Here is a 70,807-nt window from a genome sequence, read left to right as displayed (position 1 = left end):
TTCGCAGGCGGAGGTTCGCCGAGATGGGAGTGGCGGCGCAGCGGGGGGAGGTGCCGACAGATTCGGCTTGGCGAAGTGACAGTTTCGTGCCAAAAGGCTTCGCCGAGGTGCGCCAAAAGCTCGCCGTCTGAAACCACGTCTACTTTCAGCGCAAGGCGGAGCGGAGCCGGCGCAGTGGAAGTTTGGCTGCCTGGCGCACATCACCAAAACCTCACAATCAGCACAAACGGTGCCAGTCTCCTTTGATCTGACATCAGCTGTGACGGGACAGTTGATATGGAGATATATGTATGTGCTGATTGTGATCGTAGCATTGAATAGTGTTTTTTTCGGTATTTATTGCATTGTTCATGTGTCTTAACATTCCGGAAGCCTGCCTGTGAGGTTTTGGTGACGTGTCCGCACTGCTCGCCGGTCTCCGCTCCGCGCCTGTCTCCTGAGCTCCGCTCCGCCCGCGGCAATAGACCTCCATGTCAGCTGTGTAAACTTTCATTACGCCTTCACGCAGCGCATTTTAAAGGCAAGGACAGGGGCTCATTTGATTGGTTACATGTGAATCGGCTGTGTCAAACCCACTCCATGCCTTCTCTCCTCCCCTCCGCCGGTAGGAGGGATGGCGGAGTACTTGCGCCACCGAGAACGGCGTGCCAAACTTGGAAAATCCGCCTGGCCACACCCAGTTGGCGAAGCGCATCTGCGCTACGCCCCCGCCTCGCCTGGTCTGCGAAACTAGAGCCCTTGGTCTTCCATGAGGAGTGAAAGACAAGTTTGCTTCTGATCCTCCTTGGTTTTAGCCATCACGGCATAACCTGAGCAGAGTCGGAGCAGCTGCAGCATCAGATGGTTAATCAGACAGTCCCGAAACAAATCCAGTCTTACACCCTCTGATCGTTTCATCCATACACAGACGGTGGAGAACAGGTGACAGTACTCCACCGTGCAGGACCCCGCTGCTCACTAGGCGGGGTGCACAGATACTCTTGATGAGAATAACAAAAGTGCCAGATCCTTATCAAATTTACTCCATGTAATCCAAACTCCAAATTCTGCTCATCACTGGCTCGGGAACTAGAGGTCTGCTGCAGCTGGAGAAAGCAAAGCAGAGGGTCTCTTTGTGAGTATTAGCACGCCAAAGTTATATTGTAGTAAAGATCTCTATTTTTCACTTCACTTTATTTCATTTTTTTCAGGTCCAAGCCCATGTGTGTTTGTTTTGTTTCTCTGCATTAATACATACACAGTAACACACAGTGAGGGCTTGACCAGCGTTAGTGGAAGATGTGAACTCACCAGGCTCTTGCTCAGCGGGTGGAAACAGAAAACGGTGAAGAGTAGGGTCTCTGGTCCTCAGGTAACCGAGCAGTATTTGACTTGCTGCGTCTCCTTTGTTCCTCACCATGTCTACGAGGAGGCGCACCTGGCCTGCCCTGGACCGATTCTCCATTACCGAATCTCTCTCCTCGTTACTGAAGACTCGTTCAGCTAAAAGGTCATTCAGGAGATCCTTAATCAGGGGGGTTGACAGCCGCTCCACAAGCGCAAGCCGAAGCCTCGCAAGCTCCCTCTCTGGAGAAAGAGATGAGACATGAATAAATGAGATTACTATTAGATTATAATTAGTTAATTAGATATGTTTTGGTGTGTAAGAGGAAAGGTGCCACAGGCAAATAAGGCATAGAAAAGGTTTCCGTACAATTGCACTTAAGTAGTTACAAATATACTTTGCTACCAATTATACATCCTAGTATCACTTTTGATATTAAGGCCTTCATTGAGTATCTTTTATCCTATCCTTCTATAGAGGAAATCTGAGACATAATCATTATGCCTAACAAATGTTTGCTATATGGCAAAATCTTGTAATGTAGAATTTCATTTTATCAGTAATTTTAACTTTATTTGATAGGTGCAAAGTGTACATATTTGTGTTCTTTTCAGTTTTTTATGCTGTTCTTTTGTATTTCATAGTTAACATTAAGCTACACAGGTAACAATTCAGCAATAATCCAGGGGGATAAATCAGACCAGCTTTAATAATAAAATATATGATGTATAATAAAAAAGAAATACCTTTCAATGCACTTCATACTGCAACAGACTTGTGTTTGCTTTTGCACCATGTTGCACAGTTAGATTTTTGATATCAGCACATGGACAGCGGATCTACCTGATACCTGATACATGATCATGAGCAAACTATTGTCTCAATACTGTGTTCATTTCACTGAACTGTCTGAAAATGTTAAAGCCAGTAAACCCATGATGTTTGTTTTGTTTGTAGCTGATGAGAACATGATGGACAGATCATTTAGGAGAAAACAGTTATGGTCTCATAGAGTGAACGGTGGGGAAATGAGGCTGAAATGACTGGCAAACTCAAAGTGGGAAAATAAAAAGATGGAATACACACAGTATATAACAGCATATTTTTCTCTGATGGTATACTGCTGTATAATTACATGAACTGTGACATCCTCTGCATCCACACTGCAGACTACACACACACTACCCTGATAAGTGGATCAAAAATGACCCCTGTGTTTTTTGTTTGTTTTTTTAAATAAATTTGCAATGAAAATATTTCATCCGCTCTTCTAGGTATTCCTCAGCAACCTTGTTTTTGATGCTACCACATGCAAAACTTTTATTTACTTTTTGCACTTTTTAATAGATGTTTGGTATTACCACCCCAAGTTTCCATAAGTGGGGGATCTTATGAGAAAATCTATCTGCTTTTGCATATTATTTTTTCACACAACACTATATCATATCAATATTATCAATATCATATACATCTTGTTGACACTGGAGCTCTTTGACGATACTAAATTGAAAACAACTGCATAACACTGCACATTTATTACCACAGGTTGCATAAGTTTTATGTTGTTGTTGTTGTTGTTGTTGTTGTTTTGTTTTTTGGTTAATATTATTAAATCAGCCTCTCTAAGTTAGTTACTTAGTAATAGCAATAGCAGTACTTTTATTTGTATGGTATTATTCAAAGCAGCTGATTTGCAGCCTGAGCACATAATTATTGTGTGATTTGATAGCAAGTATACCTGCTATAAACTAGTTCAATACATTTGAAAATATGTTGCACAAGTTGCCTTGTGTTTAATTGCCGTGCACACCAACTGGGTTTATATAATAAGGTTTCTCAAAAAAAATAATTCGTTTAAATGATTGAGAAATATACCGAATCTAATCATCTTTGACCCACTTGTGGAAGAGCGTCCGGCTAATCCAGGGTTCAGTAAACAGATTATTGTCTGGGCATGAATTAAGCGTATATTCATTGTAATTTTCCAAGACAGAGTACAGTGAGAATTTCTTACCGGACATCCTGCAGCTGCTCACACACCAGTCTGGGTTTTAGTTTGACCTCTCTGCAGAGCCCTGGACGGACAGGACGCTGCTTCAGGAAGTGTGTGTGTGTGTGATACTATACGAGTAACACGCTTACACTATGCGAACCTCTGCGTTTTATGTAAAAGATTCCGTACAAAGTGAGCAGCACAGAGCCATACCTAGGCTCCACCAATCACATCAAAACATGAAAATTAACGGTATAAATCGCATAATCCTGCTAACAACATGAGATTAGCGGTAATAATCGTTCTCACTTTCCCTCCGCTGCATTCTTGCTGATCGATGTAATCCTTCCTGCTTTAGTCAAACCAGGTTTAAAGAAGAGCTAAACACAATGCGATTGGCTAAGAGTCAGTTTGATTATCACGTGGAAATGAAGAGCAACGCACGCTGAGTATGCAACACTTGAGTGCAACACACAATGTATTTATACTACAATGTACTTATACTACAACTGAAACTGTAATACTATGTATTTCAGTTTCATATTTATTGGATGTGTGCTTGTAGTCTTATTAATTGCACTGATCAGGAGTCTTAATTTCGTTGTATTTGTACAATGATAATAATAATAATAATAATAATAATAATAATAAACGCTTTCTATTCAATACATCCGCCCATGGGTTTCCAATGTACTGGCAACCCACAGTGAAAACAGCTGTGTGTTTTGCTCAGATATAGTGTTATAATGGTGTTATATGCTAGATGGAGGGTGTCAGGTGGGCTGACACCTGTACAGATGTTTCACTGAGTTAAGGTTCACAACACCTGCAGAAAACGCGGCAGTGGTTTGGGCAGGGATTAGCTGAATGATTATGAATTATAACTATGATCATACTTAGACCAAGTTATTTGTTAAACTTATTGATCGGTGCAGCACCAGGGAAGTGTCAGTGAATAAAGCGTTAAATGTTTAGTAACATGGCATGAGATCAAAAGCTAGTGAGTTAAATGCACAAGTGAGTATTTCAGAGACATCCATTTATTGACTTCAGTTACAATAATGCCTCAGCAGCGTCATAAATACTGGGAAATGATCAGAGACAGGACAATGTGGAGCTAAACGGGATTAGCACAGACAGAGGGGTCACACGGCTTCTACATGTTAAGGCAGCAACATGATGGTCCACTTTGATAACCAGCTATATGATCAGGTGCAAATCTGGGTCGACATGAAAAAAAAAAAAAAGTGTCATCTTTGTCTAAGGTTATTCAAGTTCAAGTCCAGTGTGTGTGCCCTTCTCATCAATATTCAAGTTGGAGTCATCAGAATTAGGTCTTGAATGCTACAGCACTACTACATCTCAATTATCTAAGGTTTGTGGACGGCTTAACACTACAAAAGATAATTTAATTTCATCTTTCCCACAATGCAAAATTCATGCATTTCAATTACTGACATAGACGCCTGTGTCAGTGGTTGAAATGCATGAATAAATTAAATTCCATCAGTTCATTCAAGGTTGTATTCCGGTCAGAGTCCGATTGATTATGACCTCAAGGGGACAACAAAAGTGCTTAACTCAAGTGCTAGCCTACATCAGGAAATACAGTGGTCCCTCGCTATAACGCGGTTCACCTTTCGCGGCCTCGCAGTTTCGCGGATTTTTTTTTTGTGCAATTTTGCATGCTTTTTTTTTTTTTTTTTTAATGGACTTATTTTTCTACGAAGGTTTGAACTTTGAGAGTGTTTAAACAAGAGAGAAAATGTTAATGCCTGTCTGAGAAAAGTGTATAAAGTGTGTAGTGAGGGGTTTTACAGCCTTAAAACATCTATAATAATTGTAAAAAAATAAAGCTGACTACTTCGCGGATTTCGCCTATTGCGGGTTATTTTTAGAACGTAACTTCCGCGATTAACGAGGGACCACTGTATCTAAAGTGTCATTCGGAGTGAGACTCCTTCCAAGGATCGGATATAATCAAGAGACTATAATCATATATCATACACTGGTTCTGATTAAGGCTTGCAGAATTTTTATGAGAAGAAATGACCTATATCTTCATCCTCTGTCTGTCTCTCTGTCTTCAAGTCTTCAGTAGCCACCTGTGATGAAGAACAACCGCCTTGTCCTCGGCCAATTCGGAGGCGTCTGGAAAAAGCAAAGCACCAGAGTCAGAAATATTTTCTCGATCCCTGGGGAGAAACCAGGTGAAGCAGAGTGTCACTGCTCTGATTTCAGGCCAGTGCGGGCACTTGGGAACGGGGGAGAAGGGTGTTTGAGTGTGCTGCTCCCTCTGCTTGGAATCAGCTGCAAAATCACCTAAATCTTCAGGAACCGCTCTCTCTAGATACATTCAAATTAATCCTCAATGATGTGGATGATGGTTGGCGCTTCTGGTTATTTTATGATTCTGTGATTTATTACATTTTTTTTTTTTTTTTATTATAACTTCTTATATGCTCTTGTGTGCTTGCAACCCTCAATTAGCTTTTCCTGGTTAAATAAGTTAAAACATAAATAAAACTTGGCCATTTGTGTAGCCCGTGCTGCACCTCCCCACTTTGGGTGTGAAGATGTCAAAGGTTTTACTATTTGCATGGCACACTGAGCAGAGCTGGTGAGAGCTGCCACCCACCTCTCTCGGCAGCTTGTTAAAGCTCTGGGAACAGGAGGGCGTGAAGCCGAGGGTCTCGCATCTCCAGGTAGTTGATCATCACTCTGCTGGCCTCCTCTCCTTTCCTCCGGACCAGGTCTATCAGATATGTTGCCCTGTCTGCCCTCGACTTGTTCAACTCCAGGACTGCCTCTCCCTCTCTGTCACTTAGCACTCTTTCAGCCAAAAGGTCATTGAGGAGATCCTGAATAACAGGAATTGAAACTCTCGCCACGAAGGGACGCAGAGCGTTCTGGAGCATCAGCTCTGGAGAGAGGAAAACATTGTGCATTAAAAAAAACGTATAAATGAATCCTCCAACGGCACCCGATTACTCGAAAATTAAGACCCTGGCCGCCTCAACTAACAGGCAAACGAGGCGTTACGGCGACGTAAGGTATACTCCATTCATAAATACAACACTCGACTACTACTGACAGAACACGTGAGTGAGTGAGAGGCGCTGTAACACACGATCTCTCTCTCTCTCTCTCTCTCTCTCTTTCTCTCTCTCTCTCTCTCATCTCCCCTCCGCTAGTGGTTGCATTTTAAAAGTGATAATGTTAGTCGTGTAGATAGACTCTGTAAAGCATGTATTACGAGGTTCTTACCAGCCATCTCCGTCTTGATCTTGTTGTAACTTGAGCTTGGAGAGCCGGGTTCTCCCGCCTATTTTTTTTTTTTCTTTTTTTTTCTTTTTTTTTTTTTCTTTTCTTTTGGCGGCCACTCACCGGCACGGAGTTCCGGCACTTCTCAGTTTTAGCCTGTAGCGTATCGGGACTTTTACGGCGTACCGGGACTTCTCATGACTTCAGAGTAGGCTACCCTGTCTTGTTCTACTTCTCTCCTCCTTGCGATTTGGCTATACTACATTACCCAGTGTGCATTGGTACGTGCCACACGCCTGCCCCTCGCGAGACGTTCACTACGGACATCTCGCGAGTCGAGTGTGCCAGAAAGCATAGAAAGGACCACAGACTTACAGAGTCTCTTTCTATGTCTATGGAAAGGACGTGAGGTAGAAGAGATCTCGCGGACGTTGAATGTAAACATCAGGGCGAGTAAACCACTTTCTTTACAGAAAGATGTCAAAGAGTCTGGGCACGCTTTCTGTGGAGTATTGGGCCGATGATCTGATTTAAAATTTCATAAGTGTCATAAATACATCAACTTCATCATGATTGGTATACAGCACCAGGAATTACAGGGAAATATTTAAAAAAAAAAAAAAAAAAAAGTAAACAATTTAGTGATAATAAATGGTAGCATTTGGAGTTAATTGTGCACAAGGAATGACAAACAGGAGTATTTCTCTCACACACACACACACTCACACACACAGAGCCTGAGTGATCAGTAATCAGTGATAAGTCAACAAAATTGGGACACTGATTGCAATTCAGTCATTTAACATCAACATGCTCCGGGGTTTTGGAGGACAGATCCCTGTATTGTGGCCGGACACTGTGGATGGATGTTGAAGGCCTCAGTCTGGATGCTCATACACACCTCAGAGCCCATCTGTGCACCAGCTTGACTGCAACCAAATGGCAAAACCTTGAGGAATAGTTTGGATTAAAAATTGATTTTACATGTTCTCTTCAACAAGTATATGTCAGCCATTTCTTACTTAGATGGGCCATGTCGGGCTAACCCCAGTAAGGCCCAGTTTGGCTGAAGCCTGGTTCTAACTGGGTCAGCACCAGATATCAAATCAGGCAGAAATCTTTCTCCACTTCACCAGCTCAACAGGCTGGTGAAGTGAAATTGACCTTGTAATGCAGAAATGCCAGTAGTTAACTTAAATTCATGGTGGGGAAATGGCATTTCTGCTCAGAAAAACAGGTTCTTGGGCTGTGTCACTTAATCATGCAAGTGTGGTGCTTAGTGAGGTCAGCTGATTTTCACAGGACAATGCAAACCCTCATTAAAAGTACTTCACAGATTTCATGTGGAAAATAAGTTCATAAGAAGCTGTCGTGCTGTTTAATGCTAATTGTGCTCTGCTATCAGTTAATTTTAAGAGGGCAATGTGAATTTTACTAAAATAGCTTAAAGTACTTAACAACACAAATGGCAACATTAACAAAAACATTGGTAACATTACTTTGGTATTCTATTTATCCAGGAAATTCTGTCACAAATATCATCCTCCTTTTGCTTTTAAATGTTGGCCTCTAATTCTAGTTCAGCTTTATTTGACATTGTTAGATATACAAGGTACATAGGCCTATACAGGAACTTAAAAGGTATGTTCAGAAAACAAATCATACCAATAAACATAAAACACAAGGATGGCTTATTTTATCAACCTGAATTAGCAATTCAGTGAGCTTCAGTATGGTGTACAGCTATACCAGGACAATTCTGTGATCATAGTTACATCACATGACTTTCAGTGCTTGTCTAAGCCATGGGACAGACTTCCATGCACTGGACCCCAATTATGGCGCTTTTCCACTAGTACCTACTCGGCTCGACTCGCCCCGACACGGTTTCGGTGGTTTTCCATTACAATTGAGTACCAGCTCACCGTGGGTGGAGTCGTCACAGCAAGGCGGCGCACCGTCCAGCTCCCTCTGGATTTTTTGGGCCGCCACCAAGCACAGAAAAGTCTCCACCTCTTCATTTGACCACGGTAGCGGTTTGCTTGCCATTTTCCGACTTTGCCAACTTCAGCGATGATCAATGCGCATGGTCGCTGTTGCCGTTTTTTGTTTTTTGTTTTTTGTTTTTGTTTTTGTTTTTTTTAATGCCGGGTTTGGTTTTCGTGAAGGAGTCACTCTCATGTGTCATAGCTCTCCGTCCAATCAGTGGCGTGCGTGGCGTTTATGTCGGCTCGACTCAGCTCGCTTGGAACCCCGGCTGTGTAGGTCCCAAAATAGTATCTGCTACCAGGTACTACCACCTAATGGAAAAGCTCTCAAACCGAGTAGAGTCGAGCCGAGTAGGTACTAGTGGAAAAGCACCATTAGTAAGCCTTGGAATAGTGGTGAACTCTGAGTATTAGCATGTCACAGTTAAGCAGGAACACACAGTAAAGGCCTGACCAGTGTCACTTGAGGATGTGAACTCACCAGCCTCTTGGTCAGCAGGTGGAAACAGAACAGAGTGAAGTTTGGGGTCTCTGGTCTTCAGGTGATCGATCAGCTTTTGACTGGCTGCATCTCCTTCTCTCCTCACCATGTCTATCAGACAGTCTGCCTGGTCTGCTCTGGTACGCTTGTCCTCCACACCGACTTTGGTGGGCACTGTATCTAGCTTTCATTTGACAAGAATCATTGATATGATTGATTGATGACTGATTGTTGCACAGTTATTTCCAGTGTGTCCTTTATTTCATTCAGATTGTCTCACAGCCTAAGTACAAAACCAGCGGATACAGTGGAGTCAGAAAGTATTCAGATACCCTTCACTTTTCACTTTTGTTATGTTGCAGCCTGATGCTACAGTCGTTTAAATTCATTTTTTTCTCTCATTAATCTACACTCAGTATCCCATAATGACAAAGTGAAAACAGAATTGTAGAATTTTTTGTAAATTTAATAAAAAGGAAAAACTGAAATATCACACTGACATAAGTATTAAGACCCTTTGCAACAACACTTGAAATTTAGCTCAGGCTATGACGGATCCCTGCACGGGCACATTGGGCACGTGCCCAGGGTCCTGGCAGCCAATCAGGGTCCTTGGCCGTTCTTGGCCGAGAGTGTATTTTTTTTTTTTTTTTTTTATTTAATGAAAATAAATGTGGGCCTCCATTAAACACCAATCCCTCATAATTTACGTCTTTTTTTGTACAAAAAAAATGTTTTAGCAAAAATGTTTCTCAGTAAAGCCAAGGTCGCGCGTGCGTCACGTGGTGGGTCACGTCATTTGACCTGGATAGACAATTTACGTTGTTAACATTAGACATGCGTTTGACAACATGGAGAAGCCACGACATGGGTACGCAAAGCGTACATAACAATACTAATATATAATATAATAACATATTATTGTGGGTTGAGTTGAGTGTGTGAATTAGTTATACAGGGCCCTCAGCGTTTGTGCCCAGGGTCTGGGTTTGTGTTAATCCGTCTATGAGCTCAGGTGCCTCCCATTTCTCTTGACTGTTGCTGAGATGTTTTTACACCTTGATTAGAGTCCACCTGTGGTAAATCAAATTGATTGGACATGATTTGGAAAGGCACAAACCTCTCTATAGAGGGCCCAGAGCAAAAACCAAGCCATGAGGTCAGAGGAACTGCCTGCAGACCTCAGAGACAGGATTGTTACAAGGCACAGATCTGTGGAAGGTTACAAAAAAAAATCCTGCTGCACTGAAGGTTCCCAAGAGCACAGTGGCCTCCATAATTCTCAAATGGAAGAAGTTTGGCTCAACCAGGACTCTTCCAAGAGCTGGTTGAGCCATCGTGGGAGAAGGGCCTTCGTAAGAAAGGTTACCAAGAACCTGATGGTCACTCTGACTGAGCTCCAGAGATCCTGTGTGGAGATGGGACAAAGATCCAGAAGGACAACCATAACTGCAGCTGTCCACTGATACAGGCTTTATGGCAGACTGGCTAGATGCAAGCCTCTCCTCAGTGCAAAACACATGAAAGCCTGCTTGGAGTTTGCAAAAAAAGCACCTTAAGGACTCTCAGACTGTGAGAAACAAGATTCTCTGGTCTGATGAAACCAAGATTGAACTGTTTGGCCTCAATTCCAAACATTATGTCTAGAGGAAACCAGGCAGCGCTCATCACCTGCCCAATATCATCCCAACAGTGAAGCATGTTGGTGGCAGCATCAGGCTGTGAGGCTGTTTTTCAGCAGCAGGGACTAGAAGACTGGGCAAGGTTGAGGGAAAGCTGAATGGAGCAAAGTACAGAGATATCCTCAGTGAAAACCTGTTCCACAGCGCTCAGGACCTCAGACTGGGCCGAAGGTTCACCTTCCAACATGACAATGACCCTGAGCACACAGCCAAGACAACACAGGAGTGGCTTAGGGACAACTCTGTGACTGTCCTAGAGTGGCCCAGCCAGAGCCCTGACTTGAACCTTATTGCACATCTCTGGAGAGACCTGAAAATGACTGTCCACCCACGGTCCCCACCCAACCTGACCGAGCTTGAGAAGATTCGCAAAGAAGATTGGCAGAAAATCTCCCAGTCCAGGTGTGCAAAGCTTGTTGCGTCATACCCAAAAAGACTCAAGGCTGTAATTGCTGCCAAAGGTGCTTCAACTAAATACTGAGTAAAGGGTCTGAATACTTATGTCAATGTGATATTACAGTTTTTTTTTGTTTTTTTTAAAATAAATGTACAAACATTTCTACAATTCTGTTTTCACTGCCTTTATGGGGTACTGGGTGTAGATTAATGAGAGAAAAAACATGAATTTAAATGATTGTAGCATCAGGCTGCAGCTTAACAAAAGTGAAAAAAAGTGAAGGGGGTCTGAATATTTTCTGAATGCACTGTATATCCTATAGGCTATTCAATGTGTCAATTTAATCTCTTCTTCCAGCGACTGGACAAAGTTGAAAGTAGATCTGGTGATTAACTCAGATATCACATCCATCATGTGTTATGACTTTTAAAATTGTTTGACTATGGAGGACCTCCATACTTCCTCAGCTTCTCTATCTCCATGTAAACCGGACAATGTTGTGAATAGGAGCACTTCTGGTGAACTTTACACTAGGGAGGTGATCAGGTCCAGCAGCGTACACTAAGTGGCGCTGTGCACCTTGAAGTTAGCTGTTCCTCCAGTGGCGAGAGAAGCAGCAGCAGCAGCAGCAGCAGCAGCAGAGGGGCCCCAGGCGGTCCCTGTACCCCAGTTTGGGCAGCAGTGGTCCCAGGACACCGGAAACACATGCCACGGTGAAGTGTGAGAGCATTGTAAACAAAAGTGAATATTGAGCTAGCCTGGGAAGAGGGAATGCCGTGTGGGAAGCTTTGACTCGAGTAAGTAAATGATTTCCCAAGACAAACACAAAGCTGTCCCGCATGGCGTTCGTGTTGAGTATGCATGTTGAAGTGCTACAACATTAGACTAAAAAATCTATGTCAAATTAAGACTAGGCTGCAGTTTCAGCAAACATTTATCACGGTTAGCTAGTTGGTAGCTAGCCACAGCAGCGACGTTTTGATTTGCCAGCTAGCTAGCTTGGTTAAAGTTGGACAAAATTACTGTCCTTTACTAAAACCAGAACCCTGACCAGCATCAATCACTGTGTCTCTTATCAAGCTTGAGGTCGGGATGGCTGGTGTGAACCAGCTGCATAGTTTGTTATCGGTACAGCAGCAGTTGCACAGTAGCAAATATGATTAAAAAGTAAATCGTAGGACTTGTATTTTCTTGCAGCTCTGGCTAAGTGTAGTAACTTACTGTAACACAAGCCAATGTATGGTTAGCTAGCATTGGTGTCTTATACATAGGTAGATAGAAAGCTGTACATCAGTGGTCCCAAATTTGGAAATTACTGTTATAGTAGGTTGTCCAGACATTGGGTCAGTGTACACATGGCCATTTGTGCAGCACTCTGATTATTAGCATGTCAAAGTTATGCACTAACACACAATAAAGGCCTGACCAGCTTTACTGGAGGATGTGAACTCATCAGCCTCTTGGTCAGCGGGTGGAAACACAACAGAGTGAAGTTTAGGGTCTCTGGTCTTCAGGTGATTGATCAGCTTTTGACTGGCTGTGTCTCCTTTCCTCCTCACCATGTCTATCAGACAGTCTGCCTGCTCTGCTCTGGCACGCCTCTCCTCCAACACAGAGTCTCGTTCTCTTTTAGTCAAGACTCCATCCGCTATAAGGTCACTCAGGAGATCCTTTATAACTGGGGCTGTCACACCATCCACAAACTGACACCTGACATTGAAAAGCTCTTGAGCTACAGAGAGGAAAAGATGCGGCATACAAATGAGATGACTCTAATGAGATCACTCTTCAGATGCTTATAATGATCATACTTGAAAGGCCATCCCTCCACTACAGCTCTTGAAACCTAACAGGCAAATAAGATGATAACTAACTATTTAACTAACTAACTAACTAAATAAATAAATAAATGAAGAAACGTATGTATGTATCACTTGTTACTCTTCATTCTCCTCTAAACTGGTCACAGCACTCCAGGATGTTGTGTGAAGTCCTGCTCTCATCGCTATGGTTCCTGTTTGTCATCTTCTGGGTCGAGATAATATGTGTGTGGCTGTTTCTGTGCATCTTCTATCAGGACCGAGCGCTCTACCACTGGGGAGATGGGTAAGAGAAATAACTTGGGCTTTTCAAATCATCTATGCACATAATAAATAAAGGTTGGGGAAAAATCGATTCACTTAAGTATTCTCCTTTTTATGATTTTTAATCAGTTTTTTTTATTGGGCTAAATATTGGTGAGGGAAAAATTGGCATTTAGTGGACATTTTCTGAGGGGTGCCTTGACCTCTGACCTCAAGATTTCATATTGAAAATTGGGTCTGTTAACACCCATGCATCTCCCCTCTGCATATCTGCCCATTTTATGCCAATCCCATGCAGTTTGGGGCATAAACCATGCAGGTTTTTGCATGCAGTATAAATGTGTTTTTTTGGCCTGTTGTAAAATGGTGTATTTCCGCAGACTGGGGCCTAAACAGTTTTGGAGTTGCATAAATTGAGTTTGACAGGAAAGCTGAGACTCTTGTGGATTCAGTGAGCCACATTTTATTCATGTGTGGTGATTTTAGCCCCCACTGTGGCCATTTCATTGTACTGGGGCCATTTTTTGGAACTTGACATCACTGTATAAAATGAGCTATTGTGCCCAGCCACATCCACAAACTAGAGGATAATTTAAAAAAAATGAAATACTTAAGAATCACCGTATATATTGGGCATATATGGGAGATAAGCATATCATCCCAGTCCTAATAATAAACAAGACATAACTTCATAATTGCATGTTGCACTGTAGTAAAAGCTTAAAGGATTCAGTGACATCTTTGGGGACTGAAATGCTTTTAGAGCATTGTCTGTGGATCATTGAGCATGTTTTTCTTTTGTAGCTTATCTGTTCCTTTGATGTTGCAGGGTATTTGCAGATGATCCTGGTCAGATGCTCTACATGTTGAGCAGGTGAGAACTTCTCAGTGGTTGTGACCAGAACAGCGTATCGAGACTATCCAATTCAGTTTCAAAATATGAATTGTGAATGTATGTATCTAACTGCAAGCTCTAATCTCTCTGTTTCCTTTGCTCAGAGTTGATAACAGCATACAAAGACAGATGCAGACCTGAGACAGATGAAAACTCAGGACTCCACAGCAAGATTTTTTTTTTTTTTTTTTGGTTGTTGGAGTTGTGTGTCTCCTGATAATGAAAATGAGTAGCTGTATTTCCTTTGCACTGACTGCTGTGCACATTGTAGTGCACGGTCCTTTGTCAACATAATTAACTATAAGCCCACTTTTAATGATAGGTGGGTGGAGGTTTGCAGCACCAGTGAAGGAGAAACGAAGACCTAGGGGGAGGTTCTCAGTGAATATGAAACACTTACCTTTTCACTTCAGATGTTTGTGAAGGAAGACAAGTGTGACTGGAAATGTTTGGATAGCAAATGATGGATTGAATGCATTTTTTATCATTACTCTGAATTCCATATAGAGACTTGCATATAAATGACATTTTGTTCTTACTGCCATTCTGTTAAACCACAGTTGTTGCTGCTTGCAGCTATATTTGTGTTTTGAATATAAATTGCAACAAAGTTGGTATTGGTTAGGCCCAAGAATATTCTAACCAGTTATCAGATTTTTCTGGTGAATGTTTGATGTCATGATCTTTTAACAAGGAACTATTTGTGAATATGGGAAGTGAGGGAGCTATGTCCTTGGGTTTGCATTAAAGTGTGGGATAGATCAAGGGTTCACTTTTTTTTTTCATTCATTTTCATTTAGTTGTACATTACTGTCTAGAAACAGGTGGAAAATGTTGGGGAGAGTGAACCTTATGATACAGATACTATGGCAACACAATTTGTGTCTGCTCTAATCAGTTCAAATCAAATAATGGTGACATTATAGTAAAACATTTAACACTGAGAACACAGTGAGCACTGTGGTCTGCCTTGACAATGATGTGTCCCTGCTTGCTCCATGAAATTGACTCGGTTTTGAACAAAACAAACTGATGCGGCTGGGCTCAATTTGTATCTGAGAGGAAGTGTGTGTACGCTGTTTTTGTATTCATTTCAATGCTGAATAAAAGCAAGTATTTTGCCTAAATAAACTAGACGCTGCACAGACCGAAGTCTAATGTTTGTACGTGACATGCCACAGCAGTAGGGGGCGCTACATATAAAATAGTACAAGAATGAAGGCGTGTTAACTAAACCACCACCAGGGTCAACATCTCGGACGTAAAAAAAAAAATAAGTGAACATTGTGGTGTAGCGTAACATTGTAATGTGAATGTTTAATGCAGGTCTGTATTGAAAGTGGACGTTGTTTTGTTCATCATTTGTACAAACAAGAAGTTGTAGTGCCGGCTAGGAGAGATCTGTGGTGAAAATGGCTCCAACTATCCAGACACAAGCTCAACGAGAGGACGGCCACAGGTAACAAAAATAAAAATAAAGTATATGCATCTCCCAACGTAGCTTTCTTACCTTATTTCTGAGATTGTAACGTTACTAAGGTTGACTAAGTACTCAGTGTTAAAACAGCAGGCGGTGTGGCTCACTGATCTGTCGTCCATCGCTTGGCAGTTACCGAGCTAACTTAAGGGTGAAATTTGAGGGCTCATATCACCTAACTTTACAGCTCGTAGATAATTCAGTCCTTTACTTTCCAACCAGTCTCGTTAAAGCAAGCAGAAGCCAAGTAAACAAGTCATTATCTTATTTGTTAACTTCGCATGTACACTATTTGATTTGGTTGATCTTTGCGTCAGTTGGTGCGTGGCGCAGCTAGCTAACGTTAGCTCGTCCCGCACCGTGATAAACACACCGACTGCAGCAAAGAGCGCGGCTGCTCCACTCATGTTTCTACAGTCCAGTCACTCACATAGCATGTCTGGGCTGCTTCACTGTTGGATATGCATGCACTGGTGATATGGTTTCACATTCCAGGACACATACACTGAACTTGTGTCGACAATTTTCTTTCTTTCTTTCTTTCTTTCTTTCTTTCTTTCTTTCTTTCTTTCTTTATCAAGTTAGTTAGTTAGTTAGTCTGTCTCAGTGCCTTACTCTGTGTGGTTTCAATAAATGACTGGAGCAAGTGAAACTGCATCGAGAAAAACATGGCATCATAGTACCCAGAATATCTATGTCCTCTTGTTTAACCCTCCTATTATCTTTGGGGTCAATTTGACTGGACTTTTGTTAATTTAATTGGGGCAAGATGGTGAACATAAAATGTTTTCAATCTTCTGTACACGTTTTGTATACGTCAGTGTTTCTTTCCCAGGCTTTTTAGCTGTATAAAATATTAAAGAAATATCACCATTTTACACATTTGTTAGTTGTTTTGGATGACACTGAGGAACCATAACATGTAATACTCTGAAAACTTCCCCCCGCTTTAGTACCTGAGCTTAATCTTTTTGGAATATTTTATTTTTCCATTTTCAGATTAATAACCATACAAAACATAAAACAACAAGATCCCTCCCAATATAAACCCAAATTAAAAGGGGGGAAAATTTTTCAGAATAGTGTTGTTCTAAGACTACATGTGATCTTTTCAAAAGGAATACAACTGTTCATTTCTACACAGAAATTACACAGAAAGCAATTTCCAAAATTTTAATTAGGGAGTTGGTTAAATATCTGCTGACACCCATAAAATTCCCCAGTAAACAAGGCTCAGGGTCTAACGGAAATTTAACTCCTGTAATCTTGGTCAAAGTGTCATAGATCTCATACCAAAAGGGTCTCACCTTTGTAGCAAGGCATGTACCACATCAAAAACACACTTCCAGCTGATATAAAATGTTAGTAAATTTGAAAGTAACAGGAGGCTTGAAGGGTTACTCACAATTACATACTAGTTTGGCATTACATGACCCACAAGTTTTAAGTTGGAACTTGATAGTAAATATCAATGAAGGGAGCTAAAAAGTCGATTTTAATAGCCTGCAAACGGTACAAAGAAGTAATTCTCGCATGTTGCTTGTAGCTTAACAAAAACACTGTTTAACTGGAGCAGATTGTCTGCAAACAGGGTTTCACTAGTGTTGCTATGTCAGTCTCCAGCAGTAATGTAAGAGCAATGGTGACAAGTGTAACAGAGTTCTTTTTTCCCTTTCAGTAGGACGTCCTCTCACAGAACTGTCCCAGAGAGGTGAGTGAATCAAACAATATTAAGTCGCTGCAGTTACATATTGTGGAATGTGTTTTTTTCAGGGCAGTAGTAGCTGTGTAAAAGCATGTTAGGCTAACCGTGGCCTTGTTTGTTGTCTACATTTGTTCCCATGACAGGTCGGGAGTGGTCTGTCGGGTGAAATACTGCAACAGCCTGCCTGATATCCCTTTTGACCCCAAATTCATCACATATCCATTCGACCAGCACAGGTGAATACCCTCATTGCCGTCTCTAGAATAGACATTGACAAACATGGACATGGCTTGACAGCTCTTATTGTGCTGTGACAGGTTTGTACAGTATAAAGCCACCTCTCTAGAGAAGCAGCACAAGCATGAGCTCCTGACCGAGCCAGACCTTGGAGTCACCATCGATCTCATCAACCCAGACACCTACCGCATAGACCCCAACAGTAAGTGTTCATTTGTTTCCTTTCATGACCAAATGCCTGCAGTTGTCAGAGACTCTGCTGGTTCATGAAATCCTTTCTTGTTTTCAGTTATCTTGGATCCGGCTGATGAAAAGCTACTGGAAGAGGACATCCAGGCTCCTTCCAGCTCTAAGAGGTAAGATCACAACATGGGTGGCATTATGTTGAAGCCCTGGTTTAGAATCGCGTGCAGCGCTCAAACTGAACTTTCTGCTCTTTGTTTGTGTAGGTCACAACAGCACGCCAAAGTCGTCCCATGGATGAGAAAAACAGAATATATCTCTACAGAGTTCAACAGATATGGTGTCTCCAATGAAAAAGTGGAAGTCAAGTAAGACCGAGCAGGCTTGGTGTCTTAACCTTAAAATGATCTGCAGTTATTGAAAAGTTATGTGACTTTTTCTATAATTGAATTTTCTTTTTCTGTTAGAATTGGAGTGTCTGTCAAACAGCAGTTTACAGAGGAGGAGATTTACAAAGACAGAGACAGCCAGATCGCTGCCATTGAAAAGACATTTGAGGACGCACAGAAATCAGTAAGTGAGCATATTACTAGGCTGACCAAATATGGGCTGTTTACAGTTTGCAACTAAATAAAAGCATACCCATATACAGACAGCAGCCTCGACCTGCTGTTTAAACCTAGGAATATGAAAATACCATGGGAGAGAGGACTGAGAGAGGATCTCCAAAATGTATAAAAATGATAGATATTTTTTTCATGTGCACCTATAATTTTCTTTTCTTTGTAAATTATGTTTCTTGTTACATAATTTTGAATACAAACTTAAACTTAATTAATGAAATATTGATTAGGTGAATTTTTTTCTTGTTCGTCCAAACAATGCCATAATTGTTCTTTCCATGTTTGTCTCCTTACTCTGAAGCCTGAATCCCTTCCCTCATTATGATTTCTTTTTGAAAGGTTATACAGGTTATTACTTTATCACACACGTCCTTCTCAAATTTTAGTCCCACTGTAGCTGCACAGTAGCTAACAGTAGAGACCTATGTTGTAATAGGTAGCTACTATAATGTGAACAAAATGTGCGTAATTATTCCCCCAGGTTGTTGCTGTTTACATGAATGTTTTCATGGTCTGGTCAAATAAATGAGAAAAACACTTTTAGGATCTGTAAAGCTTTTCTTTCTGTTTTTGTTTTCCTCTCTCCAGATCGCGCAGCACTACAGTAAACCCCGAGTTACTCCTGTGGAGATACTGCCTGTATTTCCTGACTTCAAGGTGAGCATTTCACCATGTTGGCTTTACTGTCTACTGCACAAGTGTCAGTGTTGCTAGACCACATTAATAATGAGCAAAGCAGTTACAGTGACTCATAATCAAGTGCAACAGAGTCATACAAACATATTTGAGCATTTAAAAAGCAAAGACAGCTGCATAAAGATTTTAATTGCCAGCCAATTTGAATTAGATGTGTTGGAATAACGAGACATTTCCAAGGTATGTCTTATTAAATAAAACTCTTATAAGATGTTATCGTATTACTATAGAAATATTACAGGAATACTACAGACAGCAGTGTATGTCTCTGGCTCTGTCTGCAACCACATGTCACTGTTTGTCAGTGTGATCATAAAGGTGTGTCTCGGCAGAAATGTGCGACATTTGATCTTTTTTTTTGTGGTATTGCAAGGCAAACTGTGTGCACTGCAGCGTCAAAAGAAAGAAAACAACTCAAACTTCTCAGTCAAATCATCAACTTTGAGGGGACCTCCCTAATTATTCTCTTTATAGAGCTTGTTCTGTTTGTCGTTTACTGCGTACGCAAAGAAATCAAAACAAAAACATATTATAACAATATTCAGAGAGCTAAGTATTAATCATGTGTACATAAATAGTGGAGTACCCACAATAGTATATTAGTATATTTTAGTATATTTTCCAAGGCGATGCTCATTGTTATTATGTGCACGTTGTGGTTTTGGGTGTTGACCTTGTATGTCCACTGTTTCCCCAGATGTGGATCAACCCATGTGCTCAGGTCATCTTTGACTCTGATCCTGCACCTAAAGACATGTCAGGACCTGCTGGAGTTGAAATGATGTCTCAGGCCATGATCAGGTGTGTAGAGGACATTGGTTGTGTGGCTGCGTCACACGTGTTGTATATACAGTTTTGTTGTGAACCCTGACTTACTTGGCCTGTTACTTTACCCTACAGAGGTATGATGGATGAGGAAGGAAATCAGTTTGTGGCCTACTTCCTGCCTAATGAGGAAACGCTCCGAAAGCGCAAGAGAGATATGGAGGAGGAGATGGATTATATGCCAGATGAGCTGTAAGTAAAGAGATGACATCTGGAGAAACATGGATGGGTTTGTTTCTGCACAGTAATCATCACCTTTAATTGTTACTTTGCTGTGTCTGTTTATTTCAGTCTTAATTACAGGAATACAAACAAGTTAAGATTAATACCAGTATTATTTAGAGCCTGTAATCACTGTTACAGCCTCTATAGGGCTTTACAGGCCCTTATTTTAAAGAAAAAAACAACAGCCCCCGGCTTGAACCTTCATATCGGGCAAGAAAAGAAAAATATTCCCAGATTACCTGAGAAGCTCAAGAGGGATAAATAGAAGAAAATTTTACAACAATTTTAACAATTGTTTATTAACCTTTTGATTTGTTTGCTGTGTTTCAGGTATGACTACAAGATAGCCAGAGAGTACAACTGGAATGTCAAGAACAAAGCCAGCAAGGGTTATGAAGAGAACTACTTCTTCATCTTCAGAGATGGAGATGGTGTTTACTACAATGAACTCGAGACCAGGTAACGAACTAGAAGAGTCTTGTTTGTCATTGCATCACAGTATGAAGAAGAGGAGCAGCCATTTTGTAAATTAGTAAAAGTAAAACAGTAAAAGTGCAGTTTGTTTTGGTTTTTGAATTGGTGTCAGATGTTAAGATACAAGTCCAACATAGAGATCAATACCAGACACATCGGCATGGGAGATGTAACGCAAAATTATGTTTGGCTGAGTCTTCTGACACACTTTGTTGTCCATTGCAGAGTGCGTCTGAGTAAGAGGAGAGCCAAGGCTGGAGCACAGTCGACCACAAACGCTGTGCTGGTGTGTAAGCACAGAGACATGAACGAGAAGGAGCTTGAAGCCCAGGTCAGTCTGCTAGTTGCCCTCAGACTTGTTTGTCTGATATTACTTTAAATCTTTGAACATGTAATATATATTTACAACCTTGGAGTCTGCTGTTTGCCAGAATGATTCAATCAATAATCATCTGTTAAACTAAGATTTATTTAAAGCTGAAGTTGTTTGCCTCCTCACGCTGGCTGCCTCTGAGTCACAGGGTCAATTTAAAGGTCTTTGCATGGCCTAATGCCTAATTATATCAGTGAACTTCCGAACTCTTACAACCCAGGGAGGCCTCTTAGTGTGGGTGCGACAATAAATCGATAACGCAATATAACCTGATACTTCCTCTTGTGAGACATTATCAGTACACTTATACAAAGTATTGATATTTTAGTTTTCAACTTCATTTGCACAGTTCCTATGAGGTGTATTTGGTCCTGCCTTTAGGTATTTTAACTGGGACTGGTCTGTCTGTTCATGTTGCAGCTGCTGTGCATATTAAAACACTGAAAAACACAACTGATCCCTGCCTTATGGAAAATTGTTTTGCTATTCCCAGGGTATTATTTTTTTCTCCAGTTACAGATATCCTGATATATTCCAGCTGATTATCTTATAATATAATGCATATCACAGAATCACCTGCATCATGATTCCATTGTTGTTGTGGGTAAAATATTGCAGTAGTATCATATGGCCAGTTACCCAGTGATTCCCACCCTGACCTCTCAGATCCACAAGTCCAGGTATTTTAGCCGTCCCTGTCTCTAGACTCAAAACCAGAGGTGACTGCACTTTTGCGGTCCTGACCTCCACAATCTGGATGAGCCTCCCTTCAGCTGTGAGATCAGCTGAATCCCCTTGAATGTTTTAAGAGGCTTTTAAATATTCACTTGTACAAACTTGCTTTTTTATAACTCTCTGTTATTTTTAAATCTTTTTTGTATTTTTTTATTTATATTATTTATATTTTTTGCTTTTTATATATCTGTTTGTTTCTTTCCATATCTTCATTTTATGTTTGAGTCAAAGTCATTGATATGTACCACTATGTGCTTTTATCATTGTGTGTGCCTCTATATTCTTTATTCTGATTTTTTGTTATAATTCCATGAAACACTTTGCACCTCCATGGTTTGAAAAGTGCAGTATAAATAAAACTTTACTTACTGACTTAATGCATAAATTAACTGCTACGTGGTTACTTTGTATTTTATAACAGCGTCAAGCATGGCTCAGCCAATCAGAACTGTGGGTCTGTCTGTTCTGTAATGATGCCTGTCAGCTTGGATCCTAAACCATGCCTTAGACAGTAGTGGTGTATTGATGGCATTTCTCTCCACTGTCATCCTCAGGAGGCCCGTAAAGCTCAGCTGGAGAACCACGAGCCAGAGGATGAAGAGGAAGACATGGACATGGATAAAGACATGCAGGACTCTGGTCAGTTGTCTTTTTTATCCTCTGTACTTAGACATGGCCTTTTTTCTTTGCTTATTCTGTACTGAACTGGCCACCTAATCCACCATAAGAACAATCAGCATGTGTCCGCTAAATCATCCACCATCTGCACTCGATGACAAGTTTTATCAATTCATTTCTTCACCTGTGACACTTTTATCACCTTTCCAGGTGATGACAAAGACAAGGGCAGTGGGAGCGAGGCAGAGAACTCCGACAGCGAATCGGACAGGGAGGATGAAGACCGGGAGCACAGGGGAGAAGATGATGAAGAGGATGAGGAGGGAGGCAAGCGGAGGAGGAAAGCCAGTGGCAGCGGGAGTGAGAGCGGCGAGGAGAGGACCAGAGAGATGCGAGACGAGGAAGAGATCTTTGGCAGCGACGACGACAGCGACGACAACGAGCCCAAGAACTCTGCCAGGAGCAGCGGGGAGGAGGGCAGCGGGAGCGAGGATGAAGGAGGCGACAGAGGCAGGAGGAGCGCCAGCGGCTCTCCGGCGCACAGCGACCGCAGCAGTGACCACTCGGAGGCCCGCGCTCAGAGTGGAAGTGGGAGCGAGCAAGGTTCAGATTCCAGCGACGCCAGTGACAGTGAATGAGATCCCTGGTCCACACAGTGCAGTTATATTCACTTATCGCATCTATTTATCTCCAATCAGCTGGTTTCAAAGATGCTGACTGCCTTCTGGCGTTGCTGTCTATAACACTCGCTCAGCCAGGGACTGGACACTCTAAATGCAGTTTGTGAAGGAGATCCATGTGGCTTTTGGGAACCCGAGGACATCAGCTACTCAATTCTGTGTAAAGTTTTGATTTATAGATTTAGCACAAACGTCGTAGTAAATATTTGTACGCATTCCTCTGTTTCTTTATTGGGTTTTTTTTCTCAGCATAGGAGGGGCAGTTATGTGTTAGTCAGTCAATCCAGCATCATGCAACATTTTCCACTCTCAGCTTTTGACATGTCATTGCATTCTGGTTTTACAATTGAGAATAAAGTGCAGGTAACATTTTGTAAAAAAAAAAAAAAAAAAAAAAAAATGTTGTCAGTGTTTTATTTATTGTGCTCCCTTTAAACTCATGAATCTGCTTTTACCTGTGGTCCATGCATTACAGCAGTTTATGTACACCAGTATACTGTACATAAGTCAGTATTTTGAGTTTTAATTCAAAACACAATGTGTGAGAGAAATCTGGTTGGAATACACTATGAACTCATCTTTGTATTCCCTGTCCCAAACTGAAAAGATCCCAAATCAAAACTGACAAAACATTCAAACTTGAGTTAAAACGCCATTTAATGGTAATAAGGTGCATAAGCATGAATATTTATTTAAAACAAGTGAAAATTCAGTTGCAATTAATGACACTTGACAGTTAAGCGATGCTGGAAGATGAATAGTCAGAATCAGCGAAAAAATGCCAGTTGGTCCTTCAGCCACTGCTCTGTCAAGTCATCCGTGTTTCTTGTTTCAAAGACCTTGTAAAATAAAGGCAGCAGATATTAAATTCAAAATATAATCATTTCAATGTCTTCACAAGTTCGCGATTAAATTTATGACTCAACCATTTCAAGTTAATTTGCAGGAGGACACATCATAAATGATCCGGTTATGTGATTATAGTAACTTCAAATAAAAATCAAGATCTTGTTTAGATCCAATGACAGTCTCCAAGAAATGTTTAGGCTTTCAGAATTTTTGGTGTGGCTCTCACAAGAAGAATTCCAGGCCCGGATTAAAAAAAAAAAAAAAAAAAATACAGTAACAAAGGATTATGTAATCACATAGAGGTGCTGACCTTTAAATTAAACCTATAAAAAAGTATGCAAAAGTATAGCAAACACTTGGTTTTGATGGCTTCTCCAATAGCTGGACACCTTCTAATGAAATGTGGATCAGTGCTGGAGATAATCACCTTTGTGAGCGCTGCGTCTTGGACCAGCAGAGTCTTGCTGCCTGCATACATCATCTGCTGCTCAGGCTTGCACCCTGTTGAATTGTAAAATAAAAGTTGACATTTTTCACAGGCACTCTTCTGACAAATCCAGTTTATGTCACATTCCACCGTGATGTAAAATCTGGACAAATTGGGTACCAGAGTAGAGAAACCTGTTAACTGAGGTTTAGTCATTTTAGAGAAGCAAACAAGAGTGATGAAGAGACAGAGACAGCTGTACTTGCCCATTGGACTGGAGAATATGAAACACAGAGGATAAGACACTCTGCCATCAGCATGGACGTATTTGTAGCTGTAGACGATGAATGTGGGCTGTTGTTAAGGGACTCTTGTCTTGATTTTCTGATGCCATTGTTGCCATGTGATTATTAGTAAATATGCTTTTGGTGATGCATGTGGCTTTTCTGTAAGGATATCTGGGCTGCCGCTCTGGAAGTTCATCTCTCAGCTCATCCAGGGAGATATCCTGAAAGACATTTTTTTTTCCTCCTCTAAATGATTTTTAACTCCAAATGTAAGATTTGCAAAAGACAAAGTTCAAAGAATTTACTTGCCTCATATTCCTCCTCAAGGATTATAAGATGTCTCTCCATGTCTATTTTCACTGGAAAAAAAAAAAGTCATGATTATTGGTGTGTCTATTTTTGGCTCAGCGTCTGATTTTGCCTGTGCTGACACTGAAATTGACATTTGGGATTTGTGTTGATCAAATCACAAGTGTGTTATTCAAAGAGATTGAATAAAATTGAAAGAGTGGAGATACGCAAGGAACTCACACTCACTACCAGCATGTGATACTCACTGACTATGGCAGCATTGTTGGTCTCTTTTCTAAATCTGAACTTGTCCAGTTTAGCTTTCAGACTCCCGTCCACCTCACACACAGCCAGACAGCCTGACTGCAACACGGACAAGAAAACCAGTGAAACCTTGGCAGAGCAAGACACATCTAAATATATTAAGATGCTTCACATAAAAGCAAGTGGATTAACGAAGAGCCCCTGAAAAGAGGGTTGGAGACATCGGTTTAATCATCTAAGACGTTCAGGTCTCCCTTCACCATGGCTGCATTTAACATTCAAAACACTAGTGACATTTTGAGGGCAGGAAATGTTTTTCTTGCATCATACACGATGTAGTTTCCTGTGCGAGGAGAGTGAGGGGGATGGGAGACCCAGGGCCCAATACTAATCAAAAGCTAACAATTTTTTTAAAAAGATAACTGAGACAGATAATCAGATCCAGGATTATTTTTTAAGAGAAAAAGCATAATCTTTGAAGCAGTTGCAGCAGTGTTTCATACCATTCTCAGAGGAGCGCTCGTCTGCTTCCCTGTCTTCACAGTGACACTGACTTGCAGAAGCGGTTCCTTATCACAACCTGCGACACACTGACAGCTGCTCTCGGACTGTCAATATCCTGCTTTAGATGGCAAAGGGAGGGCGCGCATACACACACACACACACACACACACACACACACACACACCCTTTCCCTCCAAAACATACCTGTGCACACTGCTGATGTCAGCCAGATTAGTTTTTTGTTTTTTGTTTTTTTTTGTGCACTTTTGTCACGTGTTGCATGTAACAGTGTGACCTTCTTTTTTTTTCATTGCATATTTCAATAACTGCCTAACATAAAAAGCAAATGGCATTTGTTTTAAAGAGTCAAAGTTCAACATATTGTGCCTACCTGAGTGTACACACACCTCATGTTTTTAATTGAAGATGAATCATTCACAAGCAACAAGCCAAGAAAACATAATAACAGTTAACACCTCTCAACACAGCAGTCACATTGCACAAAAATGCAATTATATCTATTTATTGTCTCTTTATCTATCTATCTATTTTCAGGGCATTGGGGTCATCAAATACTTTCATATCCTCAGACTCAGATCCTCTAACAAAAAACAATTTTAAAATTCTATAAAAAATATAATTGGGAAAAATAGACTCATTAATATAAAATCATTAGAGAATAATAGTACTGCACATCAGTGTTTCATCTTTTAAGAATCCGGCACAGATTGACAGTTTTACTACTTTTATAGTTTTTGTAAGTTTGATAGTCTTTACATATTCTTTAAATTCACACAAAAAGAAATGAAATTCGGGGTAGGCTGTGTTATCCTGCATTCATGGATATGAAATTCACCATGCAGAATCAATCAACTGCCCATGAAATCAATGCTAGATTTCGCAGGAACGCTCCCAAGCGGTGGGTGGAACAAAAACACTACGTAGCGTCCAAACGTGTGACGTCACGCCCACGTCCTACGTCAACTCTAAATCGAAGTAGATTTCTCCAGGCGTACTCTTTTTATTTTCTGTATTGTAACAAACAATTGTACATATATTCTTTGAGAAAAAAATCACGGGAGCTCGCCGCTGCAAAGGAATATGTTCATCGGATGCCAGGCACGGGGTCGAAATCGACGCCTCTCTCAGCTAAGCTAACGTTACTGCATTTATAAGCAAACTTGCTAGCCGAGAAGCTAGCGCTAGCATTTAGCTGTCGTTACCCGTCGAGCAAGCTAGCTATCAGTAGCACTGTAGCCTAGCTCACTAACAAGTGACAATTGAGAAAGGTAAACAACCATTATTTTGAGTCCGCTGATTTGAAATAGGTAGACTGGTGGCTTAATTGTTCTACGCAGTATGTTATGTTGAGAAAATGGACTGTCTGGGGACACTATTTGCACCGTAAAGACTGACGTGCGAAACGGGGGAAGGGGGCATACCAGCAGCAACATCGTCAACGAAAAACAATACAAATCCCGAGTCCCTCATCACTGACTAGGCCGATCAAGCTAACTCAAGCTAACCGCTGCCCAGTGCTAGGCTGAAGAAAGCAGTGTAGCTACATCTCGATTCATTAAAATCGTGCAGGACTGACAAAAACAACAGTGTGGCCGCCTGAAGTTATCCCCAGCCTCCCAGGTTGGTTCATTGTCCAAGCAGTAACTTAAGCGTGTAACTGTTGTCGTTGTTTGCGGCGTGAGCAATGGATGATTTTGACATGTAACGTTAGCTTGCAAGAGACTGTATGTGCTCCACTTGTCAGATAATCTGTGTATTACGATTAGCTGTTCTAAATACGGGACACGGATGACAGCCGCCTCTCTTTGGCCAGCACTAGCCTATATTAGGTTTATGCAAACTTGGGCATTAGCCTTGTGCATTAGCCGCCGCTCTGAGCGTCGCTTATTGCGGTTATCTCTTGCTTAACCTGCGTTTTGCACACCTACCGTTTTCTGTGAATGACCTACTCCTTAATCATCATGATATGACTCAAATAGCGTGAATAGCTTTGGCAAAGAATGGGTTTCAGAGTACATCAAGCATAATGTGACGGGTTTGCCACAAGAATAAAAATTACAGTTATGACTAAGAGTTTTGGGAATGCTTTGCGAGATCTGTGTGGAAATGCATCATAGTTTCTGTCTTTCAAACCTGAAAGGTAGCGTTACTTGTGGGAGTGACTAACACTTGCACATCTCATTTAGAAAACCAAAACGGACTCTAGCATGCTAGTATTTCACCTTGTTACTGTGATACCGTTCTAAACTTTGACCAAAGCGTTTAGTCTGTTCTAGTGCACCGAATTGTTTGTGCCCATGTCCCTTATTATACAAATATATTAGCCTGGGTTCTGTCACTGTGTCCCTGAGAGACATTTGTCTCTCAGCATCTGCTCAAAGATTTGTCCCTTGATGGCATCATTTAAGAAAGCCTGGACTCTGTTGTTTGCAGCTGTATAGGAGAACAGTGAGAACAGTTTATGGCCACAAAAATAACACAGCTGTCTTACATCATAGGAATTATGTGTGTTAATTCTGTCGGACGAGTGTTTTGCTCAGAAAATTTGTGAATTGAGCTGTGTTAAAGCATTCATGTTCACTTGTATTTTTGTTTGTGCTCTGTATCACAATGACTGCATTGTATTTATAAAAGCTCAAAAAGATAGGCAAAGAGAAGTCATGATTCTGGGTTGGCTAGGGTGTTAAAACTTAGTTAAACACTGGCTGAGTGATGACAAAACACAACTTCTTGAAATAAGTTATGGAAGACTTGTTCTTTCTCTGTTTTTGTTGTCTTGATAGGACACGGATGATGTGATCCAAGACATGCCAGAGTGAGACATCTGCACTTCCTGTCTTTGTTAACACCAACTAGAATTGACACATTCTCCTCACCCCACTACATAAGACCTCTTACAAAAAATTTACACACCAAACCTATCTGCAGTCACTCCTGCACCTGAACCATGTGAGGACCCCTCGGTCCCATCTGAGGGGATCCCAGGACTGTTCCAAATACGACCCCGCTGTGCGGGGCTAGAGTAATCCTGTGTGTGAGAGAGCAGTCTTTCCAATACCCACCCACACATTCCTGTTCTCCTTCCTGAGGAGACACGCCATGATGTTCCGAGACCAGGTGGGCATCCTGACGGATTGGTTCAAGAACTGGAATGAGTGTGAACAGACGGTGGCACTGTTGTCCCTCCTGAAGAGAGTGTCCCGCACCCAGGCTCGCTTTTTACACATTTGCCTTGAGCACTGGCTGGCAGATTGCACAGAGATCCACATCCTAGAAGCTGAGGCCAACAATGCAGGTAGATGGACGTTTTCTGATCATGTGTTTGATACATTGTTGGTTCTGTTCATTTCTGATGTTGAGAAAGCTTTGCATTAAACCAATTACAAAATAAAATTATTATAATTAATTTATTAAAGTGTTATTCTCTCTGTGTCCCTTATCAGCAATTGTCAGCCAGTGGCACCAGGAGCCAAAGGAGAAGGTGGTGTCCCTGCTGCTGTCCCACCTGCCTCTGCTCCAGCCGCGCAACAGTGAAGCCAAATGTGAGTACATGAAGCTGCTGCAGAAGGTGTTGAGTCACACTATTGAGAGCAGCCTGTTTGTGGAAGAGAGCAGACAGCTGCTATCCTATGCTCTCATCCACCCGGCCACCACCCTGGATGACCGTACCTCTCTGGCCATGTGGCTCAACCACCTGGAGGAGCACCTCTCCAGTGGCTATCCACCTTCCTCCCGAGCCCCATCTAGCCCTTACCACCCACGCCAGGGCTCAGATGAATGGCCCAGCTCTGCTGAGGCCCTGGACCCTGGCCATGCCTGGCACGACAAGTCCCCCTCATCCAGCACATCTCCTGCAGGCCAGAACGGACACATGCCCTTTCCAGGCGGCATGTCCTCTCCCATCAACAGCAATAACACAGGTATTGTTTATTCCCTTTGCCTCATTCATCATTACTTTTTGCCAGGGAGAAAACATGGGGTGGATGTATTGGGCAGAAGGAGGAGACCATTGTACATGTGAATGAGCGTTAGGTTAAAGCATCAGTTGTAATTTTTGGTACAAATATAATTTGTCTTTATTGCTCATCTAACAATCTACAGTACTAGCTATACCCATCACAAAGTATTTTATTAATTTTCTTGTGATCTGCCTACCTGAATTGTTGCCTTTGCCAGGTCTGGGTGGGCAGATGCAGCCCAGCCCTCTGAAGAAGTCCATGTCCCTAATCCCTTCCAGTCCTCAGGCTTGTGGCTCTGAGTGGGTTAGCCAGGATGACCTTGGGGGCCGACAGGCCTTTGTTCCAACAGACCATGCACCCCTGTCTCCCCAGAGCAGTGTGGCCTCCTCGGGCAGTGAACAGACAGAAGAACAAGGTTCCACACGCAACACCTTCCAGGAGGATGGCAGTGGCATGAAAGGTCAGAGTTCATCACCTAGGTGGTATTTTACTTTGGTAAAAGCCATCCATTGCCAACAGCTGTGGTGATGTAAGCCGAAATGTAACTGTATGCTTTTTGTCCTCTGGTGTGTTTTTGTTTTATTGTTCCTGTGTATGCTCAAGATGTCCCCACATGGTTGAAGAGTCTCCGTCTTCATAAATATGCATCGCTTTTCTCCCAGATGACCTACGAGGAGATGATGATTCTCACAGAGCAGCACCTGGAGTCACAGGTTTATAATCCTTCCCCTCACAAACACTTGGGCCTGGCTTTGATTATTCAACCCCACCTCACCAATAGTGAACAGTACTGTCCTCCAACCTGATGATACGTCTACTCTCAATGAGGCATGAAATTAAGTAGTTTACCCTACAGTTATATAGAGCAACGCACACATATAAATGGTGTGATTTTGTCTTTGCCCCTTGGCTTCAGTGAAACAGATGGTGATTAGGTTTGTTATTTAGTATCTGTTCAAACTGCGCAGTGTTTCCCATGAGAAACGACTCGTCTGATTGTCAAGCCTTCTCGTTATTTTCTGTCTCCTTCCTTTTAGAATGTTACTAAAGGGGCGCGGCACAAGATTGCCTTGAGTATCCAGAAGCTGCGTGAGAGGCAGAGTGTGCTCAAGTCCTTAGAGAAGGTAATTCAGATGGAATGAAGATTTTTTTCTCGCATTCAACAAGACTGGCTATATTGTGTTGTGTGAATTAATTTTTATTCTTGCTGGTCTTCCCTTGAATATTTACTCCGGCACACTTTTATTTACTAAACACTGCAGCCTGAATTCAAATCCTCCACTTGAAGGTTCAAATCCTTAATCACACCGTCACCAAAAGGTGGCTTATCTGATGCTGATGTGGTCATCTCTTGGCAGGACATTTTGGAAGGGGGGAACCTGCGGAATGCCCTCCAGGAACTGCAGCAGATCATCATCACACCCATCAAGGCCTACAGCCCACCCAGTGCAGCGCAGACAGCCTTGGACTCCACCACGTCCCCCTCCGAAGCCTCCAAGACGGGGGCAGACAAAGAGCTGGCCTCAGAGGGCTTCCAGTCCCACAACCCGCCTCCTTGTGATGGGGAGTCCTCGGCCACACCCATCTCAGACGGCGATATTGCCGGCCAGTTCACCCGGGTCATGGGTAAAGGTGAGATTGAGAAGGTGCTGAATAAACACTGATCCTGCACTGTATGTGCACGGCTGTGATTTCCCCTTGAGTCCCTGTAAGGTAGACAGGGATACCTAGATAGATAATTTATCTGATCTAATGAAAACCTTTGTCAGCTCAAGTAGCACTTGCTTGAAACAGATTGCACAACATAACCAAACATTATAATTAAGCTAATGAAAATTTAAAATAAATAACTATTTTCAGCTTGTCTTCACAGTATTTTATTTGTTATCAATTGTACTAGAAAATACAGGCACTTCAAAGGAACAAATGGACACAAACATAGGCTTGGTTAAGCTGTGACTTAGTTGCGGTGCTTTTTAAGCTTGGGTGCCATACTTGAAACTCTTTGCAGCTAAGGGCCAATTTATACTTGTGTATCAAAATGCATTACAGCCAAGTTGCTGACAACCAACCCCGCGTTTGTGTTCTTTAATTGTTTTGAAGTGCTTCTCACCTTTTCTACGTCATGTACTCTAATCCACTGGGAACTGCATTTTTATGTGGCTCCCCCTAAAAATGCATCTGCCTTTTCCGCCCATCTGCCAATACAAGTCCACATTTGGTATAGCAAATGATACAAATTCTGTGCCTTTCCAAATATACAACACACAGACATATATTTCACAGAGCCACACCCATGTATCATATCCACATATCGACATACAGTGCAATTCCACACCTTAATTGGATACACATAGTTATGTTTATCATGTTCACTCGATGTGCATGTATATGCAAGCCCTGCCTCTGTGTTTCAGTATGCACCCAGCTGCTGGTGTCCAGGCCAGATGAGGAGAATATCAGCTGTTACCTTCAGCTCATTGAGAAGTGTGTGACACATGAGGTGAGAAATCTTCACAGTTGGAATTATATTTGCATAACTGAACATATTTAAATAATTTGTGTCCAGGTGATTGTGTATTGTTGTAACTGCACCTAAGGTCAGTGGTACAATGCAACATTAGAGGCCTCATGGGGAAAAAAAACTGAATGGTGAATGGAAAATGTTGTAGCCATCGATAGGATTTAGAGTTTTTACTTTAGTGAATACTATAACCTGTCTTTCTCCGGGAAATTTACGAATTCCAGAAGCGTTCTGTTGAAACCCTGCAGTTCCGTTTGAAATGCTGATGCCTTTCTCTGCGGCTGTCTTTCTCCGTCTCTGTGTGTCAGGCTTTCACAGAAACTCACAGGAAAAGGCTGGTCTCCTGGAAGCAGCAGGTCCTGAAACTGCTCCGCCTGTTCCCTCGGAAAGCTATGCTGGACATGCCTGTGTACCGACAGAAAGGGTGAGCCGCTGTTGGCTCTCTTTTACCTTTGATCTCTTTCTTCTGGCAGGGGAGATGTAACACCAGCTGAATGTAACACTCTCCCTCCATTTATCCCCGCTGTCTAACTTTTCTTGCTTCTGTTCTCTTCCCCTTTCTCACCCTCTTCCTGACTCAAATAATAAACATCATTTTACATGAACCTTCTGCACCAGTTCTCTTTTCACCTTCTTATTGATTGTTCTGGTGTCTGATTTTCTTTTCTTGTGCCTTTGTTCTCACACTAGCTGGGCGTACGGGTCCAACTCCCTCCCCACAGCAGGCTCTGTGAGTGGAGGATTAGGGCGGCGGGGCCAAAGGCAGTTCCAGATGGCCCCTCGTGGGCTCCCAGCCGGGCGTATGGGCCTTCTGAGTCCAGGCGGGATCGGTGGAGCATCTCCACGCCACACCCTCACTAATCCTGCGCTGACAGGCCAGGGCAGACAAGTCAGTAGTCCTGTATTCTTTGGATGTCCATTTTAATGAGCAGTACTGCCAGTTTCTGGCATGTTAATCTTGACGCTGCAGTGGTGTTTTTTTTTTCTCTCTGGAACAGTGTGTCATTATACCACAGTAAATCATCAAAAGTGGAGGGAAAAACAGCTTCACTTTTAAATAATTAAGTTACATCACAAGTTTTGAGATAATTACTGTCAAAAGTAGTGCGTTTTCTTGCCACTCATTCACTTGACAGCTTTGTAGCAACCCTTGTGGTGTTTAGGTCTGTTTTTTTCTTTTTTTTTTTTGAGCATAATCAAATTTATTTGCTGGTATTTATCTGTATGTCATGAAGCCTGGTCAGTGCCTTTTTGCTGATCATCAGGACAGTAACCGCATTCACAGTTTTAATCCATTGTTGACATTTGGTCAAATTTGGAAACAATTCTGGTTGTTTGAAAAATGAAGTGATATTAAACATGATAAAAAGCAAATGACCATATATTTAGAGTTTTGGCGGGGTTAGGTACCCTTGCCAGAACATCTCTCAAGCCCTCACACCTACACACACACACACACACACACACACACACACCCGAGTGTTGCTATGGCATTGCAATTCATATTCATATTTTTCCTCAGTCTCCATACAAATGGTGTATTTTATAAAGAAGAGGGTTTAAAGGGTTAAAATGTAAAAAACATGTGAATAGGTTAAGATTAGGAATAAAGCTGATTCTTGGTAAAGTTATGCATCCCAGGCTGTAATAATTACTTTAAAAAAATCCTCTCTCTTCATTTAAAATAATGGTAATTATTTTTTACTTGAATAAAAAGGGAACATCATTTGTTGAAAATAGAAAAAACAATGCATTTAAAGGGTTAAAAAATAAAAACATGTGACCATCTTGTGGTTATGATTAGGAATGAACCTAATTAAAATATCTAACCCAATCAAAGTGGAATTCAATATTGCAATTACAGTTTCAGATGGCAGGGCGTTTTTTTTTTTTTTTTTTTTTTTTTTTTTTTTGTTTGTTTTTTTTTTTGTTTGTTTTTACCCGGACCAGTAGATTCACTGCTAAAAATTGAACACTGCATGAATTAAGAATTTCCAGCACAAGTGTGTGTTGCAAAGAGTTTTAAGTTATTGACCTACATGATGCAGCAAACATTTGTTCTCAAAAGAAAACAAGTGAAACAACAGGAGGCCTGGCAGCTTAATCAATATACACGAGGGGCTAGGCATAGCAAGCTGATATGAATTGATTCATTATCATAGCCTAAAGAGTTCCTGCTTAGTGACTTGTTGAAAAGATAAGCAAAAATTGTCAGCGCCCTCGGATGAGTGGCGTTTGTGTAATGAGAACTTGTGTTTTCCTTGTAGAACCTGTGGTTTGCCAACCCTGGAGGCAGTAACAGCATGCCAAGTCAGAGCCGCAGCTCTGTGCAGCGGACCCACTCGCTCCCTGTCCACACCTCCCCGCAAACCATGCTCCTGTTCCAGCAGCAAGGTATTGTATGATGTCAAGCCTCTTTAATCCCTCATTAACATGGATATGCACAGCCTTCACACACTGTACCCACAATCCTCTGTTGCTGTCATTTACTTTTTCATATATATTCTACCCACATGTAGCCATCATTTGCACTTCCCTCCACCTCCTGTTTACCTTTTCACACTTCATTGTTTACTGCATAATCCTTATCAAGAACTTAATTTTTGTAATTCTGGGCTGCCTTTAAAGTGCTGGCCAGGGACAGCAGATGAAAACTAGCCTCTCTGGCTAACGCTGACTCATTTTTCAGTTGGCTGGTGTTTATTGTCCCTGAAAAATTAACCACTAAATAAATAAATAAATAAACTCTAGGGCCCTATGAAATCTGTTTTTCCAGATTTTTCTTTTTTCCCCCTTTTCCCCCCGGATTCCATGTTTTCTATTTAATTTTTCTGAATTCTGTTTTTTACAATTTAACCAAGTTTCGTCATCAGAAAGTGTCTAATCATGTGGTGGATGAATAAAATTTCATCGATTCAGTGAGAAAATTTTCAGAATTTAGTGAATATCAATGAATTTGTAATACAACATTGCACTATAACTTTTTCATGAAAGCAAGTGCCTCAGTAGCTATAAAACTGCTGATCTGCTGAGTTTGTTCAAATGACGAGCTCTTACTAGCATGCTGCCTGTGTGTGTGTGTGTGTGTGTGTGTGTGTGTGTGTGTGTGTGTGTGTGTGTGGAAGAGGGGGTTGAGCCGCGCCCTTGGTCAAACACAGACAGCAGTCAGAGGACAGAAGCTGCTGCAGCATAAATGACACCAAAACACTTTGGCTTTGTGAAAAAACACTTGTAATGGTGGATAAACTTAAATTTTTATAAACTTCATTCACATTTTGGCCAAACCCACAATATTCTGTATTTTACAGTTAATTCTGTTTTCATCATGAAATTCTGTCATCATGTTTTCTGCATCGTGGAAATCATAGGACCCTAGAACTCTTTTTTTTCTCAGATTAAATGATGTTGATATTTATAACGTAAATTAAGAGATGGGCAGTTGATGGAGGCCAGAATTTTGAAATCACTACACTGTAGCATGAAGACCCGTGTGAGCATACAAAAACTCAAGTGGATTATAACCTCAGTGTATATGGTTTAGGAATATTAGCAACTTAATCCTGAAACCTTTTTCGTAAAAGCAGTGTCAAGTAACAGTGGGGTAAAACAGCAGTATGTTTTCACCCACAGGATTGCCTCTGACAGCAGGTGGATTTTTGTTTATTGTACCTCTCTCAGTAAATCATGTTTCAGTTACTATAACCGACATGGTTGGCAACAACAAAACGCCCTCCAACATTAAGAGCAGCTGAATACATTACTGCCTGTTTTTTGAACAGGCTGTTCACACTTAGTGTTTGTGATTCAGATGTATTTTAAATATCAAGGGATTTATTTTTTTTTGCAGTGCATTGTTACGGATATTCAAAAGGATCACAGTTTAAATCAGTGTCGCCCCCCCTGCCTATCACTGCCTGTGAAGCCAATTTCAGAGTTTAATTTAAAAGTGACAGGGCACATTTTTCTCCCAGTTGCCCATCAGCTGCCTTCATGTTTTGACTTTCTAGCAGACTGTTGCTCTCTCTGTCTCCCCCTCTCTTAGTCCTTATTCTCCCTCTCTTTCTCACACACACACACACACAAACAATCACATGGTGTAAACCATTAGGACAGCTATGTATCACGGCCTTCATTTGTTAATAAGTGAATAGACCTAATGGACTTTGAATGGTACATGGATCGTTTAATTTGTAAATAACTACTTTTGATAAAACAGATCTTTATCCAATTTTATTTCCTGTTGTTTTTGTTGATTAGTTGGCATAATGTTTCAGCAGTAGTTAAGAAAGAGTCCCATCAGTCCAAGACTTCTAAAGCTGAATTTATTTTGAGTGACTGTGTACTGTCTAACTGCGACACCAGGGTTTTTTAGGCTAAAAAAAAATCTAATCATCAAAATGAACAAGCAAATAGTTGACTGCTCTATTTTGCACATATGGTCCTTTTGCCTGAGATTATCCGGCCAAGTGAGACTAGTAGATGTGGTGTTGTGGAAGTAGCCACACAAAATCATCAAATGTTGGGCAAAACCATCACTTACTAACATGTTGCTTATAGAGTTAGGGTGATTTGACAAAAAATATGAAACATGTCATGGTTGTCCTCATCATATTCATTCATATGTTGTTTGCGATATGTTAATGCTTGCTCATGTGTGAGTGCTATCAGAGATCCAATCAGTATAGTCCTGTATGGATCACTCACTAAAATTAAAATGATAAAATTGTTCTTTAAGGTGCACAAGGCTGGATATTTTTTCCCATAAAAGCAGGCAAAGCATAACTCTGCCCTAATGAGGAAATCGATAAATTAATCTACTTTGGACACACTCTGTTTAAACAAAACTGAATTGCCTTGTAAACCTGTGGTGCTGCAGTTAAACTTGACTGTGGGGCAAATAATAAAATCTTTGTGCTTGCTGTGGACTTTGTTTTTCCTCATTCCCCTCAGAATGCCAAGTTCCTGGTGCCGACCTGGAGATCAACCCCACGCTGGAGTCACTGTGCCTCAGTATGACAGAGCATGCCTTAGGGGGTACGTGTCCTCAGCAGCCCTACACTAAATAGGCTAACCACCCACGGGCAAACCTCACAGAACTACAGACCAGACAACAACCCAAAATTTATGCTCTGTGTAATATGTTTGGTTAATAAACAGATCTTGAAATAGTTATTTTTGAGGAAGCGGTTGAAGAATCGGTTGAAGGATTAAAAATGTCTTGAGCATGTGAGACGGTGACCTCAGAAACACTTTTCACTTCAATTTGATTTTTGGGCTGTCATCTTTGAGGATCTAAGGTGATGTGAACAGATTGCTTGCTATCTACGCTTGGCCTGAAAATGTCTGTTTTATCTATCTTGAGGCCATATTTATTTAAATTTGCATCTGCTTTACTTTTGTTTTCTCAATGTTTATGTTTACACTGCGGCAGGACTGCATCTAGACGATGAAAGAAAGTCATTGCTTATTCATTGAGCAATGCAAGATGTTCAACACAACCACTGATGAGTAAAACAATAAACCTCAGTGTGCTCACACATCAGTTCCCCATCCAAACAGAGATAAAAAGACAGAGTCCATTGATTTATTTTTAATTGAGATTTGATTATTTTAGTAGTCTATTTGTAATATTTATTAATAATGCAGCATCTATTAATAATACAGTATCATTCATTTGGTCAACTCAGGTCCCCCCTTGCAGAGATAAAAATAGAAAAGGAGGGAGAGCAGTGGTTACAAACAAGTGGGTTAGTCCATCAAATGTAGGATTTTTATTTGTGGTGTCTGCTCTCCAGATGAAGGAAGAGAAAATCAATTCAAGCCACTTCGGTGCATCTATATCTGCCATTTGCATCCTGGTGTAGTTGGACGTAAAAATGTCCCATTACATTTTCAAGTGAAACCGCGGCCTTAGTTACTCTGTGTCATCTTCCTGTGCCCCGGCTCTCCTGGTGTTATCTTTGAGCGGTGCTCTGTTCATGCATGTTTGATGAATAAGGCACCAGAGGGTGAAATGTGGACCGTGCAGTACATGTAATGATTATCACTGTGTTGAAACCTATTTCTCTCCATCCTCCTCCTCAGATGGAATTGACCGAACATCAACAATATGAAAACGCAGTGGGAAGAAGAAAGACAAAAAACACACTTCACTTCAGTTGAGGCCTGTTCAGTTCCTCATCGCCCAGCACAAAGATATATGCTTAAGAAAAACCAGGCAAAGCGGTCACTACAAAATGACAAAAACTGTGTATATGTTCTCTGATATTTTTGTACTTTATTATATACAACTAAGTTTATTATAAATGGAATACAGATGAATATTATATTGCAGGAGAGAGAAAAGGTTAAATTGTGCAAACTGCTCCATGTCGTCTGCAGGACTGTGACATGAGGCGCAGAGGCTCAGTTTGCCGTGGTCCGAGAGCAAAATGGTGGATTGGTGCTGTCTTAAAGGGGTTCTGCCCTATGAGTTTCTCTTCTTTTCCTCCTGCCTTGGAGCGAGGCTGCTGCCCAGAACACACTGACAGCCCACAGCTCCTGCCCCCACATAATGTATAGAGTCAAAAGTTTCCCAACCAGGAGCAAGGCACTTTTATCCTCCACACACACGCATAAATCTTCTAAATTGGGCACTAAGCTGCATTTGACACACCAGTACACTCACTCGGAGGCTCAGCTCGTAGCCAGGGCTCGATCCACTAAAACACAACCACACTTCCCAGCCACGACCCCATGTCCTTTAACCAGTGCTAGCGAGGGATGTGTTGGTTGAATCTCAGAAGTCTCTCCTTAGCCCCTTGGTGTCCTCTCTTTCTGCCACACTCCCAAAAGCGTTAGAAGAGATTGTGTTTTAGAAACAGGGAAGGAGGACCAAAGGTATTAAGGAGCAGCTTGTAATTCAACCGCAGGCATACCCTTGTGTCTCGGTTCAAACACATAGACAAGGTAGAAATGACTGTCCTGCTCTCAACTTCTGCAAAGCCAAAGAGAAGGGCTGTGTGATTGTTAATTTGACATCTTTGTAGAGAAATGCAACAGAATGGTATAATTTTTTTAAAAGAACAATAGCAGTTTGAGGAATTTATGCCAGTTGCAATTTGTCTCTGTTGATATTTTATGCCCTACTACATAAATGATGATGAATCTCATTTTGTGCCGAGGAATCCCTACAGGGTTGAATAAGGGCTGGTGAGGTTTGTACTGTGTAAGAGCTGATTTGATATTGGATTGATAAAAGCGGGGAGGGCAGAGTGTTTTCAATTTACAATTTAATGCTGGGTGAGAAAACTTAATGAAACCCATCTCAACCCTCTGGCCGCCTTATGATTGGCTTTGGAAGATGAAGCTCGATCCTGTAACGAATGCTCCAGTACTCACCTCTTCACCCTCGCAGTGCCCTCTCCTCAAAACGGCCAGTGTGGTGATTTGATGAATCATACTTTTCAAGGTGCTTGAAGATGTCCATATTTTCCGTTTGTGTCTCGATATGTTTCAGTCTCAAAAACCCTAACATTATCATATGGTATCAGTGTTGAATCAAAAACTGTCTTATACGGCCTCTGTCTTTGAATGTGGCAGAGCGGAGGTGCATGTATGTGTAGTATGGTCTTAACTTTTGGATCACCTTTGGTTGCATCATAAGGCAGGGATAACATTCACATTTTATTTCTGCAGAGCCATAGGAGGTCTGTCTAGTAAACATGGTTATTTACAGATATCTTTTCCAATTGTATTTTTTACTCTCCCTTGATATTGATAACTTATGCTTTTTTTCTATAATTGCATGTTTTGCCACACTAATTCAGCACTGTTGTAGATAGAGGACAGAGTAGTCATGGTGGTTGATGGTGCCCACTGTCACCAAAAGCTAGAGAGCAGAAACGTTGCAACTAATGTTCCATGTTGATACCGCCTAAATGTCACTGTTTACATCTCTCTGGGATAATACCCATTTCATGTTATGTGATGTCATGAATATTCCATTGTCTCACGATGTAACACATTAAAGAACTGAAGCCTTCTCGCAAATGAGCTGGCTGGGTAGAGCGTGACAACCGATGCCTTCTACCCCGTATCCATCGACTTCTACGAGTCTTGGTAGATCTTTCAAGTGATACTTGTATGAGGCATGTACTGCCTGCCTTTCTGGTTGTGGAGTGACAAAAGAGAATAGTTTTCCTGGCCTTGTGATAAAACTGTTAGTTGTCACGTGCTGATAAACTGTTCATGTGGTGCCTAAAATGCACAGCTCCAGCTTCCTCTGTCTGTTGATTTGGATAATGGTCCTGAATAGTATTGTAGTAGTCAATGATTTCTTCAGAGCAGGCTCTTGGATAGATCTGACTTAGTGAATGCACCAGATTCATGCCCGCAAAGAGTTCAATGGGTTAATGATGACAACTTAAAGATTCAGTTATCTTATTTTAAGCTATTAACTATACTGTATATTGATACTCTTATGTTATATGGCTCAGATTTTCCTTTTCATAACCTCTCTGTAAGGTTTTTGGACCTCTTACATAATATTGCAGATAGAAGGTAACGTGGCCACAATGCAGAAACTCTCTGCAGGTTCCTGTGCATAATGGAAATACAGCAGGGGATGACAATGCTTATCTGAGCCATAGCTGACGTGATTATGTGTATAACTGAACACTAATAACAGGCCAAGGAATATGTTTACTCCATGTTTACATTCCAGTGATGCGTGAAATGGGTTAGAAAATGCACTTCATAAGTTAAGCCTTGGGTATATTTTCACATACCAAGCAGCCACTATGAGGTACAAAGCCTATATGTCATATGAAGACTCTTACCAAGTGGTCTGTCAGATATTTGTCGATGTCCCTGCCTGGCTTAATGAATAAAGCAGTCAGTTGTAGGCTATATTGCATTTGTCTTGTACAATTTATATTTAATTCTAATGATGCCCCTGACATTTTCTAATATTTTATGAATGAACATTTTGCATCCCATGCTTACACACTCTACTTTTTTACTGTCACTCCTGTGTTTGAATGGTCTGAACTGCAGCATTCATCGGATTGACAGTCCAAATAAAGGAGTTCAGTTCTTTTGCTACTTGACTCATGGTTTATTATTCTGTGTGTCCTTGCAAATCACGCATTTTGCTTATAGACAAAAAATGGTACGCATGTTCACAGGTGGAAAGACATACACAGTCCTATCGCAGTGGCCACGTTATCAGCTCCACCTGTACAACGTAAAACAATCCAATACACCTGTTGTGCCATAAAGTTTACCTTTATGATGCCTATAATTCTGAGGTTTTCTTTTTGTCACAGTAATAGAGGTGTTCATTGACTTCTATGTTTGGCATTGACCTCATAGTTAGTGGTGCTGTTGTACTGGACTGCATTTTATTGTTTCCAATATTCTGTCCACCGCATTGTATATAAATAGGGAGGACAAAAAATTAGAAACACCTCTAAATATAATGTAGTCCAGTACAAGAGCTCTGCAAACCACATCCTCAATAATAAACACAGAATTAAATGCACACATTCTCCACAATGTCAACAAAAACTGAACATTATAAACTTCGCTAAAAGGTGGAATTTATAGCAGAGCTGTTGCATTGAACTGCATTAGACTGTACAGATGGACCTGATAAACTATATATATGTATATACATGTATACAGTTATGAGTATATATTTCTATATGGGATCAACACAATAGGACCTTTTTTCACTTCCGGGTTGCACGGTCTAACAGTTCATTTATCAGGCTAATGTTAGCTAGCCGCCTTTATCTTAGCGTCCTTAGTTTAGCTAAAGGAATAAGAAGAAGCCTCTGAGGTAACGTAACATTCACTACTTGGCTGTGTTGGGAGTTTGTGTCAAGGCCAGCGATCCGGATATGTAAAATATATATATATATATGTGTGTGTGTGTAATGTCAGATCTTTCCCTTCAGTGAGAAAAGTGTCGCTAGCCAGCTAGCTCCCTAAACAAAACAGCTGCCCGGCTAGCAGCGTTAGCTTTGGCACAAGTTGATGTGTTTTCTGTCAGATGATGGTCGGGTCATTTGAAATCCTCATTATCTCGGAGTTGTTCTGGGGAATGTACAGTGTTGACGTTGTGGCCGTGTGGTGGAGTTTACCCTCAGTTTGTCCACTTGTGTTGCCTGGTCATGTTTGATGAGAGGGAGCACAGAGGCAGGCTGATCCCCGCTATCGACCGCTAACAAAGATTGTGTACTTTGCCATGTCAGCCAGGGGATGAGCGGCTGAGACATCTGGAACTAGTTTACACAGGAGTGAACAACTTCAGCCGAGTGGACCGGTAGTTGTAAGGTATTTTCTTTAGATCACAACTCCAGCCTCGCCAAGTCTCTCCGAGTTTGCCACGGGTGGTCCATCTGACAGCTAACACGGAGACTTTCAGCTCCAGGACGCGTTAACTTGCCTCAGGAACAAACTGCTTCATTACTCCTGTGCTTCCTTTCTGCTTAGCGTCACCCAGTCCTGGCTGTTTGGCAGATGCGTTTATAAAAAAAAAAAAAAAAAGGGTACTCTGTGTAGTTTCACGCTGCACAACTTCACTAAAGAGTCCTTTTTTTAAAGATGCAGTTGCAAGCTAAGCTGCCATGCTAGCCAGGACAGCTTTTCTCCCACCCCCTCCAGATGTAGAGGCCATGGAAGCAAGAGTGTTTGATTTCATCAAACTGTAGGCCTGCAGTCGCCTCTGCTGGCTGCTGTCTTTTGGTAATTGGTGTAATATGCTTTGAATTTCCACTGCGCCTATATGCATGGTCACATTTCATCTTACAGAAATTCTTTATGCTCTGTTTAAAAAAAAAAAAAAAAAAAAAAAAAAAAAAGACAATATCTCACCTTGTATTATGACAGTATGCTTAATTGCAGATTTTCACTGGGGCTGTCATTTTGTTTTGCAGATCACCATTAAGTATGTGACAGCAATACATGGACCATGATAATGATGTCTCAAGCAAGCGATCTGGATGGGAAACCTGCTGCTGAATGTTAACCATAATCGCTTCTCATCTGTTGGCATCTCCCAGCCGTGGAGTCATCTACTGCAACTGCTGCTATTTCACCACGTAATTAAACTGTCATGTCATTACCAAAGGAGTCCGGGAATCGAGGGAAAGAGAGAGAGCGAGGGGCCCGTCCCAAAGTGAGACAGAGCAGGTCGGAGGAGAGAAGAGATGCAGGTGGTGGACGTAAAGGGGGGAAGGGGAAGAAAAAAGGCCTTACCTCCCACGAGCCAGCTGCCGAGCGGCCTGTCAGTGACGGCTTTGAGTATGGTGAGCTGTTGAGTGATCTAGAGTCCAGGGACCGGTGTTCCTCCTCTCCTCTTAAGGAAAGCAGGAGATGGCAGGGCTCGGAAGCTGCTGCCTCATTACTAGGGCAAGAGCGGCCAGCAACTAGGCCGGGACAGGGAACAGTTAGCTCTGCCGCTGAGTTACCTCCTCCAACCGAGAGTGAGGGCAAAGGGTCAAGTGGCAGCCGCACTCTGCGTCAGAAAATTCAGGATGCCATGGGACAGTGCTTCCCCATTAAGACACACAGTGCAGCCCCACCACCAGCTCCACAGGCTCTTACATCGTCGACTGCTTGTGCCTCCTCGAGGCGCAAGATCCATCTGAGTGAGCTGATGCTGGATGACTGCCCTTTCCCTGTAGGCTCCGAGTTGGCTCAGAAGTGGTACCTCATCAAGCAGCACACAGCCCCTATTACCCAGCCTCCCCTGTTGGATTCCATGGTGGTGAGCAGCGCCTCCACTTCAACCATGGCTACCGTGGTGGAGGATGTGGACGACCGGTTGCGAGAACGCAGGCGCATAAGTATCGAGCAAGGTGTCGAGCCGCCACCCAATGCAGAGATCCACACGTTTGAGGTGACGGCCCAAATTAACCCTCTCTACAAGCTGGGTCCAAAACTGGCTCATGGTATGAATGAGCTGGCTGGCGATGACAGAGCCACCATTCATCAGCAACAACAGCTGCTCCTCCAGAGGCAGCAGCAGCACCAGCTCCTCCTCCAGAGCTGCCTGGACACTCTGGACGAGGTGGTGGCGTCGGCCTCCGCGTCGGCTTCGGCCTCTGCCCCCTCTTGTGATCCCATCCCCGATCCTCTGGCTGACTCAGAGGTTACAGCGACCAACATGCCCTCCAGAGCCATCCTCCCTCAGACTGAGCATCACAAATCTCACGATGGCTACCGCATTCACACTCAGATCGATTACATTCACTGTTTAGTTCCAGACCTGCTGCAGATCACCAACCTCCCCTGTTACTGGGGGGTAATGGACCGCTACGAGGCAGAGACGCTGTTGGAGGGGAAGCCTGAAGGAACCTTCCTCCTCCGCGACTCCGCCCAGGAAGACTACCTCTTCTCTGTCAGCTTCCGGCGCTATGGCCGCTCGCTGCACGCCCGCATCGAACAGTGGAACCACAATTTCAGCTTTGACGTGCACGACCCCAGCGTGTTCCATGCTCCCACCGTCACGGGCTTGCTGGAGCATTACAAGGACCCCAACTCCTGCATGTTCTTTGAGCCCCTGCTGTCTAACCCCATCCACCGCACACAACCCTTCAGCCTGCAGCACATCTGCCGAGCTGTCATCAGCAGCCGCACCACCTACGACGGCATCAACATGCTTCCCATTCCAAATGCTTTGAAAAAGCACCTGAAAGAGTACCACTATAAACAGAGAGTGCGCGTACGGAGAATGGACACCTGGTGGGAATGAGCAGGCGCTGATGAAAACTGACTAAAAGAACCTAACATATTTTTGATGCAAGTTTCCCCCCTACTGAACAGTGAATCGGCTTGTTAACCACTCTTCTTCCTCACCAACTCACCAATTTGGCTTTATTAATCTACACTACACTGTACTTATTTATTTTTCTGCTGTATATGTCTTTCAATTATATTAAACTATATGGATTATACAGTATGTTAATTCAATTATCTTTGCACTCTCAAAAATTCTCTATGCTCACATTAAAAAAAAAAAAAAAAAACTCATTTTAATAATAGACCTGGTTAGAGATTTATCATCACACATCTGCGTTTTCAAGTGTGAGAAATCGACTTAATTATCTGACAACAGGGGAAGCTTTCCCAGTGTGGGTTTAGGTGATTATAAAGCTGTTCATCAGTCAGGTGCTGAGAAGGTGGAACGCACTGACTAGGGTTTTGTTTTTTTTTTTTTACTGAGGTATGGAAATGTACCACGGTATGGTGTATTCATCAGTTTCTGCCGTAGAGCATAGGGCTGAACAAAACTGATGAGACAGGTTCACATGTTGCCTGCTCTTATTAACAGGGAGAGAAATAGACAGGCTCTACTCCAGAATAGATCATCATGTGACAACGTGGTGATTGCATTGGCAGTAGTTTTCAGCAATCTGGTCCAACGGGAGGCACAGATGTGAGTTCACAGATAAAGAGTCACCATGCACAATTGCAAAATAAATAGAAGAAGTGTGCGCTGAAATTGGTAACAAACAGTCTACATTGCTTTCTGTTTCTTGCCATTAGTTCTCCCTTGTTGTTTACACTGACCTCTTGACAGAATTTCATTCTAAGGCAATCGCTGGCTGAATTTCTGATCAGGTTAAACTAAAGTGGGAAGAAAAACTGCACCCAACTTTGTTACCAAAAGAACATTCACAATAATAGTTCTATTAAAAGAAATAAAAAGTTAATAAGATTCAGATTACCTTTATTTGCCATTTTATGATAATACATATTTGGAGCATGTCTCAGCCCGTGCAGTGTGTGTGTTTTTAATAAGAAATAAAAGTCAAGACCTTTTAAAATTGCCAATATACAGACAGGTGACAAATTAAAGGAAAACAACATAAGGTGCCATAGTAAGGTGTTGGGCCACCATGAGCTACCAGAACAGCTTCGATATTCCTTGGCATTGATTTTTTTAAGTTTCTGAACTCTACTGGAGCTGCTTTCCTCCAGAAGATCGTGTACACTGAGAGGGATACTGTAGGGCTGCAGTGTATAAAGCCCTCATTACAAAGACAAATGCACATTTTAGGGCTCAGTGGTGCAAAAACTACAGGCACAGGCAAAAGTGATGTGGTGTGATGTGATCTGTCTCCATATTCTGGACAAGTGGGCGAGTGCATATGTGGCGTCCATCAGGTGAAAACTACAGGCCCGAGCGCTGGAGCCCTGCAGTGAGGGGGTCCACTGGCTCTGTTGTACTGTGGGGGCATCTTTCACTTGTCTCCGTAGACGGAAGGCTCACTGCAAATCAATACAAGTTATTCTGAGTGATCACCTTGATCCTGTGATGAAACATGTCGGTCCTGATGGGAGTGGCCTCCTCCAGGACATCCCCAGGGCACGAGGGCCCACTGAGTGGTTTGATGCTGTGACCTTCACAGTCACCACATCTCAACACCTATGGGAGATTTTAACTGTTAGCGTTCTATATCACCATTATCATCAAAATGCCAAATGAGGGAGAATCGTTTAGGAGAATGGTGTTCAATCCCTTCATTAGACTTAAAGAGACTTGTAGCTTTTATGCCAGTGTTATTTTTCTTCTTGTCACCTATCAGTAGGCAAAGGCTAATGTGATGTGACAATACAATTACACTGATTGATCATCAGAAAATGGTCAAACTTGTAGCCTTTGTGAAAATAATAAGTGAAATCTACATCAATATCAGGTAAAATGGCAGTGCTTTTATCAAAACTCTTGAAGCCTGGTATTTTCATGCATTGTTTTTTTTTTTTTTATTTAAACATATACATATAGATATAGATAGGAGTATAGATATCTTCAAAAATGATGTCCAAGTGCTGAGCAAGGAAACCAGCTATCCTTCTGCCCCTGAGCCGCCTGCTGTGCATGACTTTCCTTGGGGTGTCTACACACTAATCTTCCTGTGGAGCCAATCACAAAATTAGCATAGTGAATTAGCACTGATGAATCACTCATAATTAGCATGAAGAATGGTGGGAGTGGGAAAATCGTTTTGTGCTTTCTCAGGGCCTTGACATCAAGTGAAGTCGCAGACTCAAAAATCTATAAGCTTTGAAGAGTTTAGAGGCGAAGAATTGTCCTCAACTAAAAAAGAGATGTGTTTTAGAGAGCTACTTTGAACTGTACATGAATAGAAGAAAAGGCTGGAATATTTTCAGTCAAGTATTCCTACAGGCCATTGTATAACACAAACACTCAAAGAAGATAAATAAGTACAATTACAAAAAAAAAAAAAAAAAACATTCTTGTATTTGTTCAGCATGACTTTACCAACCATTCAAAATTTAAGCTATGTTGGAGAAAAAAAAAAATTGAGTGTGGATATTGGACCAGCTTGACTTATTTTCAATTCTTCATTCTTTATCCATTATGCAGAACTAATATAATTATCAATAATACCTTTTATTCAGATTTAAATAAAAGGCCGATTTGCAGAGAAACATACTTTCTCCTGGCAAGCTGTTTCTAGTCTGATAAGTCAGCCTCTTAAATGACAGACAGAACACATTTGCATATTCGAATAGAAACTGTTTGTCATCGTAAATAAAATGAATGCATATAGTGGAAACTCCCCAAAAGAAGACAAAGAGAGCAAAAAGCATTTCATGCAAGAAGGACTTTCATTTAACTGGCTATCTGTGGCCTACTCAAAGATTAATTGCCTAATTTACCTATGCGGTGAAGTAATTTACTGCTGTGTGTGAACAGCATTTTGTATTAATGAAAACACACAAAGAGAGACCATAGTACTAATTGTTGTGTGCACTAATATAATCACAGGGGACAGCCATCGCAGTTTTAATGAGGGAGCATGGAAAACGGATCTGCGATCATCTTTTGATTTGCTGTGATGCTATGTCTCCTACTTGAGGTGGATGATTTGCTTCGCAGGATACAAATCATGCATGGCAAGCGCTCATCCACTAATGAAGGTAACATTATTTATAGGAGCCTGTGCGTTGCAGCAGTGAAGTCTGAGCTCCATATGCAGTGTCGGGAACTTTGACTTTTGTGTATTTCACTCAAAATAAAAGCTGAGAAAAACAATTTTTCAAGGTATAAGGTAATTGATCTGCGGCGCAATTCATACACAAGTGTGGGGTTGATTGGATAGATTCTTTATCCTTAACAAAGGTGTTGTAGATCCCATAAAGCACACAGCAGCACAGAGCGGCACAAGGTAATCCTCCTCAAAGCTGATTGGCATCCTTGGTAAAAGCAATGCAAAAATATGCAGTAAAAAGGAACTCGAGGTGTATATATGTGCCTCAGAAAATCATGCATTTTTAAAAGTGGTGCTCATACATTTAAAATATATCATTTCTGAACAGCCTCTCACCAAAACAGCATCCATATATTATCTTACTTTTCAGGAAAAGTTCAGAAAATAGCTTATTACTTGTGCACTATATTAGGATTTCAATTTTTACAAAACAGCAAGTAATGGGTTTGTTTTTCATGCAGAGCAGAGTAAAGCATGCTGTTCTGCCCCGAGCCCAGTAGGTGGCTCTAAAGAGCTGCAGTGCTTCCCCACTGCCTGTGCAAGCCTCTGTGTGTGGTGGGCTGAGATGGTGGGATTGAGTGTGGCTGCTGCAGCTGGCATCGCTGTGGCACTCATCATGCAGGTATTACAGGCGCGAGGGGAAAAGGAGGACTTTTCCTTGCTTGGATCAACAGGCCCAGAGGGACATCGTGCTCAAGCAAAGCAGAAAGCTGATTGGCTACACATACTTAGTGTGTTTGTGCCTGTTTGGTGCTCTTTTTTGCTTCCTTCCATTGAGGGAAGAGATTTTCCCCTGAGCCTAATCTCTAGAATGGAACATCATGGGGGTGGAGAATAAGCTTGGAATGTTCAGAGCACCTGGGGACAATACTTTCCCAAATAATCTGTGGGCCCTAATCTAACAAATGCCCCGAAAAGAGCCCGACTTTGGCACAAACTCGGCTCATTTAAGACTGGCAAACTGCACAGACAGTGATTCTCTTTGTTGTGCTGTGCTTGGGGTGCTCTGCTTCAGTGTGTCAACTTGTATAGTTTCCTTGGTTCAGTAATAGCATGAGATGCATTCTCTATCTAGGCCATTAATTCAAGGGAGGGTGTATCAAACTGATTTCAGATTCGTGGAGGATGCATATGGCTAGACATGATTCTTCTTATCCACCCAGAGAGGAGGAATACATTTCACTGGCAGAGGAGACGCTGCAGCTGAGGGTTATTTTTGGTCAGTAAATGAATCCCAGTGAATTTCAACCTTGAACATGAATGGGAACATTCTTGTATATTTTGAGTCATCCCCTCTCAAACAAAGTACTTGTTGTCAATACCGAATAAGTCATTCTTGTGTTATTAAAGTTTAAGTTCCTAAAAGTCATACAACACCCCCACCCCACCCCCACCCACTCCCAGGAGCTACACTGTCACACAGTGACACATTGACGTTTGATGTTTGTTTCCCTGGAAGCAAGCCTTTGACAACACACTGTTTTCCTTTGCCTCCTATTTAAAATCCAAAAGCATTCCCATTCTCTCAGGCATGTAGGGACTCATACGGCTTTTGCTGCAGAAAAGTGGCAGTGCTCTTACATTTGGCTGCTTGTTTTTATTCCTGCACCATATCTTCCTGCCAGGGTTTCCTGCCACTATGCCTCTCACTCTGCTGCGCAGTGACAGGCTGTTGATGGAATAATGGGGTGTTGTGCATGATATCGTCAGTCCAATAGATAGTGTACAGATTGCTGGAATTGAAGTGTAAATGACGCACAGCCCATATGCCTACTGTGTGCGTTTAACCCCCCAAGTTATTGAATAAAGCCTTGAAAATATATTTATCACTAAGGGAATATCAAAGGATAATGTTTTGTATACAGAGCTCTGCAAGCTCACACTCTTTATTTGAAATGAAAACATAGCGGAAAACTGTATCCCATTGTATTTCTACAAACGCATTTAGTAGAGGAGCTGCAGATAACAGATATGATTATAGATTAGTTGTGTTTATTTACAGGGGGTGTTTAGTGATAAGTATTCACATCAACTTCTAAAAGAGCTCCTGCATTAGGTTAAAAAAAACCAAAAAAAAAAAACAGTAGCCTTTTATGAATGTACAAATGATGGATTTAATTGCAGATTGTGACTAATTGTGCTGTTATAAAACAATTCATTTTGACCAATTTGTTACAGCCAAAAAACAGGAAAGGGAAAAAAATCAGTGTGACCTTGCCAGTTAATCATCATAAACATTTTCCTCTGTCTTTATCAAACAAAAAACCTTCAAGAGCAATACCAAATATTTCTGGTTTGCGCGTATGCAAAATCAACCAGCACATGGAATACATTTCAGCCACATATCTATGCCATCGTTTTGACAGAGGAAAATAATTCTGTTTGGGTAGGATAATCCATTTTGCTGTGTTCCTTTCTCTCTCTCTCTCTCTTTTTTTTTTGTTTTTTGTTTTTTGTTTAAACAGAGAGACCTGGATTGGATTTGTAAGCTCACAGGAGCAATTTCACCATCGAGAGGGTTTAAGAAGTAATTCCGTCTGGCGTCCATCTGAAAAATGTACTGCTTTCACTTTCCTGAATGTGAAGGCAGTGTGGATCTGTCTCCAGGATCAGTAAACTAAGCTTTCCAGGATGTTAAACTGTTTCTCCAGGTTTGATTGAGGAGTGTTCGGAAGGACATTCACTGGAAAATAGAGGAGTAAAATACATAAACCTGCGAGACATGCAAACATTAGGCAATCCAAGAAAACATGCTAGATTAGACTGCATCACAGTTAAAGACACAATATGCATCTTTTCATCTTGAGATTCACTTAATTTTGCAAAACGTAATTGCAGAGCGCTTAAAACAGAGTATAAAAATAGAACTCAACAACTTAAACAGCGCAAGATAGGAAAATTTCAGGCGAGAACATAAAATTAAACCACAGCATAGAGGTCAGAGACAGTTAAGGTAAGACCGCTGCATAAAATCAAGTCTATAAATGTGAGCTTTCAAAGATGACACCAAAGATAGCGTTGATTTAGCCAGGCTAAGCTCCTCAAGCTGGTCATTCCAAGTCCCTGGTGGCAAAATCCCAATCTACTCTTTGGAACAGCCAATTGGACACTGGGCTGCAATTGGCTCCATAAGCTGATAAGAGGTGTGTGATATAGTCCGATGTTGAAAATCAATCCTTACACTGAAAGTTACCATTGTAAAGATGCTAAAAGCGGGGTGATGTGAGCCGGTGCTTTTGTTCCAAGAACCATCTGAGCTGTTCCATTTTGTATGAGCTGCAGACAAGACAGGGACGTTTGACTGAGGCAGGAATCATTAAGCAGGAGGAGATAAAAGAGGACTGTGCCCAGATCACTGAAGGATAAAAAATTGCTTAGTTTTGGAAATACTCAGTTCTAAGAAACAATACTGCACGACCTTTTAACCTGATGTCAGAGCACACATTTGCATCAAGAATTACACTAAAGCTTATCGTTACCGGCTTTTCATTGCCTGACAGAATACCTAATTCACGATTAATCAATTCAATGGAGTTGAGTGAGCCAAAAAGGACTGTTTAGATTTGGGTTCATTCATTAGGCTGTAGTAAATCCAGCTGAATCCACGTCTGTACGTCTCAAAGCAGTTCATAGATTTGTAGTTGTGGTTGAGTCCCAGTTTTGATTACGCATGACTCAACTTGGATACTGATGACTCATCCTCTGTGTCACACGTGTGCCTCGACATAAACCTCGACAAAGGCTGCATGTGTTTTCAGCCATAATCCAAGTCTGTACTTGAGTATCTGCATGGTATGAACTGATCTTACATCACCACCAGTAATGAGATGATGATTTCTGTGTTTAACCTACAAATTAAGAAATTTCCCGTTCATTGTGGTATCTGCTTCAGAAGCCCTAAATATGTAGAATGAGCGAGCCCCCTGCAACCACCTCAGTTTTTCAAGTGACTCAATAAAACAGGACGGTCTACAGTGTGGCAGGCTGCACTTTGATCTAGAAGAATAAAAACCTTACTACGCCCGGCATCTGCCACTCAGAAAAGGCCATTTCCCAGAGGAGAGAGGAGAGCAGTCTTTGTGCTACGAAATCCTCTAAAACGAAATTGGAATCTCTCAAGGATATTATTTGAGTCAGTGAGGACAGCAGCTGGGTTGAAACAACTGCCTAAAACGCTTGGTAATAAGGACGGCTTTGAGACGGCGTGTAGTTAGCAGAAGACAAGGGGTCAAATCATTAGCTAAGAGGTGAACCATTGCATGTGTAAAACTGGAGGTAGAATACCACTGGACAGAGCTAGGGGGCAAAAGACTCATTCAAAAACCTCTATGAAATTTGGTGGGGAAAACTTAAAGGAAACAAGCGAAGGATTTCTTTTGAGCAACAAAATGAGTCAACAACTGAATCAGTGACACGAAAAAAAACAACAACCCTATTTATGACAGTTCTTTGGAAATAAGGTCAGAGAAATAAGCCATTCTTGAATCCACAGCCACTTTCTGCCCGTTCAGCATTAAGGTGTTCATAATGCTGTGAGACTTGCAGCTCATCAGCCGTCTATTTGCATTTGGCTTTGGGTACATTCTCTCCTAATGGCCCAAGTGATTTCATCTAGCCATGGCAGGGGGCTTTGTTTTTTGATGCTTAGTTCTTAAAAGGCGCGACAGCATCAATCACGCTCAAGTGCTATTTAAATGATCAACAAGCGCCTCGGTGTTGGGCAGAGGCGGTGTTGGGGGAGGCTGTCAAAAGGCCCCTGAGGATCTGCTGGCAGAGGTAGAGTTAAAAATGCAGCAGCAGACAGGTGCACAGGAGCTGGGAGGAGGGCGGGGCACCAGGACGCTAAAAACAGCGGCCTTATGTTCAGAGCTCGGTTCGAACCACGGAGCCTGAGTTGCGCTGGAGCCGAGTCTCCTGTTCAAATCAGCACAGCAGCACGGTCAGAGCGGCTGCCATTTTCATGTGACTTGTTGCCATTGAGAAGAGAACTGTGTGCCAGACCAGGGATGTAAAAACTCGTATTAGGTACTGTGCCATATTCGCTCAAATGAAACCTCAGTGCAGCCAAATTATTGTTTTCTAACTCAACTCGAGTCAACACATGGATATTTTAGGCTACTTTCTGATTTACTACTTTAAATCCATCAGTTTGTAGCCAACCAGTCAATAAGAAATTGCATGAAAATACATAATGTAAATCTGCATAAAACAGATGAGAGAAACGCAACAAATATATCGCATACAGTTGTGCCATTTACCTCCTATAAGAAAATAAAATAACTGCTCTTTCCATCTTTCTTGGAAAATTTTACATTCCATGTGAACCTTTTCTTTTTTGATAACATGCTTTCTACTAGCCTGATGTTTTTTTCCCCCTTTATTTCTTGCCTATTCTACTTTGATGTCTATCCAATGAATAGTTTGTTGAGGTAGGTCTAATTAATTTATCATTAATCATTAATTAGAATTTATTCAATAATTTATCATAGAAACCTCTTATTTTTTTCTTATTATACATAGTTGATGATAACTCTAAATTGAATATTTCAATTAAAAAAGTAATGTTTTGATTTTAAAATCTATTTGTTTTACCCCCCTGTCTCCCCAAAACAGGTGAGACGTGCTGGCGGGCCGTATCTCTAATATCTGGACCAGACTAACTTCCTTATTCCGGCTGGTGGTGACCGTGACGGGAACAGTTAACGGTTTACTCACTGCTTTTAGCAAGCAGCCGCAGCACAACATCCTCTCGGCCATCTAAGGAACACACTTTACTGCCCCATATGTGCACTGTCAGTGGAGCAACTAACCACAGTCGCCATTTTATTCTGAAAAGACACCCAGCTCCATGTCTGTTGTGCTCCATTCAAGTTCTGTGGTACTAACTGCTACATAGTACATCCTAGTAGGATAAAGTACAGTCCGGCGAGGATTCACTGTACTACTGCCGGTAGACTGTTTAGATTGCAGTACACTCAAACAATATAGCAGATAATTAAGCCGCCATATTAAAAAAAATGCATATGACAAACAAAATTCCCAACTTTTATTCAGTAATAGAACATAATATATCATTTAGAATATGACTTAGTTATAATTCTATACTTATTTTACCTGCATGAGGCTAAATCATAAGCATCGGTTCATAATACATTTGGTATGTCATTGTGATCAGTCCCTGATTAAACATTTTTCTTCTTTTGCATAATCTGTTACATAGGGCTGTTTTCCACTGCCTTGATTAATTTGCCATCAAAACGAATCACAACCGGTTGGTTAACTCATTTATCAGCTCCTCACTACAGTGACAGATAAATCCTCTTATTTTTAACAGTGGCAATTATCCCTTACCGTGCTGATGTCGCCAAAAATGCAGCACAAAGATGATTGAAAATTTGTCTCATAGGTAAGTGATGATAATTATTAACTACCAAGCAGAGTGGCTAGCTGGCAGCATGCTTGATACTGTTATATTGTATTGATTTTACTCTTTGCCGTGAAGAGGAGAGGCAAGACAGGCTAAATGGAGCGCACACAGCAGATGTTTGTGAGCTGTGAGGACGGGAGCGGCTGGTGAGCGCCACTCTGAGCAGAGGCTGATGTGTTAGTGGGCAGGGGCCGTCCCACAGCTTGTAACGTGTGCACACAGCATGTGAAGGAGATCCAAATGGCAATGCTGTGGTCAACGCCCTACCCATTCATCAAAATTACCTGATGGACAGGCCTGGGTCTTTATCCACGTTGGTGTGTAACTCTTGGACACAGGACCTGCGAGTGAGAGACCTCCTGAACCATAATGTAGACTCAAATTGCTTTCCTTATTGCAATTTTATGCAAAGCTTTTTTTTTTTTTTGCCATTTCTTCTGTTAAACTTATCCAACCTGAATGAAATTTTGCACACGGTATATACTGACTTCTAAGCTCAAGGCAATAGAGAATGTGAAGATGATGTCATGTCCTCGGTTTGTTTCTTACCCGTCACCTAGCACCTGTCACTATCATGGAAAGCAAATAAGCTGAAGGCTTACATATGATCAAGAGGGGAAGAAATGGATAAAGGAAAGGGAAATGAAAAAGGACGCTACCGGGGAAAACTACATTTCAGCGTGACACAAAGATATATAGAGAAATTGCAGGTGATAAATGATATAGATCCTTATGAGTTGGCAGAGCAGGACTGGATTATGAACCTCAACCACCGTTCACATATCCAGACATTGGAGGCAGCGTGCCTTAGGAGGTGGAGTGGGTGTCTGGTAATCAGAAGGTTCCTGGTTCGATTCTCAGCTCCTCCAGAGTGTGCCAAAGTGTCCTTGAGCAATACGCTGACATGTCGCACCTTACATGGCAGCCTCTGCCATCAGTGTGTGAATGAACCAGAGAACAGACTTTGATTGACTCTTTTTTGAATGTTATGGATTTTCTTCTGACAGCCACCACCATGCCATCCGGCGTCTGTTTGGTAGCTCTTTGGTATTTTGTTATCAATTTTTTCCCCAGCTCGATGATACGATCTGCTGTGTCAGTCTTTCATGCAGCAGCACTGCCCCACTGTGTCAATTCTGACCGTTTTCAGCCAAACAAAACGGGAAGGATAACAGTGACGGAGTTTGTTGACATACGCGATCCTCGGAAGATGGTGCCTGCGGCCGAACATGCAGGAGGCATGACGTAACTTTGCATTCTCTGTTAGTTGTGAAACAGATTTTGAAAATCAAAACCGTAGTTGACTGTGGGACACAAATTTGATGCGCAAACAGGAAGTGAGGCTCTTTGCAAGGGGCCACTAAGCTCATCACACCATATTTTATCACACAGAATAGCACCACCAACAGGACAAATTTTTCCAAACGTATCTAACATGGGGTTGGTAATACATCCTCATGATCCACCCATTTCCTGCACATTGCTGACAGACCCCACTCAATTTTTCAAAAAGTAACATTTGACCTGTGGCTGCAGGATGCTCACCAAAATGTTGGACAGCTGAGACACAGAATCACAGTGATTTATGATGATGTCTCTGTTTTTGATTCTGACTGTCAAATTGTTTGACCATTTGTAGCAATAATTCCAGCTGTGGCATTGTTAATATTATAGTTTTATGAAACAGTTTAAGTATTAATATCCATATACATTATGAGATGTTACCTTTTCTGTCAGTGAAATTCAGTTTTAAGGGAGCATAGTTTTACTGTTTGTAAGTTAAATAACTCCTGCTCGAGTTGTTTTGCGCTGGCACCGTGTCTTTTTGGCCCCCTCTCTGATGTTACTTTTCTACTTGGTTTCAAAGCTTTCATCATCATCTCTGTTGCTCTTAATGGAAGCCAAGTTTTCCTCCGACACTGGAACTCCCTCTGCTTCTTCAAATCTAATAAGTCCATCTTGACCCAAATCTCACCCGTTCACTAATTAGTGCTTCAGCTTTTATGTTCAGTAGGCTTTACATGAATATTTTTTGTGTATATACACACATACCTACGCTTGGAAGTTACTTCCCCAGTGATGTGACAGTTGAGGATACACACAGTCTGACGGTGTGTCTTGCATTCATAACCAGCGCTCTGTCATGGTTCAATTCTTTCATTGTGAATTGAAAATAGTTAATTGACAAACACAAGGCATCATTAAACCTGTTTACATCTTGGGACCCTAAATCCCACTTTGTGATTGTTGCAAACCCCACTTATGGGATTTTGTTGTGAAATCTCCAAACTCAAAAGCCCTTTATTATGCAGTGATGGTACTCAAATTAAGATCAAAATGATTTCACCTCTGCCTCTTCTATTAAAGAATAAGTATTTAGGCATATTTGCCTCACTAAAAACTAGAGACCAAATTCACATTTTGAGTGTCACTTTACATAATTTGCTGTACACAGTTAGCACTATTATTAAACTAATACTTTTTACACACTGAAAACAAAAATGCAAGCAAGTAAAGGTATTTAAGTAACAACAATCATAAAACTTATAATGGAGTCTATATGTAAATGGAACAACTGGGAGAAAGTTTGAAGATATAGTGGCTGCAGCATAACATCCAGCAGATGAACAACAGTTTAACATGGTTATGAGATGGTTATACACTAAATTGGTGAGTCTGAAGACCATTTTTTTTAAAAAATTAAGCCGTATATAAAATTTAAGAATACGTGAGTCCCTAACCTGCCCAGACAGACTATCTCAAAAAGCACAGCTCTGTAGGAGAAAGCCAGCTGAGGCTAATTTATTTAATTTTTAATCTTTGAATGGCTAATGGATCAGTATTACGCTTCCTTTGAGTACAATTAAGCCAGCAGCCGTGTAGTCATTTATATATGCATGTGCAAGGCAATTGTGTGATTTATAGATGAGGATGTACTGCAGTCTGTACAATGTTTTGCAGGAAACCAGTATAGAGATTTTAAGATTGAATTTGGTGTCAAATTTCTTTGTTTTTGTCAGGAGGAGGCCAATGTAGCCACAGGTGGAAATCACAAGGGGTGACAGGGGGGACGTGCCCCCAATCCTGGGTAAAGGGATAGTTGTCTCATGCAAAATAATCATTGGAAACAAAACTATATAATTAAGTAATATGATAACTATGTAGTAAAGCCAAAAAACAATACTCAAACCAAAAATAAAAAATAGAACGGGGTTAAGAAACTTCTTTACGTTCCAACCAAAAACTCCACCAGGTGATTTCACCGCTTAGTCCCTCCTCTCTGCCTGCAGGTGATCAGTGAAATCACCTGGTGGAGTTTTTGGTTGAAATGTAAACCTACAGACTCTCAGTCCTTCATGGCACACGGTTGCCTGCATTTGCTCTCTGCCATCCACAGAAAAAATAAAGTTCACTGTGATTTTTACTTGGTTTTCCATAGACAGCTACATTCTGCTGCTAGCGTCCATATGGTCCTGTTTTCCTCACCCTTTGCCTTCCTCCATACTGTCTGCAGCCCAGCCTCTGATGCAAGATGACTGGACACACATTCAGCATGGTCAAGGCCAAGGGTGGCATTCTGTCTCTGTGGACAGCAGTGAAGAAAAAATTAAATACATAAATGTACAGGAATTTGATGTGAGCTGGGTAGTAAACCATAATTTTACAACAATAATGAACAGACAGTAATGGCATATGTAGCACTTGTATAGACCAATGCTATAATGAAACTACCGGAGCAGTTCTAGGTTTGAGTGGAGTGACAGGACAAAAACAGACCACAGACCAGATATGTTTGATGCAATAGCCAGTTTACTGAACAGAGATAAACAGAAAAAGTAAAATACTATATATAATAGCTGTTCAAAATCATAATTATCCTGCAAGTACCAAAAGAGAAGTAAAACCTGCTTTTATCTATTTTAGGCTCTCTTTTGAATTAAACAGTTTGTGCATATTAAATGAGACCAGTTAACAGGTTATTCCTGTTTGGGTTTGTTTTCTTGATTTAACTCTTTCCCCCACCTCCTTTCACAGGAGGAGATCAATACCAGTATCATCAAGTCAAAATCAAAGAGAAATGAACATCATACAAAATATGGTAACCTTGACAATTCTGAAAAGTACAAAACACAGTTTGTTAACACTTCAGTTCAGTTCAAACACAGTTCAAGGTCAGTTCGAGTTGTGGTATCAAATCCAGTTCAAACAGTTCAAGCCTCCTCCCAAGCTGCAAGAGCGCAAGCGTGAATCCTCGCTCTTATTATCCTTGTAAGTGCATTTTGTCGCTTCGTTATCTGGCATTTGCAGTGAAACCTGCTTTCCTGCAACCAGCTGATGCAGCTCCTCCCCTCATGCCTGTCTGTTTTACGGAGGCAGGACGTCTGTCTCCGGTTCTCCCTCAGTTCTTCACCCATTTTCAAGCGATTTGCTTTGTTACAAATGTCAGATGTTTAATTCTAATAATGAAAATGTTGTTTAATTATAAAGGTTGGTTTTCATACCAAAATACTTGTAGATAGTAGCAGTAATAATTCTATAGTTTTTCAGTTACTTTGCGGAAATAGGTTATAAGTATATTCCTATTTTCTTACTTGCTGTGAAAGGATTGTCATGATGTAATTTTATTCATAACTTTGGAAAGAAAAGCAATAAGACAAAAAAAAAATGCTGTAAAGATTATGTTAAAATGTGATATAGTTTGCATTTTTACACAGCGACAGCAAAACATCAGAGATCTGCTCCTTCATGGAAACTGTGTCTCAGGCAGATATTAGCTTTGGTTCAGTTATTAGGTGTTGCTTCTTCACTATTACTGCAAATAACCTGCATGCCATCTGTGTGTGTGTGTGTGTGTGTGTGTGTGTGTGCATATTTGCATTGGTGCCCCCCCTAAAAATTGCTAATGGGAAATTTGTCTGACTCTTGTCCCTCCTACAAGGTGCTGGAAGATCCGCCCTTGATTGTTATGAACCAATTAGTGACCAAAGCCGATGATTCACTGACACTAAAAGATTTAAGTACAGCAGTAAAATCTTTATGCATTAATGACGAATCAGCTTGTGGAATGGTGTTTTCCAGGAACTGTCTATAATGGAGGAGGCAGTTTTGGAAATTATTTTGATGTGTTTTTGTAGAAATGCGTCAGCACCAAGAAAAACCCCAAAGCCTTTTCCGTAGCTGCTGCGTGCAACATCATAGCCACGGTGTTTCTTTGGTCCTAAAGCCATGCCCTCGCTCTTACTGGCATTCAAAAATAACAATAACAACATTAATCTCTAAAGCTTTAAGCTCATGCTTTAGGGCAGGAGAGTCTCTTTAGGAGTCATGTATATTTAAGCAGCATGAAAGTGAAAATCTGCACTGTAATTACAAACTCTATTACCAGGAGGAGCCATGTATAGTCTGAAGCACTGACTTTGTGTTCTGTTATTTAGTTGGGCCAAATATATTCATCTCAGATTGCTCGGGATAAGAGCGTCAGCTGAAATAAATGCCTAAAATGTGAATTTAAAAGGATTTGGATAGATACGATCTAAAATGAGAAAAAGTTGAGGCACACAAGCCATCATTTATTCTGAAGTCTATTCAGAGGATTTCCATGGTTAACATTTCCAGAAGGCATCTCCGATAACGCAGCGTTTGATGCTCTTGAACACACAGAGCGAGGTGTGAGGTAAAGGTTCCAGTCCGGTCCTCGTGGCGCTCATTCGTCACGGATCCATGGATTTTTTTTTTCTTCATCAGATTGTCAAATCATTTTGCTTCACAGAATTACTATTACCACTGATTAAGGTTAAAAATAAATGCCTAACTAAATAATTTAAAAAAAAAAAAAAAATAGTAACGTGTGATGGGGACCAGGTGCAACCCTGGGACCTCATGTTCCCCACGCACTGAAGCGAGCTCTCCCAGAGTCACTGAGGTATTCACATTGCAGGTTTTAAGTTCATGATCACAACCTTATTTCACTCGGTATTTCCCCTGAAACACTGTTTTGCGAGCAAGCGTGACCTTATGAAACTTTGTGAAATGATCTTTAAAGCATCTTAAAATATGGATATGTTCTCCATGTAAACATGTCTGCGTACCACAGAAGGCGGACATGAAGGAGGCGTGATTAGAAACACTGAGACATTGAAATGAGGTCAGAGTGATTTGCCCACAACACTGACAACTTGGGTTCAGTTCCCCAACTCATACCAAACAGATATCCACTGTGAGAGATATTATATTAACTTTAGCTGATTTTTTTTTTCTTATTTAACCGTGAGCAAAGCCTTTCCCTGACCTTAAACAAATCTCTTTAGTTGCCTCGACATAATCCTAACCTAAACCCCAACCGTAAACAAAACCGCTTTAGTTGCCTAACTCTAACCCAAACGTTTTCACATGTCAAGTTAAAACGACATGTTCCATTGCTGTTATTGTCACACACTCCAAATGTGTGATTTATGATTCAGGAAATTATAATTGTTCCATATTTTATGTAATGACCATGAAATCTAAAACTCAGGCTTCATGCTCAGATGCACCAAAACAACTATTATTTTTAGGGCTTTGTTGATTTAGTCCCTATCAGGATTTTATCATTAACTGGAATCACAGGAATTAACTGATATATGTATCGTGTCTAAAGATGTGTCCTGATTACAACAAGGAAATGAAGTATATTTTCAGAAGATGAAAGCGTGGACCTGTCAGATGTACCAGCATGTGCAAACCAAAGGGATATACATTTTATGAATACTGATTGTTTTGTAAATAGTAATATGCCCTTGTTGCTGAGTATATGCCTTTATCATTGCTATTGTTTTTGCATATTAAAGTGCCTCTCTAACGAAAAACAAAGGAAGCATCTCAAAGGGTTTTCTCCCTATGGCAATCAGCTGCACACAAATTTAGGACAGCACGGTTACCATTTGTATTTTGAGGTAAAAAAAAAAAAAAAAAAAGGTAGGAAACAAAACAGCTAAAAAGTATACTCAAGATTTAAAAATGAAAAAGGAACATGCATCCAGGCACAGTTTGGCGCCAAAGCAAATGGAAGAAAAGAGTCCACGAACTGCTGCAAACAGCGCCTATAAGTTTGGCACGATGCTGAGAGAAGACGGTTCTACAGTTTACCCCAAACAATCGATACTGACGCAGGATGTGATTTCAAAAGCAAGATGGTCTGAAAAATCCTTTTCCTGCTGAGGACTGGAAAATCAAGACCATATTTTATCAACTACAGGAAGAACCCCAACCTGGAAGATTTAATCACACACTGCTATACTTGTTGGGAGCCCTGGATGCCAGCCAGAGATCCAGGAGTCAGTACAAATCTCACCTTGTAAAAGCATACAGGTACATAAGAAATAAGATCATGGTTACTCACCCTTTCTCTTTTCTTTGGCTGAGTTGCCAGGCTTCTTAGATTTGCTCACCACTAGACTTGGGGATTTGACTACCTCTTATAAGGCCAGTTTATTGCTCTGCATCAAAATGCTGCAGTAACTCGTTCCATTGATGTCCATAGTGCCAGCGTAGCTCACAAAGGCTGCTGCCGAAGCTTGCATGCATGTTTCCAAAAACAGAATTATGCATAGGGTGATGCAAGAGTTCAAAAGCTGTATTTGGTCTGCTTGGCTGATTTACCTCCTTCCTTCTGCTCATTTCTGGTTGATTTCCACCTATTATTGAAGAGTTTGCTGCTCTTTTCCTCTGTGCATAGGGTAAGTAAAGATCATACATTTGAAATAATCCTACCTTTGGGTCAACAAGTGAGACACCTGAAATGACTATGCCTCCTCTTTCATGCATCAGAGCAGTGCGACTAGGGCCAGTGAAACAGGGGGGCGACAAAGCCCCAACCTCAGATCTGATGCCCTGTCAGGCAACAAAACAAGATAAAGGTGAGGTGAGTCACATTTCAGATTCAGGGAGAGAATTTTTACGTGAATAGACTGATGTCCTTGAACAACGAATTGGGAAGCATTGAGCGTGGGCCTCATGCAGAGAGCACATAGGTGGAGCTAGTTACTCGTTCACAATGGGAGGTAGAAGCCTCAGTGGAACTGAATCAAAGTCATTATTCTGAATAGGACAGTTATGACATGCCTTCTGAATAATGAGAGCACAGGCGTGGTCACCTTGAACAACTTTTGATCTGATGACCAGGCCATTTTACCGAGATATCAGCAACACAGGGGACCACATCGGAAGATTTCTGACAAATGTCTTGAAAAGCTTGGACAAAAAGAAATGCAAGCCCAAAAAGATGTTGCCTCCTTTTTAGAATAACCACATATTAGTTCACGAAAGCTAGAACCTGCTGCTGTGTTTGTATGTAAGCAGGGGCGCCGTATATGGGGGAAAAGTTAGGACAATTCCAAGGGCCCTTGCCTGACAGGGGCCCCCCAAAATAGGTAAAAACTAATATAAAATGATTAAACCATCATCGAGTAAATACATTTTTTTTTTTTTTCATGGGGCCCAAAATTCCTAGCGGCACCCCTGCATGTAAGAAATGAAAACTTGCCAGTGCCATCTAGTGTTTCAGAGATACATGTAACAAAACACTTGCACTACAATAGACACAGCCAGTAAGCTATGACATTACTTGAACGTAAACAACCAGACATATTCTTTCTGGCATGGCTGCCATGTAAAATCATGGGGAAGTACCTTTGCTTACCATGTAAAAAATAAGCTTGGAATATTTTATAGCCAGTGTTCCATGTGTGCTTGCCAAATGGCGTCTGAGATGTCTCAACCAATTAGTTGAGGCAAAAGGAAGGAGGGGTGCTATGACTGGAAGAAAACGGATTTTTCACTGAATTTAAATTGCGCACCTGTCCGACATTTTGGATGTTTCATTGTGTCATAATCAAGCCATAGATTATTTAAAGTAGTTCTTCAACACTGTCTGCCTCGGACGACACAGACGCTGTGCAGGCTGTGCCCGTGGGTAAAGCAGCGGTGCGCATGCAGGCACCGGGTTATTTCAGGTTAAAAGGCAACAACAGCAGCAGCACGGTGACTCCGGTTAGCACTGTTTCCTCACAGCCAGAAGAACCCTTGTGAAATCCTTGACCCGTTCTGCGTGGGCTTAAATGATTTCATGTGGGGTTCGTCCCACAGTCCAGACACATGGTGGCCAGGCGGACTGGAGACTCTAAGTCATTCATGAGGCTGAATGAAGGATGAGCGTGTTGTTCTGTTTATCTGTCTGATGGGCTGACGACCTGTGTTCCCGCCTGCTGCCTAGAGATTCTGTGTTCAGCCTCCTACCCCGTGACCCTGAAAACAATTTGGCGGAAAGCTAAAATGAATGAACGCTGTTGCTGCAGAAATCCGTTAAATGTTAAAAAGGTCTCCAACTTAAAGGGTCATCAAGTAATTTATGACTTTATTGACCCTCTATCAGCCATAAAGGAACTGGAGCAACAGTAAAGGTCTGCGGCACAGCTAATGGTAACCTGTAATGGAAAGAAATACAAAATCCACATTTTTGCTGTAAAAGAGCTAATGAGAGCGCATTAGAGATGGACAGAGGCGTACATTTTTAGCTGGTGTGGCTCCGATAATGACACATCAGATTGTTTCAAATAATTAAATCACTTCTTATTTCCTGTTAATATGTTTTATTTACATTTTTTATGTGTCGTGTTTCGGATGGGGCAATGTTTCCTAATTCCTACCATGTGATGCCAAATGTGGCTGACTGATAATGTCGGCATGATGCGCTTCTTATTTAAGGAGGACAGTAACAAACAAATTGCAATTAAAAAAAAAAAAATAATGCAAAGTTTCAACGTCTGTATCTGCAGGCCTTTGCTTTGCACTTGCCTTTGAAAGTTATCCTTGAACACCGTTTTTTTCTGACAGGCTGCATTCCAGGAAACAACTGATAATAAAACCACTGTAATATTTTTTTATGTATTGCAGTATGGGTGAACAACAATAGTAGAAACACATATTTGTCATATAAAGCCACAGAGTATTCAAACTGCTATTGGCAGCAGACAGCTGGTATTGTGTTTGAGGATGAGAAAAACAGGGATGCACTGATACAGTTTTTTGAGGTGAATACTGATTTTTTCCTCCTCTCATGTCATCCAGTCCTGACACTGACTGTTTATTAAATTCCATTGCAAAAACATGAACAAAACAGGTTAAGCCTTTCAGACATGCATATTTTCAATTGGATCTCTTGCGCATTTGGCGGTAACACTCCCTGTAACACGAAAGCAGTCAACCATGTAAATTATACAAGAAACTAAATTATTTTGTCTTTTCTGAACAGTTCCTTACAAAGTTTTACAAACTTCCATAAACTGCTGATAATTTCTAGGCTCTTGCAAAAAAAAAAAAAAAAAAAAATTCAACATACTTTCAACTTGGCTAGATCAAAGACCCCCATTTTTTTGACGCCGTGAAACAACCAGCAACACACACACACACACGCACCCTCACACAACCTACATACAATCATCTGTACAACTATAATCAGACCTGCTTGTGCTTTTCCTAAATCAGCGTATTGTGTTCCAATATACACTGTATGTACATGTGAGAATAATTAAGTAAATAAACTACAGTATTTCTAAATATAAACACTTTCTGGTGCTTATGGTATGTATCCAATATGCAGTACATCATAGCAAAGGCTGTTAGCCATGAGGCGCTGACAGCCTCATTAAAAGGAGCTTTAATTAATGATCCTGTCCATACATAACAGACACGTCATGATGTGCATGTTTGCTGCCCCCCGCGCATTCACACCTTGTCATCATGACAATACACCCTGCCGGCTATCTGATGCTATGACGTTGGGATCAGCCGTCTAATTCATCAAGAAAGGGTAGGTTAAACTTAGAATCGGAGGCAGAGCCCCTCTTCCCCCACAGAAATACTGACAGAGTGCCTGAGGGTCTGGTCACTTTCATTATAATAGACAAGAGAGAAGATTTGGTTTCTGCTGCAGTCACCAGGCAGCTGCAATCAGGAGCACTGCTCTCTCACGCTTTTGCCCAGTAATTAGAAACAGGGAAGATGGAGGGAAGAGCTTGTATTTAACCTTCATGTCCCCTTGTTTTATTAGCAGTGAATTTCCACATCCTATTTGGGCAATCCTGCACAATGTAATGTTAATGATAATATCTTGCTTAATGCATTTTCCTTGTACGGTCAAAGTCCTCTCCATTATGTATACGGTGATATATTTGCTGTCATAATTTGTTTGCTCGTTTTTTCTGTCCTGAGAATAATTGCACCTCTTAACATTGCTCTCTGCCTAGTTACTGCGAGAGGAGCACAGGGCGCAGGCATATCGCCGGTTGATTAGGGATTTTGATGGTAATATATAGAACTTGTTGCTGTCTTAAGAGCAAGCTTTTGTTTTGGAATCGTTCTGCCACTTTTTCATCATTTGAAGAGACAAGAATACATTCTCAGGTCGGGATTTGGCAGTTCAAGATTTATTTCTGAAGTAAGATTTATTCCTTTACGCTTTTCAAAAACAATGCACAGGACAAAATTGGGGAATTACAATTGGGGGTCCAGGATTTTGAGTTGCGAGGTGTTTGCTCTTCATCCACAGCTAATTCTGCATGCCAACTGGGACGCTTGGCTCGCTGCCCTTCACTGCATGCACCGAGGGAATCCCAAATTCCTGTCGTAAAAGCACAGGAAGCTGTGACCTCTTTTGAAAGACTATGAATCATCCTGTTATCTCCATCTCTTCAGCAGCAGGGGCTCTCACTCCAACATATCACTGTTGAGTCGGGGCTGGTAAATGAAATGGGAAGGGAGTAGTATTCACAGTGCAACGTGCACTCTTGGTGTTGAATTGGAGAATCAAATTTGCATGACTTCAGATAGGCAAACAGTATAATGCACCAAGCTCCGGAGCAAGTTGATGTAGGAGGGGGACTTAAGTAATAAAAAAGGTAGAGTGATAGAGAGATCTGTTCAATAATACTCTTTCATCAGTGCAATACCAGACTGGGGTAATGAAGCAGAGATAGTCATTAGCATGCCCTATGTGTGTCTAGTCAAATTACCTCTTGGCCTTGCCACTGAGATGCAAAACAACCAGCCCTTCAAGTCAGCTGATTAAATGCAGCACATCTCTACATTGGCTGATTTGCTTTAATTGGTGGTGAAAACTCAAACATGTTCTTACTCAAAATATCATTCCTAGGATTCCTCTGTAACATGCACAATGCAACGTGTCGCCAGGGAACTCATTTGGCTACAAATGTGTTGCAGTTAAAATTTTAAATCTTGGAAGGAAATATATGCAAGTATAAATGATTCACTCGGCATGCAGGGCAGGGCAGTGACTGTCTCTCATTCCTTGGAGCTGGCAAATCTAAATTACAGCCTCATGCAGGAATTTTCACTATTTCACTTTCATTTGTTTTATTCTTTTTGGCATGTGCATTCGTTTTGTATCTATCTGCCCTCAGCATAGCTCGCGATGGCCACCCGCGATACACACAGAATATTATTTAGACAACTGCACGTCCCTCTGAATTAGGAAATGATTAACTGTCAGATCAGTTATTTGAGGCTCATGAGGATGGTTTCAGAATCAATCACTCTGATATTTGACGGATCAGGTTTGAGTCTAAAACCTTCATGGATTTTTTTTTTGGCATTGTAATGCAGCATTAGCCCTCTTGTATATTACCCAGGTGAGTGAGACCTCACTAATGCAGGGGACATTTGAGTGATAAGAGGAGGAATCCGTGCCTCCTACTCTAATCTGTCAAGTGTGCAGGCGCACAATGAGTTTCAAAAGGTCACTTCTTCCCCCTCACGCAGCCTTAATGGATACGTTGTCACTTCTCTCCATGTTTGTCTTGGCTGGGACTGGAATACCTACAGATGTCTCAGCACACATTAGCATGGCATACTCTAGCAAGGAATGATGGTCCCGCCCCCATAAGTAAAGCAATAATTTGTCTTTTGAAACTTTTGCGTGGCAGTACCATGGTGAGGGGAATCAGTAAACAACAGGGAGCTCCACTGATGGTTGATTGCACCAGCAGGAGAGAGTGAATGGTTGCTGGCCCTTTTTGCTTCCCTGACAATAGCACAGAATTAAACAATCAGTGACAGGGTGCAATTTCACGGTCAGATTTAAAGACATCACCAACAAGCCATTTGCAGGTATAAATGATGGTGTTCATGCATAAACCGAAAGAAAGGACATAGTGAATCAATGGCGGCATTCGCATATGGCAAAATGCCAAATTGAATTCTTCAGTAAAAATAGGTTTAAGCTGGCGCTCTGCCAATGCACTAAGTAAATCTTGCTTGGGCCAAATTACAACAGCATCCAAGCTGGATTTGATATGGCTTATGCTGTGTAAAGATGCTAATAATGGCTATTATAGATGAATTAGGAGATTCTGGATTAAGAGGATGTTGGATAATGAAAAAATCTATAATACGATGTGTGTGCTCGGCTGTCTTTTCTTTTTCTTTCTTTTTTTCCCCTTTTTGAAGAAGATAGGTTATATGTGATTTTTTAACTGTTAATGACTGTGACATTTCTAAATGTCTTGTAAAATAGGGCACACTGCCTGCCTTTGAAATGGGAGACGGGACACCTGGTGGTCCAGAGCTGGCCAGGGGTCTGAGAGATGAAGAAAAGGGCTAACCTTTTAAAATAAAATAAGATTAGGTCATTCATCCTTGTCTCAGCATTTCCATTGTATTCTGCAGAGGAGAAAGATTAAATCACAGCAATCTGAGGGCCTCTTAGATAAAAGCCCAACTCTAAAACTGGTTTCATGCTACCCATCGACAGTGAAGAGTGGAATAAGTATAGGTTTATTATGTATATTATGTGCAATGACTTGTATAAAGGTTTCCCACAGTGTGATACTTTTTCTGGTTTAATTTGGCCCAGTCATCTCATATAGTGCAAAGTCAATTGTTATCTCGGTTGGCATATTGATTCTGCTGGATAATTTATGTGGATGAAAACATCTAGAAGGCATTTCAGACTTTCCTTACATTCCCAACTGGGATCATAGCTGGTTATAAACAAGTCATTTGCATGGAGTTACCATTGTTTTCATGCTGTCCACTGAGTGAACCCGTGCCTTGTAAACAGGGGCATTATCATCCTGTAAGTCATTTTTACCAGTGGGGAATAATCCACAAAAGAATGCCGCTGATTGCTGCAAATGAGCGTGTTTGTAATGATCACTTCGTCGAGTGAATTTTCACATGATTTTAATTAATTCCACACCAAGCTCAAAAAGGCAGGACTGCCAGAACCTCTCAGTGTAAGACAATTTTGTATTCATGTTCCCTTAATTCGATTATAGATATTGCTTGGCGGTGGGAAATAACGCATGAAGGGATGGTGGCGATTCCTCAGATTCAGAGTGGCCATAATGATTACTAATTCAAAGTAATTTAAATTCAAATCTATGTTATGCTCAGTGGCGTTGTCACCCCGGTGCTGAACCACCAGAAATATTCAGTGAAAGAGAAATTTATATTCCTGTTTCTTTATTTCAGTCCTTACGTGCCTCTGCAAATGTCACCTGCTGACCGCTGGATTAATTATCACTTGACTTAATATTCCACAGCAAGTTTAATGTGAGTGAGTCAGTGACGAGCTATATGAGGAATTTCTCAGTGAGTCTTTTAATATTACTTGCACAATAATGTCAAGATATTACAGAGATGCCTGAGATGCCATTTAGTGAAATTATGTGATCTCTTGTTGCTCTTTAACAACATTTTAATAAGGTTGCAGTCACATTTTCCATTTATTGGATTTTAAAGACATTATAGCGTGAAACACCAAATTTGGCTGGCACATTAATTTCAGTGACAATGATGGAAACATGGGACGTCGAAACTTTCAAGCGTCTGAACTTGTAGTTCAGCCCTTTTTTCTTAACTAGCCATGAAAGGATGCAAGTCTAATCTATTCATTTTAATGCTTTGGAGATGGTTGAAAGACTTGAAAATTTGAAAAGTCAACCAGTGTTTGATCCTCAAACTTTGTGCTTGCAGAGAACCAAAACAGCTGCAGGGAGTCAGAGCCCCGGTCTGCATCGGTGAGTCAGAGGCAACACAGCCTCCGGCCTCAGACCTCTTGTCACTCCCATTTAATACTTTCATTAAAGTGATTACACTCAGACCCCCTTTTTTAAAACTCTTGGCATTGTTGTAGCAAATTTAACTTTCTGCCCTGAAGGAATTAACCGGGTGATGTTGACCTGTGGTGCGATAAAGATATATCGGCAACTTTGGAGATACTCCTTTTCATAAGGACAGCGCTAGCCTGAAATAGAGGAAACCATTTGAACACACTTGAGTTGTACTTAAATAGTAAAACAATGCTGCGTGCAGAGCCCCGCGGTGCATTGCTGCTCTTCGCTTTCACAGCACAACCTACTGCTAATGCTCAAGGCTTGTCTTTGGCTGAAAGATCAAATGCATTGTTCTGATTTGGGACCAGTCAAGTCAACAGGGAAGTTCTGAGACACACAGAAACTCTGTAATGTGATCTCTATAATCACTACTTTGGAGAGTTTCAGGAGGCTACAATCACAGCAGTTTTGGCCTCAATCTCCTCTCCGCCTTGTGTGATGTTGCAAGTGTGTGATTTAATGTGGCACAGGGAGTTTCTCTCTCCCTCTTGGGGATATTGTTCTATCTTTTTATGTGTTTTCACCAGTGATGCCTGAAATGAAGTATGCCGACATTATTCATGATTTATAACACTTAGTGCTTGGGTCCCCTTTTGTAACTGGAGGTTTAATTAGCAAGGGAGCTAATTAAACATATTTCAGTTTTCTTAGCTCAGGCTGACATCACAGAAACAAAAAGGACTTTCCAGCACCTTTACCTGGTCACATTTCTAAACAGCAGCTATGCAGCCACCCTGCATTTCAGTGATCTCATGTGACGCCCTGCTGCCTGTCAACATGCCAAGCGTCTCTGCTTTGATGGAAACCACTTCAAAACCAGAGGTAGCTGCCTCCACATAATTTGTCACACAGGTAGCATTTTGGTGCCCTATTACAATGCTTTATTCCCTCTGTGCAGCTTCACAACACTATTTTTTTTTTTTACACAGAAATAATCACACCATTTGCTGGTGAAATAATCTCATGGCCAAAGAACAAGAAAGTAGCATCTGACTGGACACTAATGGGCCATAATTGCATTCATAGTAAAGAATGGCCTTTGACTCTTGCATTTAGCAAAAAAGGATTCAAAGTAACAGGTTTATTATTTGAATTATGCCATGCCATAATCACTT

The 70,807-nt window shown here is 41.4% G+C and overlaps 5 protein-coding genes and 1 long non-coding RNA gene across 11 annotated transcripts; 4 read left to right on the top strand and 2 right to left on the bottom strand.

Annotated features, from left to right (window-relative positions):
- Positions 1-739: 739 nt before the first annotated feature.
- LOC115370352 (inhibitor of apoptosis protein-like) lies at positions 740-3,641 on the bottom strand. Its single transcript, XM_030067340.1, has 3 exons — positions 3,339-3,641; positions 1,291-1,566; positions 740-1,085 (listed from the first exon to the last, which is right to left on the bottom strand). Exons 1-3 carry the CDS (start codon positions 3,343-3,345, stop codon positions 1,069-1,071), a joined length of 300 nt encoding a protein of 99 aa, XP_029923200.1. The 5' UTR covers positions 3,346-3,641; the 3' UTR covers positions 740-1,068.
- Positions 3,642-11,732: 8,091 nt separating this feature from the next.
- On the top strand, positions 11,733-15,253 carry LOC115370623 (uncharacterized). The gene is made up of 4 exons (XR_003929262.1): positions 11,733-11,926; positions 13,099-13,235; positions 14,043-14,087; positions 14,213-15,253. It is a non-coding gene; the product is annotated as an uncharacterized LOC115370623 (long non-coding RNA).
- A 102-nt stretch (positions 15,254-15,355) lies between these two features.
- On the top strand, positions 15,356-23,203 carry paf1 (PAF1 homolog, Paf1/RNA polymerase II complex component). 2 transcript variants are annotated; one of them, XM_030067728.1, is made up of 14 exons: positions 15,356-15,567; positions 17,267-17,296; positions 17,434-17,526; positions 17,608-17,729; positions 17,817-17,883; positions 17,977-18,078; positions 18,178-18,283; positions 18,922-18,990; positions 19,727-19,830; positions 19,930-20,046; positions 20,410-20,538; positions 20,779-20,884; positions 22,216-22,300; positions 22,490-23,203. In XM_030067728.1, exons 1-14 carry the CDS (start codon positions 15,521-15,523, stop codon positions 22,915-22,917), a joined length of 1,605 nt encoding a protein of 534 aa, XP_029923588.1. In that variant the 5' UTR covers positions 15,356-15,520; the 3' UTR covers positions 22,918-23,203. The 2 variants fall into 2 exon arrangements, with proteins under 2 accessions (XP_029923588.1, XP_029923587.1); XM_030067727.1 differs by having other exon boundaries at positions 17,264-17,296.
- Positions 23,204-23,598: 395 nt separating this feature from the next.
- gmfg (glia maturation factor, gamma) lies at positions 23,599-26,075 on the bottom strand. The gene is made up of 7 exons (XM_030067729.1): positions 25,581-26,075; positions 25,080-25,176; positions 24,832-24,881; positions 24,694-24,743; positions 24,502-24,584; positions 24,236-24,309; positions 23,599-23,798 (listed from the first exon to the last, which is right to left on the bottom strand). The coding sequence occupies exons 1-7, from the start codon at positions 25,581-25,583 to the stop codon at positions 23,727-23,729; spliced, it is 429 nt and encodes a 142-aa protein (XP_029923589.1). The 5' UTR covers positions 25,584-26,075; the 3' UTR covers positions 23,599-23,726.
- A 432-nt stretch (positions 26,076-26,507) lies between these two features.
- On the top strand, positions 26,508-41,174 carry samd4b (sterile alpha motif domain containing 4B). 3 transcript variants are annotated; one of them, XM_030067725.1, is made up of 14 exons: positions 26,508-26,870; positions 28,386-28,417; positions 28,692-28,897; positions 29,046-29,522; positions 29,779-30,021; positions 30,165-30,274; positions 30,599-30,685; positions 30,920-31,193; positions 31,979-32,064; positions 32,394-32,509; positions 32,776-32,974; positions 34,353-34,479; positions 37,036-37,119; positions 38,170-41,174. In XM_030067725.1, exons 2-14 carry the CDS (start codon positions 28,410-28,412, stop codon positions 38,196-38,198), a joined length of 2,046 nt encoding a protein of 681 aa, XP_029923585.1. In that variant the 5' UTR covers positions 26,508-26,870; positions 28,386-28,409; the 3' UTR covers positions 38,199-41,174. The 3 variants fall into 3 exon arrangements, with proteins under 3 accessions (XP_029923585.1, XP_029923583.1, XP_029923586.1); XM_030067723.1 differs by having other exon boundaries at positions 26,508-27,222; XM_030067726.1 differs by having other exon boundaries at positions 26,509-26,870; positions 28,386-28,897.
- A 627-nt stretch (positions 41,175-41,801) lies between these two features.
- Positions 41,802-45,031, top strand: socs9 (suppressor of cytokine signaling 9). Of its 3 annotated transcripts, XM_030067701.1 has the most exons (3): positions 41,816-41,908; positions 42,676-42,816; positions 43,008-45,031. In XM_030067701.1, the coding sequence occupies exon 3, from the start codon at positions 43,187-43,189 to the stop codon at positions 44,825-44,827; it is 1,641 nt and encodes a 546-aa protein (XP_029923561.1). In that variant the 5' UTR covers positions 41,816-41,908; positions 42,676-42,816; positions 43,008-43,186; the 3' UTR covers positions 44,828-45,031. The 3 variants fall into 3 exon arrangements, with proteins under 3 accessions (XP_029923560.1, XP_029923561.1, XP_029923565.1); XM_030067700.1 differs by lacking the exon at positions 42,676-42,816 and having other exon boundaries at positions 41,802-41,908; XM_030067705.1 differs by lacking the exons at positions 41,816-41,908; positions 42,676-42,816 and adding an exon at positions 42,062-42,405.
- Positions 45,032-70,807: the final 25,776 nt, after the last annotated feature.

Source organism: Myripristis murdjan, chromosome 13, assembly GCF_902150065.1.
Source record: "Myripristis murdjan chromosome 13, fMyrMur1.1, whole genome shotgun sequence".
NCBI lineage: Eukaryota > Metazoa > Chordata > Actinopteri > Holocentriformes > Holocentridae > Myripristis > Myripristis murdjan.
This window is presented reverse-complemented; position numbering and strand designations above follow the sequence as displayed.

Bases quoted from the DNA above. Each gene is read 5' to 3' on its own strand.
- gmfg (XM_030067729.1), bottom strand. The intron at 24,744-24,831 runs GCAAGTAAATTC...AATGTCTTTCAG, and splicing joins TCCTTGAGGAGGAATATGAG to GATATCTCCCTGGATGAGCT. The intron at 23,799-24,235 runs GTGATTATCTCC...TTATTTTACAAG, and splicing joins AAGACGCAGCGCTCACAAAG to GTCTTTGAAACAAGAAACAC.
- samd4b (XM_030067725.1), top strand. The intron at 30,275-30,598 runs GTTTATAATCCT...CCTTCCTTTTAG, and splicing joins AGCAGCACCTGGAGTCACAG to AATGTTACTAAAGGGGCGCG. The intron at 30,686-30,919 runs GTAATTCAGATG...ATCTCTTGGCAG, and splicing joins TGCTCAAGTCCTTAGAGAAG to GACATTTTGGAAGGGGGGAA.
- socs9 (XM_030067700.1), top strand. From the start codon at position 43,187: ATGTCATTACCAAAGGAGTCCGGGAATCGAGGGAAAGAGAGAGAGCGA.
- paf1 (XM_030067727.1), top strand. From the start codon at position 15,521: ATGGCTCCAACTATCCAGACACAAGCTCAACGAGAGGACGGCCACAG. The intron at 17,730-17,816 runs GTAAGTGTTCAT...TCTTGTTTTCAG, and splicing joins CTACCGCATAGACCCCAACA to TTATCTTGGATCCGGCTGAT. The intron at 22,301-22,489 runs GTCAGTTGTCTT...TCACCTTTCCAG, and splicing joins TAAAGACATGCAGGACTCTG to GTGATGACAAAGACAAGGGC.